General features: G+C 40.7%; 1 protein-coding gene across 2 annotated transcripts; it reads right to left on the bottom strand.

Annotated features, from left to right (window-relative positions):
- Positions 1-20651: 20651 nt before the first annotated feature.
- Positions 20652-48991, bottom strand: prelp (proline/arginine-rich end leucine-rich repeat protein). Of its 2 annotated transcripts, none has more exons than XM_080425147.1 (7): positions 48860-48991; positions 37311-37788; positions 30107-30292; positions 28094-28251; positions 26004-26200; positions 24818-24893; positions 20652-22404 (listed from the first exon to the last, which is right to left on the bottom strand). In XM_080425147.1, the coding sequence occupies exons 2-7, from the start codon at positions 37782-37784 to the stop codon at positions 22314-22316; spliced, it is 1182 nt and encodes a 393-aa protein (XP_080281273.1). In that variant the 5' UTR covers positions 37785-37788; positions 48860-48991; the 3' UTR covers positions 20652-22313. The 2 variants fall into 2 exon arrangements, with proteins under 2 accessions (XP_080281273.1, XP_080281274.1); XM_080425148.1 differs by having other exon boundaries at positions 48864-48955.
- Positions 48992-72089: the final 23098 nt, after the last annotated feature.

The raw sequence follows: 72089 nt of genomic DNA, 5'->3' as shown, positions 1-72089 counted from the left end.
GATGGAGTGTAAAGCCATTAATCTGCAAAAATGGGTCATCATTGTTGTTGTGTTTGAGCCATGTTTCACTGAAACATAAAATGTCAGCATAAGCTAGAACAGGGTCTACTTTAATTTCACACAGTTTGTCTACTAGGGAATGACAGTTGAGAGCTATTACTTTTAGAGCCCAGTCTTTTGTGTTTTCCCATTGTGTAGGGTTCATGTTGATGGATACTTTCTCCATTCTTCTTAGTTCCTGTAGGGCATTTCTATCTGCAAGTAGCTTTTCTTCTGGTAGACATTTAATGATGTACAGTTGTTCTAAGGAAGGAACTCTACTCAACATCACATATCCCATAGCTGGCTGGAAAATTGTAGTTAAGTCCATTGCTGCTTTTTGCGGTTTAGGAATTTCTTGTCCTTGGAATTTATGGCATGTTGCAGCATAGCAAACTACCAGTGGAAATTGATAAACTGTTGCAGTGCTAGATGCATGAGATTCTTTATTTAACAAGCTATATGAGAATTCTACTTTTTGTACTGGTGTACAGTCTGCGTATTTGATCTGTACTGCTCGTTGGGTTTTCCGTCTGTTTGCCCCTTGATATTCTTCATCGAATTTGATCATCAGTTGTATGACCTTTTGTTGTTGATCTTTGATTACTGCAACAAGGGTTCCTCTTGAACCATTGGTCAAACCATCAAGAGTGTCCAAATTATGAATTAGCATGACTTGAGCATTTATCTTGATTCTCAAAGTTTGTAGAAATGCTGAATTCCCAACTGTTCCTTTTGTGTTCACTCTAGGTTGAAAATTTGGAATTGTAGGATGATGATTAATGGCTTCTATTTCAATCAGTTCAGTTGTAAGTTCATTTAGTCTTATATTGTTATGTTTGTTCACTGCTGCGTTAGTGCAACTAATGTATGTTGCACCAATAGTGTCACAATGGCCTTCAGGTCTGACTCTGGTAGTTAGAATTTCTAAATCCTTTTCAGTCTGCAGACCAACTCTTATTCTGTTCAGAATATTAGCATATGTATGGTCATCTCCTTGTCTGTGATTTTCTTCGAGTGTAATTATGTCAAAATTTTTCCAATGAGATTGAATGTTAAACGGTATTTTGTAGTCTTCACAGTGGGGTTCAGCAAAAATATAATTTGCTTGACATGGTTTCAGTTGCATGAGATCACCGAAGAAGAACATTGCAAGTCCTCCAAATATCTTCTTAGGTTGGAGCATGATTTCCCGAAGTCGAAGATCAAGCATGTAGAGCATATCTGCTTTCACCATAGAAATTTCGGCTTTGAGGTTTGTAAGCTGTATTCTTGTGTTGTCTCGTTTCTTATCAGTCAATGGATAGTGCTTATTACCAAAGTTGAATCCAAATGTTGTGTGTAATGTCTGTCCTCGAACTTTACAGGCTGCTGTTCCAGTTGGGGCAGTGACCAACACATATGGGTATTCAGGGTTGTCCCCAGCTTTGTGTAGAATATAATGAAGCCATTGTTTCAGGATGTTGATTACAGTAGATTTGCCACAGCCTGCTCCACCATTCACCATTAGTAGTGGAGCTTTCGGTAGAGGGTTTTTGTCTTTAAATGACTTAACAATATCTCTTGCATATCTTATGCCTTTTTCTACAACCTTCCTCTGATAAAAGTCAAGGTTTCTTGTATTTCTCCACAGAACATCTTTTGTTTCTATTTCAATCGGTCGAAATGTTCTTTCCAATTGATTGTCTTCCTTTAGTAGTTCATGATTGTTAGGATCAAGATGAGAGAAATTAGGGTAAGGTAAAGGACCATTCAGATTGCAGTCAAGAATTTCTTGTTCTCCTGTTGGATTTAACATATTTTCCATTTCTTGTTTTCGTGTAGACTCGTTTATTACCAGTCTTACTTCTTCCATGCTCTGTAGGTGTTCCATGACATACTTTTTAACCATCATTATTTCTTGCTGTAGGTTTTTGTATTTTCCTTTTTTTTCATTCTCATCACAAATACTATCAATTGTTGCAAGATGTTTGTCAATATCTTCTTCTTGACGATATGGTTTATATAGGAGTAATTCTGAGAACCAATATGATTGTGTGTCTTTGCTTTTATTAAATTTTGACATTCTCATAACACGGGGTTTGGTCCTCTTTTTCATGAATGGTGCTTCACCTGGATGTAGTTGTCTAAGTTTAAAAAATTGTGGAAGGGGTTTATGAGATATTCCTTCATGAAAAGTAATGAAGAAATGTAGTTTGTCTTTACAATTAGCATGTGATGGAGGAATTCCTTCAGGATGCCATGTTCTTGCTGTGTCAGTCCAAGCAGGAGAGTACATTTTGGCAAATTGGGCTAAGCAAATGTCTTCCATATGTGTTGGTCTTCTTTCATATTTAGTGACAATGTCATATTTCTCTACATATTGTCCTTCTCTTCCTGAAATCCTAATTTTGGTAGTATCATTGTACTGTTGATTATCATCAACTCTAAGGAGAAATTTGCTTCTTTCTTCTCTACGATTTGTTGGAACGAATACTGTAGTGATATTTGAGTCTCTAAAGTGGAAATCTGGGAAGATTTTATAGACTGCTTCTGCTTCTCCCATCTGTCGGTGTGATATGAAGGTATTCATGAGTGTTAACATCCTTTCTTTCAAATTACTGGAATCTTTTTCTTTTAAGGCATCAAGAAGAATCTTCATTGTACCAGTATCATCCTTTGTGTAGTATTCAGAAATATAGGTTATGACGGCATGGAAGTCTAGTGTAACTTGCAGATCTGTGTTGCCATTCCAGGCTTCAGCCCATTCAGGATTGTAGGAATTGACAAATATTTCATCTATGTCCCTGGCCATAATGAGAGAATAGCCTACCTTATTGATTTTCAAATTTGTTTCATTCAGACCTGCCTGTTTTAGGACTTCCTTAATCCTCTTCTCTCTATTTGCTTCATATTCATCTTTGTTATTTGGATTAATGATTGGGAATTTCTGAAGGATGTTGGATATTATGTCATTGTTCAGTAGTATTTCCTTTACTGTTTCTAGTAACTTCTCATATTTTTTTTCGTTTGATGCATCTGCTTTCAATGTATCACTTACTAGTTTGTATGGTGAAGATAATAAAGTAATCCATACAGGGAACTTTGGAAAGAAGAATCTACAAGTTGTATTGTATTTTCTACAAGCTTTTGTGTGCTTGTGACAATTAACTTCTTTTACTATTTGACACACCTTTTTACCTACAATAGCAGGACTGAGACTAACAGAAGTAAAAGTGTTAGCAAAGTTAATGACGGCTCTTTCTTCATAGTCTTCTAAGTCAGTTTGGGTTTGGAATTTCTTGAAAGCTGTATTGAGACCAAAGAACTGAAAAGTCTTGAGAAGGTTATTTGACTCCAAATTAAATAAATGCAGTTTATCGAGGAATGGAAGCAAATTGTTTTTAGTATCTTCATCTACTATATCCTTTTTAACAATGACAGTATTAAGAACTTCTTTAATTATTCTTCGTACATCCACAGTTTTCTTCTTGGTAACCAAATTATCAATGTCATGAATGTTTCTTCCATCATACATTTTTAGTTCCATTTTGTTCATATCCACCCAGAGAACTCCATGATTGTGACCGGCTCCTCTACCTTGGAATTCCAATTTGGTTGAGTAGTATTCCACGGACATTGGATTGTGAGAATTCAGTATAATGTCTTGAATGAAGGTGTGCACTCTGTGTTTGTAATTTCTTGTAGCAGTTACAACATTCTTTCTGAGAATTTCATGGATTGACTGAGCTTCTTCTGTTTTCAGATATTCTTTTAAAGAAAGAGAACATTTACCTCCGTTGAAAATAACTTTTGTTATTTCTTCTTCATTTTCTTCTCGTAAATAATTATCTATGGTTATGTTTTGCAAGACATATTCAATCTTCAAATTCTTTTCTCTTAAAATGCAAGTGATATTTTCTTCCCAACGCATGTCCGCACAGCTGACAGTGAAGAAGAAATGGAATGGACCAAGGTTGTCCAATCTTGCCATCATTTCATGTTTACCTTTTTTGTGGTAACTTGGAGTATTAGAGATATTGTCAAACACAGAAAAAGCATTTTCAAGTTGGTATATAGTTTCTCCTGCTGTTGATGTGGACTTTTTTCCTCTCATGAATGAAACATTAATATTTCTTTGAAGCTGTTTCTTTTCAATATAGGCCAGTGCTGCAAAAAGGTAGCTGGGATCATCTCTGAATCTTGAATCTATGTTTCTCAGTCTTTGAATGAAATAGTATTGATCAGTGAGGTTGGCTTGTCTTGGATAGTGTAGGTTGAATTTTCCATCAGGATGCTTCATTGGAAAAGCCATGGAATCCCAATCTTTACTGTGAAGGATATTTTCTGGAATTTTTCCTTCACCAGGTGCAAATGTAATTACATGAGATCCTATATGTTTTTTTTCATCATGAAATGCTTCCGGGAATCTTGGTGTTGCACAAACTGATTGGTCATAATCAATTTAAAATTTTCTGATTGGGTCATTTTGCCTGTATTCTACTTCCTCTTTTTCATCATCATTTTCTACATTATCAGTGTCTGTTGTAATGTCATCAACAATAACATCAGCAATTTCATCTTCATTTACATATAGCAGTTGTGAACCTGTTGGATCTATATGTTTACACTCTTCTTTAAAGGTTAATGGATCTGTGTAGAATTGATAGTGAGGATTTCCAGTGTCTTTTAGAAATTGCATTGCTTTGAATAGCTGCTCAGGATTTATAGTTGTGTAGTGAACATAATTTTTGTATATCTTTTTACGTTTCAACTTAACATCAATGGTAGTTATTCCTGCCTGAGATGGAGTTCTGGGAAGACTGTGCAGAGTGTTCATTACATCATTATCTTCTATGGGAATATTAATAAGTCTGTCTCGTGTAGCTGGCATTAATGAAGTGGGAAGTCTAAATATCTTTTGAAACAAAATCTTTTTGGCAATAAGATTGTTTGCTAATTCTGTCAGCTGCAAATGTTTGGGTACAGAGGTTACTTTTAAACCATTAGCTGCAGACATAGGTGGCATTTCTCCCTTTGTAAGATATCTCTTACAGGTGTCACAAACATACCAGTTTAAAATAGAATCAATGTAAACACTGAACTTTGGATCCTTCAATTTGCTTTCAAATATTTCTTCAAATAATCTCTTATTTTTGTCATTGCATACTTTCTCAATAGTGTTCAGGACATTGTCATCAATAATGGAAACTCCTTTGTCAAACATCATTTGTTCACACGAGCAACATGGAAATATTGGACCATATTTGACAGTGGTTTTGAAGTTTTTTAGCCTCTGTTGTTGTGTAAGTCCTTTTGCCAAATCACCACTTCTAGGAAGACTCTTACTTTTCTCAAACATCTTCCTTTTACCGATTATCTTGGCTACTGTGTTCTCAGAAATCTTAACTGCAGCGGCAATTATTTTGTAATTCTGGCCAGATCTGTGTTTTGCCACAATTCTATCTTTGAACTCTTCCGGAATACCTTTTGATCTTACCATTATCATTTTATCCTTTTCCTTTTTTGGGTTCTTCTTTACGTTTCCCATCAATTCTCGTCTCAAATCATTCTTGCTTTTCTCAAACATCTTCCATTTACCGATTATCTTGGCTACTGTGTGCCAGGAAATCTTAACTGCAGCGGCAATTACTTTGTAAGTTTGGCCAGATCTGTGCTTTGCCACAATTCTGTCTTTCATCTTTTCTAGAATACGCTTTGATCTTTTATCCTTTTGCTTTTCCTTTTTTGGGTTCTTCTTTACGTTTCTCACCAAGTCTCGTCTCTTGCATGAAATTCTTCTGTAACCTTGGACAAATCTATGCTTTGTTACAATTCCATCTTTAACTTTTTCTAATATATGCTTTGATCTTAAAGAGCCACTTCTAAGAAGACTTTCTATCTTCTTCGCAATATCGGTTTTCCCTTTTCTCATTTCAGCCATAGTGATCTTTGACTATTAATAGTCAGTAATATACTAGTGTTACATCACAGTGGTTTTAGATTAGTTTCGTCATATGTATCACTAGCCAATCACAACATGTGTCTTGCTAGCTAATCACAATACTGAATGGAGTCGATCAATCATATACAAAGTAAAGATAAATACATTTATTGAAACACTCTTTATGATGGACAAACCCATAACTTGAAAAAAACCAATTTATGTTTTTTTTCAAGTTATGGTTGCTTATATAGGTCTATGCACATGTGTAAGGATAAGGATAATTCCTTTTAACAGGTCGTTCATGAAAGTCCTTGCGGTCTTGTTTCCAATGAGAACCTGTGAGCAATTGGGGTTAAGAGTCTTGCTCAGGGACAAATTTCATATCATCGGCACATATGCTGGGATAGCCTGGAATCGAACCTGGGGCAACCAGGGCCAGCTGGTTCCCTAGGCGGGCTCACTAACCACTCAGCTATGGCCGCGTCATGTAACACTGGCCAATCACAGTCCTGAATAGATTGTGATTGGCCAATCACAGTGCAGGATAATTCTACAAATTTCCTGGGCCCGGATCACAGCGCAGGAAAATGTACATTTTTCCAAATCTCACTTATAGGGGCGGTTTCATTATTGGCCAGTGTTACATGACACATGTGCATAGTCCTATATAAGCAACCATAACTTGAAAAAAACAAATTTATGGTTTTTTTCAAGTTATGGTTGCTTATATAGGACTATGCACATGTGTCATGTAACACTGGCCAATCACAGTCCTGAATAGATTGTGATTGGCCAATCACAGTGCAGGATAATTCTACAAATTTCCTGGGCCCGGATCACAGCGCAGGAAAATGTACATTTTTCCAAATCTCACTTATAGGGGCGGTTTCACCGCCCAAAAACAGTTGTGGGGGGATTTTTCTATAGTTAGTTACAAATTGCACTCTTTTATGGCTATTTAAAGAAAATAGGACAGGCTGACAGAAAATGGGGAGGCGTGTTTTTCTTTGGTTGACCTTTTTGATCACTCTTTTGGCCATTTTGTCACCGGAGAGGTTTGCCTCCAAGATGGAACCCAGGTAGGTAATTTCCTCCTTTCTTGTGATAACATAATCACCTGCTTTGATCGTGAAACTCTCAGCCTTGCTAAGGTTAGAACTGGACCCAAAGAGGATGGATTCAGTTTTACCCAGGTGTAATGATAGTTTGTTGTCGGAGAGCCAGATACGGATCTTGTTGAGTTCAGAGCTAAGAGTTTTCTCAACCTGCAGCCTGTCCCTGTCCGAGACCAGCAGAGCAGAGTCATCTGCGAACAGACATTACAGTCATTTAGCAGATGCTTTTATCCAAAGCGACTCTGTCCTCTACCCTGAGCCATCCCACCCTAGCATAATGAGCATAGAGCAGTCTTCAACAGGGGGTTCGGGATCCCTAGGGGGTCCTCAGAGTTAGCCTACTTCAGGGGGGCCTCCAAATCTTTGTGTGATACATTTTTCGAAAATAGCAGATCTACAAGCTCACAACGCCTCGCAGCGCGACCTTGTAGATCTGCTAATTTCAGAGCGCAACACCCGAGCGCAACCAAACATAAAATGACTTGTCTTTTAGTTCTACTGGATCTCTTCTCCGCTAGTCCCTCACTAACATTTTAGTCTGGTTTTTATTTGTTGACGAAATTGTCAGTATATTAGTCATAGTTTTAGTCATCGTTGCTTAGTTTTTATTTAGTTTTCGTCAGTGAAAAAGTTCGGTTATGTTATGTTATTGTGTCCTTCTCTGACCCCAAACGGTTCACGTGCTGTTCTACAGAAGCAGGATGCAGTCACTAAGGAAGAGTGTTCACAAAATCAAAAGTGACCACACTGACACTGCACATTTACAATTGCGCAAAAGACAATTATAAAGACAGATATTATGAAACAACCAGTCATAACATGACGATATTTGGGATGTGCTGTAGATTTTAACACTGCAATTCTGTGTTGTTAATTTAGAGATTCAAGAACACAGAACTGTGAAGTATTCAGGGGACACTAGAAGAACTCGGTAGTATTGTACAGTACAGTAATTATTGTTATTATTATTAACTTTCCAGGAGAGAAAGTAGTTGCTATTAGCTTGGAATCCCCGTTGATCATGTCATTGGTAGGCAGGTTTCTAAACTGCCGACCAATTAGACAATTAGAGAGAATAGGCAGAAAATTGTGCCATCGCGTCCATTAATGAGGATTAATGAGGATTATTAATTATATGAGGATAAGATTGAAAACGGGTGAAGTGCTCCTTTAATGATCATAATACACAATACAATACCCCCAACAAAGTGTATTGCACTTCGAATTGCCGTTGTGTATGAAATGTGCCATGTAGATCGGTTTAAGTGGTTTAAATGTCTGAAATAGGCAAAACAAATAATACATTAATTTTCACCACAACACTGATGACTGCCAATGAAGCTATCTAGCTATTAAATCTATGAAAAGTTTTAATCTGCAGAACAATTTTATACAATATGTATAGTGGGGGGGTCCCTGCTTCATCTCTCTCTCAGCTAAGGGGTCCTTGGCCTGAAAAACGTTGAAGACCCCTGGCATAGAGCATAGAGCATTTTCAGGTGGGTTTGGCAATGTCATACATTCAGGAGAGAAAACCCATTCCAATTTTGTCTGTTTTTTTTGTTTAATCACTTCCGATTTAACTGTTGTGAGCTTGACGATCTGCTATTTTCGGCAAAAGTTCGCCCACCGGATAGAGACATTGGTTCATGTGGTTAAGGGCCGTCCACACCAGGCATTATATACTGTAACTATAACTATAAAGATAATGTTTTACAAAATTGTTCTAATTCAAGTGGATGGTAGAGACCACAACTATAACGATGACAGCACAGTGGTGGATGATACAGTTATAGTTATAATGCTTGGTGTGGATGGCTGGGCAGCTGTGATGATGTCATCACAGCTGCCTGGTTATGTGCTCTGTGAAAGTGAAGTTTACCACCTGTCATGGCTGATATTCATATATCAGCAATATCAGCAATCACAATGCCACAATCACAATGTCGTGATGCGACGCATTGTGAGCTTGTAGATCTGCTATTTTTAAATGATTTTTTTTTATACATTTGAAAACTTGACATTCTACATAATGAGTACTTTCTACTTGTGGTACTTTAAGTACATTTTGATACCAATACTTTTGTATGTTTACTCAAGTACATTTTCAATTCTGGACTTTTACTTAGAATATTTCTACATTGCAGTATTGATACTTTTACTTAGGTAAAAAAGAGAGTTGTTTTCCCCACCACTGACCATACCAAAATGATGATGGTGGTCAGTGTTAATGAGATATCCAATTTTTCCCCAAATTAGGACGTTTAATTTCATTGGTCACCACTAGATGGAGCACCTGCCGTGTTAGGAGGATCACTTGTGAACTGTTGTGAGATGAATATTGACACCTGAATTAGAATATGTCATGTATTGACCTTCCCTCATGTTAACTGATTCTGAACTTGAAATTTGTTAAAGTGCTATCGGCAGCAATAGAAAAACCCAATTAAATAAGCCACATACTGTACAAAGAAAATCACATTTTAATAGATACATAAACATTTTACAGTCTTTATATTGCATCATGAAATTAGAGTTAACAGCCACCAGGCTAAAATAGAACTCTACCTGGACCATTTGAGTCTTCAAATGAGTGGATAAACATAATAAATAAATAAAAAACATGCTAAACTCTGCTGCTTACCAGTGGTGGAAAGTAACTAAGTACATTTACTTAAGTACTGTATTTAAGTACAATTTTGAGGTATTTTTTACTTTACTGGAGTATTTCCAGTTTTCAGTACTTTTACTTCTACTCCACTACATCTCAGAAGCAAATATTGTAGTTTTTACTTCACTACAATTCTTTGAAAACTTTAGTTACTTTTTAGACTTTGATTATTATCGCAAAACACACAAACCACTTCAGCCCAATATACATTTCGGCCATTTGAAAATAGCAGATCTCACAATGCGTCGCGATGCGACGCATTGTGAGCTTGTAGATCGGCTATTTTCAAAATATTTGTTATACATTTTTAACTTGTGAAATGGGACCTTATGCCCAATGAGTACTTTCACTTTTGTACTTCAAGTATATTTTGATACCAATACTTTTGTACTTTTACTCAGGTACATTTTTAATTCCGGACTTTCACTTGTAACAGAGTATGTCCACATTGCAGTATTGATACTTTTACTATAAGTAAAACATGTGAGTACTTTCTCCACCACTGCTGTGCTTACACAAGTATATTGTCAGGATAGTTCTACAGTTGAATCTTTCTTTGAAAGTACATTAAGGAAGTCATTAACTACGACTGTTCTGTGATCATCAATCTGTCTGAACTCTTAGTGGTCACATGGTCACACATGGTCACTGGTCAAATCCCTCCAGCCAGCCCAGCAGTGTGTCCAGCTCCCCCAAAGCCTTGCTGGCCGCCTGTTCTATGTCTATCTGCTCAGAGAGAGAGAGAGAGAGAGAGAGAGAGAGAGAGAGAGAGAGAGAGAGAGAGAGAGAGAGAGAGAGAGAGAGAGAGAGAGAGAGAGAGAGAGAGAGAGGTTAGTTTGCTGAAAGTAACAAAGTACATTTACTCAAGTATGTACTTAAGTACAGTAGATCGGCTATTTTCAATCTACAAGCTTGTAGATTTTCAATCTACTGTACAATCTTGTAGATTATAGATTTACAAATGTAGATCAGCTATTTTCAAAGGATTTTTTTAAACATTTTGTGCAATTGAAAACTTGTGAAATGGGACCTTCTGCATAATGAGTACTTTTACTTTTGGTACTTTAAGTATATTTTGATGCCAATACTTTTGTACTTTTACTCAAGTAAATTTTTAATCCATCAATATACTTCATTATTTCCATAACCAGCTCCTCAGCACCATCTACAGGTCAGAATATGGACTGTTGATGTGGATGTCATATTTATAAGCATACCTTCAGATACTCAGCATGCAGGGAGTCCATTGACCTCTGGGTTTCTTCTCCACAGTGGCAGTGCTGCACAGCAGAACAAAATGAGTTCATTACAACAATCATAATGTTAAATACATTTTATTACTGAATAACTAATTGTTTGTGCATGTGCGTGTGTGTGTGTGTGCACATCTGTCTGTCTATCTGTCTGTCTGCCTGCCTGCGTGCGTGCGTGCGTGTGTGGGGTGATGTAGGCTATGATGTGTGTGTCGTTATTTAAATGGATTCAGGTTGGATTAGCCATTCAGGAGTTAGTTTTAAGGTTGAGAATAGTGATTTTGAGTTTAGAGTTGGGATTAAAATTAGCTGTTGTTGCAGCATGTTAAATAAAAAATTATGTGATTACTTTTTTCTTACAAGTATAATGTTGATGTCTTGAAAAGAGTTGGACAAATGTGTGTGTGTGTGTGTGTGTGTGTGTGTGTGTGTGTGTGTGTGTGTGTGTGTGTGTGTGTGTGTGTGTCTATACTTACACATAGTTTAAGGTCTTTTCTGATGACGAGGAAAGAGTTAGCCAGTGCGCTAGCGGAGCGCTTGTGGTGTGTTTTAGTTAGGCGATGGCTGCTGAACACTCTCTCAATGTAGAAACGTAGCAGGAGGCGCAGGTAGCAACACACCTCCCCCTCCTGACAGGGACGGGTCAAAAGGTCAGACATGACATGACTGCTAACTTACATGAATGCTCACAAACCCAAATATACACCCGCTGCGCACACACACACACACACACACACACACACACACACACACACACACACACACACACACACACACACACGCACAATCAGAATGGGCAAACACAGCTGTGCTCACCTGTATATCCTTCATCAGAGGCCTGTTCAGAAGTCTCACTGCCATCTCAGTGTCTCCAACGAGCTGCAGGTTAAAACACACCCACAGGGTTATGTTTCAACACAATGACAACACCCACAGGGTTATGTTTCAACACAATGACAACACCCACAGGGTTATGTTTCAACACAATGACAACACCCACGGGGTTAGACAGAGGAAGTGGTGTTTGTGCAAAGCATGGTGCCTTTGCTTTTGGATTATCGTGTATTTTGTCGTGATTTTTAATATTGATTTATATGCCTGGTATTGTAGAGGGCAAATTTATTTTAAGTGTGTGTGTGTGTGTGTGTGTGCGCGCATGTGTACCCTGGAAACCATGCAGACAAATCGGCCACGGCAAAAAAAAAAGAGCCCTGCAGATTGGTCTGGCACTCATCGGTTTGAATTACATTTCGCTCACCCCAGAGTTGTGGATGACCAATCAGAGCCCACTATTCAAAGTGTTTTGTTTTTTTGCTGTGATGCTTGAATTTGAGTGACTAATAAGTTTGTAACCGCCCCTTGGAAAGGTATCTTCTACACAGAAGTTCCAGACTACTATCTATGCAAGGGATAATTGACGGACAGCCGGTCATTGTTGAGAAATAAAACCCAACAGGGTGATTAGGCACCGACGCGTAGTGGAGGTACCATAATCACCGCGAAGTGATTAATGCAGTTATTACACGGCTACTTAATCAATTAATTAATAAATTGACCCAAAAGTACCAACAAAACGAAGTATTCCCTTGCTTACAGTAATTAAAGTATTCCATAAGTGTTGCGCTGGGCGGACACAGTCATGCATTGTCTATTTCTCGCTTCAAATGTTTTCAAAAACATTCTCGAGAGCAACGTTTAGGTGTAAATGACATGGTGTGTTTGTTTACATGGCTGTCATGTTAGATTATACAGTACAGCATAAAATTCAAGCAGTGCAGCAGGTGCTCTTTGATTAGACAGAGGTCTGTTATTGAGCTCATCGGTCATTATCCAGAAATAACACACAGGCTGAATTCAGTGATTGACCAATCAGAATCAAGCATTCAACCAAGCCGTGTAGTAAAGCAGTGATATTAGTCTGGCCATGCCAGGCTAGCGCACGTGACGTGTGCATGTCTGTTTCTGTGTGTGTGTGCATGTGTGTGTGTGTGTGTGTGTGTGTGCGTGCGTGTGTGTGTGTGTGTGTGTGTGGGCATGTGGATGTTTGATGAAACTCACAGCGCTCTCTCGTATTTCTGTGTAGTATCTTCGTAGTTCATGTGTGTGAACACTGACGGTGCAGCTGCCCACGCTCATTCTGCGGCCCTCAGCCACTCCACACAGGTAGACCAACAGGCTGAGCAGCAGACACAGAGAGAGGCCAGACATCGCTTTGTTCTGCATGGTAATCTGCTTGAGAGAATGAAAGAGACACTTTTAAATACAATCAAGAGTGTACAAATGTAACCAAATGGATAGCTACAAATAGATACATTAACACTGAGTATTTTAGTATTTTTCTCCACTGTTATCTACACTGTTAATACATAAAATAAAAATGATCATATTTTATGGCACGTTTTATTTTCAACAACATATGATGTTGAAAATAAAACGTGCCATAAAATATGATCATTTTTTTCATCAATTCCTAAAAATCTGACTTTTTTTTTACATATGTAAAAAAAAGTCAGATTTTTAGGAATTGATGAAAAAAGGTTGTAAATTAAAGCTGACTGTGTCAGCATTTCCTGTCCAAAAAAAATGCATGCAGTTGAAAAGATGCACCGCTAGCTAACCGGATAGTGCGTCGGTCAAAATAATCGTACGTTTTCTGGGTTCAACTTCAATTAGAGACCTGTGACCTGTGTTCCCACTCCCTCTACTCTTACGCCTAAATAAAAACAATAAAAAAAAATGCTCAAAGAGTCATGAAGGGTTCAGGCTAAAAACTGCAGCAGATTAAAAACACGGCAGACTAGAAGGCAACACAGTTGCATCAAAAACAAATTAATGAGTGCGTTAGATTTTCATAGGTGTGACCAGAGCCAAGGGGCGTGGCCAATGTGCAAGCATGATAGACAGCATTGACACACCTAAAATCTAACACACCCATTATTAATCTGATTAGCTGCCGCTGTGCTGCTTACATCACCGTGTACTATAAGGTCAGAGTTCTGCAGCCTGCCCATGTTTTTACCCTGCTGCAGTTTTTAAGCTGAAGTAGAAAACAAACTACAAAATCAGCCTAGGATTTCATGCCTCTTGAAAATAAAGTGTGATAGTGTCTCGACGAGGCCTATAGTATGCTGTTCTCTATTGTCATAGTCTGAGTTTAACCCATTAAGACCTGGAACGCATCTGTGTCACTTTAGATCTCTTTGGCTATATTAAAAAATCTTTGGCTATATTCAAAAATCTTTGGCTATATTTTTGAATATAGCCAAAGATTTTTGATATATCATTATATCTAATATAATGTTTTTTCAAGATTTTTCAAAAATAGCAGATCTACAAGTTCATAGCGCGGCACTCGTGCCGCGCTATGAACTTGTATTTCCCTTTTATTTTTACTTATTTTCCCTTTTTCAAAATAGTACTAAACAAAGAACGGTTTTGGACATACAGTACAAGGATTCCGCCCGACAGAGGCGATATGCATTGCGTTCATATATTGTGTTCCCCATAACCCCATTATCTGAGCCCCCCTGGCCCTGATTGCAATTTGACCGAAGGGTCTAGTCTAGATGGAAAGATGAGTCGTATTATACCTTAAGCTACTATTATGAAGCACGTCTTGACTCTATTACAGGACAAAAATGGCAAACCTCTGCACCAAACCTCTTTGCCCGAAAATAGCCGATCTACAAGCTCACAACGCCTCGCAGCACGAGGCGTCGTGAGCTTTTAGATCTGCTATTTTCGGCGAATGTTCCCCCTCAGAATAGGGATTCTATAGGGTTCAAGTTGTCGATGTAAAAAAAAAACAAGTTCCTATCACACAAAGATTTGGCGGACCCCCTGCAGTAACCCTGAGGACCCCCCATACTAGGGGTCCCGGACACCCTGTCGTAATAATCCCACTCATCTTCTGTCAGACAGGCCCTCGTTGACCCCCTTTCCCTCGCCCACTGTATGCAGTCTATATAGAACCCATTTGAACAACCATCCATCCATGCATGCATCCTTACCTGTTTGTGGAGGTGTCAGAGAAGAGGTGTCGTGATGTGTGTCTCTGTGTGGCCATGCTGGGTCTTCTTATAGTCACAGGTGGGGGATTTCTCCAATGCACAAACTCAAGCACTCGAGCACTCAATAGTTTTACAGGAGGAGGAAGTAAATTGGATGGGGGGAATTGCCTGCATGCAGTAGGTTAGTAGGCTGTTACTGTAAGACATTTTGACATCTGAGCTTTCAGGTTCACCCAATTTCCATAATGGATTATTATTACCGTGTATGATCTTTGTTCCTGGGTCCTGACTTAATTCTTGTCACCTAGTCTTGCAATGCAAGACTAGGTGACAAGAATTAAGTCATACTGTAGTAGTGCACTCTCTCAGTCAACTGAAATATTTTTTTACCTTCACCGTTTGTGATCGATGACTTCCTCCTGGTGACATCAGTGACAGTGGATGTCAAAGTTAATGACATGGGATGGGAGCTATTTGTGTACGAATACACAACTTTTTCGTCAGGCAGAGGTTCTGAGCCACTAGTGCTTACACTCACCCCCCCTTTTTGACCCCCCCTCCACCAGGAAACCCGATCCACGGCACCAATGTAACGCCCGGGGTCCGGCAACCAACACGTACATAGTACACATAGTACTGTAGTAGCCTATGACCTTTTAAAATATGCACCGCATGCCGTTTAGTGAGTGATTGACTTTGCTAAACCTAAAGTAGGTTGTAATTGGTTGCAAATGGTATTCCTTTTCTAATTCGTTTTTTTTAAATGGGTTAGTTTCAGATTTTTTTAGTATTTTCTGTAGGAAATACTTACCATTAATGTAGTGGTTGCAAAGGTATTAATTAATTGCATGAGTGAGTCCCGTGGTCATAGTTCTGGTCGGGTTCTGATGAATATTAAGTAGTTCCGTGGTTTGGTGGGGGCCACTCCTTCAAAATAAATTAATAAAAAAAACTAGCGTCATTTGTATTGTTGACCTGTTCTGTTCTACCATATAGCGCAGGTTTGGTTCAACTTGCTGCTTCATCTCTCTCTCAGCTAGGGCAGTGATGAGCTGTGGATTTTTGAACTAGGGGGGCTATATTTTCTGACGTCACGTGCACGCGCACGTGCACGCATGTGCACATAGCCAATCAGCTCAGTGCTAGTTGAAATACTGTATTCAACATGTGATTTTTATTGTAAATATATCTTATTATTTAGTTGCATTGTTAATTTGTTGTTTTTATTTTTGTTTCAATTAATTAATTATTTTATTTTCCTTTTAGTTTTATATAAAAGCCCTTTACATAGACTCACCCACACATAAGTACTTAAAATAATCAGACAACTTGTCTTTGTCTTGTCTCAGAGAACTGGGTCCTCTTCTAAGCGATCCCCTTCACACTCTGCAGTGCAGAGACTGTTGTCTCTCATTATGAGAGGAATGTACACATTCAATTCAAGTCCATGGCTTTTTTCGAGTAGCCTAATGTTATGCAAAGCAGCCAGGTAGACGCTATTGAGAACGGCTCGCCGCTGACGGCGCGAACCTTGAGAGGCTATTGTTTAAACTTTAAGGTGTTAAGACCGCAGCTGACGGTGCGTGCTCGTGCGTGCATGTGGAGCTCCCAGCCCCCCACCCAGCTAGGGGGTCCTTGGCCTGAAAACGTTGAAGACCCCTGCTTTAGTGACTAAATGATATAGTGCCGTTAACTTATTTAACAACACTTTAGTCGTTATTTTAGTCTCAGATCTTTTCAAACATCGAGGGACACAGCACTGCGGAATATTGGCAAAACACACACTTGGACCCGGAAAGTTGTTCTGACGGGGCGCATACGTCACGGCTTAACAACAGAATGGCCTTTAGGCCAGCATAGCATTTTTTTATTACAGAAGAGAGCCATAAGGATAATAAATAGATCAGGATATTATGAACCGACTACTAAACTCTTTATTAAGTATAATACCTTAAAATTCTATGATATAGTAGCACAGAAAACAGTTTCATTAGCATTCAAAGCACAAAAGAAACTGCTTCCAAGATGCTTTCAGAATCTGTTTCAAATTAAAGAAAATCAGTACGAGTTGAGGGGTATACTTATGTTTGGAATTATTACAGCTAGAACAAATATTAAAAAGAGATGTACATCGGTTATGGCAAGAGAAATATATAATAGTTGTGAAAATGACCTAAAGAAATGCAGTTCTATCTATAAATTCAAGAAAATGTTTAAAGATAATATAGTAGATAAATATAAAAAAATATTATAAACCATTACATGTTATTTTTTGTAGATGAAAAGACAAATTTTGTCTTTGTCTTTGTTTTGTTTTGTTTTGAGTATTGATTGATGTCTTGTTATTGTTTGTTTTATAATATCATAAGGGTAGGCATTATAAGCTACGGCTTCAGCCTACACCTTTTCGGTCCATGAATTTTATTATTTTTCTTCCTTGGAAATGTCAAATGACAAACTCTGTACATGGCTTAATGACCGAAATAAACTAATTCATTCATTCATAGCGGGGCACAGATAGTTGTTAACGCGCCGTTGACACCTAGAACAATAGCCCAGACAGAGAAACATACTTTTTTTCGGTCGCGGATTGGGGGGGCGGGGAGGCGGGGCTATTGCGGTTCGAGTTGAGCCCCCACGGCCGCGCACATAAATCGGCGTGCCTGGACCAATGATATAAAGTCCTGGACGTGATCGCTTCATCTATTTATTTTTTGTTATTTACAAATTAGAATTTTGTCAATTCAACCAAACCAAAAGTTCACGGTGCTTCCTCCTCCACCATGTATTGGAAAAAATTACGATTTTGTTAGGCAGAAGAAACTTTTTAGCTCCATGATATGGAAGGTGATAGATGAAATATTATTTCATCTTTTTTTTTTTTACATACAAGGCTGATAGCAATGATATGTAGATAATAATATAACATGGAAACAATATTTGATTCCCCATAACCCCATTACCTAAGCCCCCCTGTACCTGATTGCTATTTGACCCGGAAAGGTCTAGTCTAACTGGAAAGAGGGGTCCTTGCGAATAGTGTGGAATCAATTGTTTTCACCAGCTGTTTTTTTCTTATTCCTTGAAGTGTGTATTATAAGCTATTATCAGTGGTGGAAAGTAACTACGTACATTTACTCAAGTACTGTACTTAAGTACAATTTTGAGGCATTTTTAACTTTACTGGAGTATTTCCAATTTTCTGTACTTTTACTTCTACTCCACTACATCTCAGAGGCAAATATTGTACTTTTACTCCACTATAATTATTAGAAGACTTTAGTCACTAGTTACTTTGTAGATTTTGATTATTATTACAAAACATACATTAACCACTTCAGCCCCTACATACATTTCGGCCATTTGAAAATAGCCGATCTACAAGCTCACAATGTGTCTTGTGAGCTTGTAGATCTGCTATTTTCAAAAGATTTTTATACATTTGAAAACTTGTGAAATGGGACTTTCTGCATAATGAGTACGTTCTACTTTTGGTACTTTAAGTACATCTTGATACCAATACTTTTGTACTTTTACTCATGTAAATGTTGAATTCCGGGGCTTTTACCTGTAAGAGTATTTCTAAATTGCAGTATTGATACCTTTACTTAAGTAAACAATGTGGATGCTTTTTCCGCCACTCGCTATTATTATGATTCAAGCACACCTTGACTCGGACAAAAATGGAAAAAAAAAAAAACTGAGCCGAAAATGTTCAGATCACATCTATTCCTCCAGTCGGTCACCATATTGCTGTTGTCGTACAACTGGAATTGTCTCAAAATAATTTCCCCAAAACACCCACGCTGTGCTGTTTCTCATCAGCGTTTGAAAGAATGTGAAAGAATCCTCTAAAATTCCCACTCATCTTCTGTCTGACAGATCCTGATGGACCCCTTCTCTCACCCACCACTGTACCCAGCTCTAGCTCACACAAAGTTGCTGTTAAATCATTTGGAATTGAGTCAGCTAGTTGCGATGCTGGAAGTTCAACGGAACTGGATTGACCAGAATGGCGGAACTGCAAAAGCGTTAAAGCGGACGTAATATGGCCCCCAGCTGTTATAATGTAACCGCTTGAATTTCCAGCTCAGAATGTGAACACTCCTCATGACCAGTGGTGGAAAGTAACTAAGTACATTTACTTGAGTACTGTACTTAAGTTGAAATTTGAGGATTTTTTCAAACTTTACTGGAGTATTTCCAATGTTCAGTACTTTTACTTCTACTCCACTAGCCTACATCTCAAAGGCAAATATTATACTTTACTAGGATTATTTGAAAACTTGAGTTACTAGTGACTTTGTAGATTTGGATTATTCCAAAACATACATTAACCACTTGTCTTCATGCCTATATACAGTGCATTTTGGCCATTTGAAAATAGCCGATCTACAATCTCACAATGCGTCGTGATGCGACGCATTGTGAGCTTGTAGATCTGCTATTTTCAAAATACTTTTAATACATTTTAGACATATGATAACTTGTCAAATGGGACATTCTGCATAATGAGTACTTCCTACTTTTGGTACTTTAAGTACATTTTGACCAATACTTTTTGTACTTTTACTCAAGTACATTTTGTGTTCTGGACATTTACTTGTAACAGAGTATTTCTACATTGCAGTATTGATACTTTTACTTAAGCAAAGAATGTGAGTACTTTTTCCACCACTGATGACTGCTCTGTGTTCCATTCTAGCCAGTGGTTAGAAAGAAGAACCTCAGAGGTTTTAGTGGTTAGAATTCTTACCAGCGGTTACACATTCCATAAGCGGTGGTTAGTTAGAACACTCAGGTGGGCTTTTAATGGTTATAGTGATCACTACAGGCCACCTCCGTGGATTTTGACCATGGATTCCATTTGAGGATAAAGATGGTCACAGGCTCAGACTCAGAATTGTCCAGTTCAACTGCCAGAGAATTTCTTCATTGGCCTCTTTTAAAGGGATAGTTCACCCCCAAAATTTTTCTATCGATTAGTCACCCCATGCATGGAGACTTGAATTCATGGATATTTTTTTAGTTTTTGTCGCATTCCTAAGCCAATAATTTGATGACCGGCAGCGGTTCCGGTCCTTTGCGGTTCCTTTGTGTCTCCTACCGGAACCGCTGCCTACCGTTCCGCTGGTCATCTATTATCAAATTATTGGCTTAGGAATGCGACAAAAACAAAGAAATATCCATGAATCCAAGTCTCCATGGGGTGACTAATTGATAGAAAATAAATTCATTTTGGGGGTCAACTATCCCTTTAACTTGACTTTCATACTTTCAAATTTCAGGCACATACTGTAAATGTGGCCCTGTGGCTAAACTATCTATCTCTTTCTCTATGTAAACAAAAAATATATAATTTCTGTTTAACCACATTGACCCTTGCATCCTCATTTGGGGCAAATAAAAATGTGTCCTTTTCTCTCTTCTTTTTTTGGGGAAATAGCAATTACATACTTTTCTGCCATGACCTTTCTCAAAAAGTAATTAAAGGGCATGTCCACTTGAGGTTTGTATATACTTGTGTAATTCAAAAGCCTACACTAGAGGGCGCACTACTAGAAGTGACAGGTTGAGAAAATGTCATTCTAATGCGTGATAGTTCTTTTCTTACATGAACATGGACGAACACATACATGACTGAAAAAAAGAGTTTATTTCCTTTTTGTTTTTGTACAAAGCTTCTTTACACATAAAAGGATAAAAGGACATTTTTACATGGGGTACCTTATAAAAAAACACAGGTACATCAAGGACGTTTGTAGCTACTACATGGTAGTAACATTTTGAACCTGTTTCTCTCCCTGTATTTGTCATCTTCTTTCCTGCTCGTGTTTTGTAATTTGCTAGTTGAAATCATAGACTGTAAAAAAAACAGGAGCCCCATTGGTTTCTACAGATAGCTTCGATGCCACTTTTTCGGCGAATCCGCCATCTTTGAACTTCCAGGCCCGAAATGAAAGCGGAAAACGACTGCTATTGGCTGCAACCGCAGCGAGGGGTGGGTCTTCGCTCAGTAAAACCAGTAGAAACCCTTGAAACATACCGTACTTTATCATTAATTTAAAAATAATTATGGGACCATAATTTACGAAACGCATATCATGGCAATTGAAAGAAGACTTTAAACTAGCGACTGGAAGCATAAAGTATTTATGGCAATGTTTATTAAGGTTATAGAATCAAGTGTAAAGTCTGGCCAAAAACCCATTCACTTGAATAGAGAGTTATTATTATAATACCGTAACTAACGGCCATTCATATTATGAACTGTCACTTCCTATATGGTTTCAATTTACTAACCGGATGCTTGCAGCCTGGTTGAAATATTACAAGCATAACTACCCTCTCTATCTGTAGAATGTCAGTCAATGTAACTGTATTTTCAGGTCATTCTAATCTTCACAACACGGTAAAATCTGGAGCGTAAGAGTCTGGATCTTTACCATGTACTATTATCTGTGTAATAAACAATACAAAACAAAAATAATCACATAAAAACTGTAACAACCCCTACATAAACCATCATTTAAAAATGTAAATACATCAATATTTCAAGGACACCAAATCAGATGGTTCTTTGCCCTGTTATTGCTCTGATGCTCTCCAGTCTGGCAACAGTGAAACATATTAAATGTATCAAAGTTCATTTAACCCATTAAGACCTGAGGCCGATTCTACAAAATGCCTTCTAAATCCTAACAGTTTTCTGAAAAAACGTATGTTGCTATATCAGTGGTTCTCAAACTTTTTCATGTCAAGGACCCCCAGAATTATACGTATGTGGCCGCGGACCCCCATCTGAAAATAATATTTTCCAGGGACCCCCAGAAGCAAAGATTTGAGTTAAAAATGTTCGCTTTAAAAATATATATATATATATATATTCAAAGATTTGCACACATGTTCACGATTTTTGAATAGCCAAAGTATAAAATAATGCTTTTTAGCAACAAAAAAAAATATCTAAAATGACACAGATAATTTCCCGGTCTTAATGGGTGATTAAGCTTGAGCTTATCGGAGCCTTATTTCTATCCAAGTCTCTCCGACAACAATAATGTGGTAGAAAAAACTGCAGTACTGTGTGTTTGCGTGCGTCTACCATTATACTTTCAACGAGAACCTGTTGACCTGAACTCAGTCTCTATACACAGTGATTGCGTGTATGCGAGTGTGAGTGTGTGTGTGTGTGTGTGTGTGTGTGTGTGTGTGTGTGTGTGTGTGTGTGTGTGTGTGTGTGTGTGTGTGTGTGTGTGTGTGTGTGTGTGTGCCCTAAGAGCCCTCCAGGCAATGAATCTAGATGACAACAGAGTGTAGGTGTCTGAAGCACATGACGACATCCATAGGAACTGGTGGGCTCAGGTGGTTCCCGTCCAAACGCAGATACCTGAGGAAATGAAAAAACAAAACAAAAAATCCCATCGTCATTGTCGAGATTCTTAATTCACAGATATCTCTATATCGTTCCGCACTTCCTTATTGTCGTCAGTGGTGTTTCCTTTAACGGTTATGTCATCTTCGTGGCTTTACTATAATGACATCAGTTTCCGTTCTACAGTATGTGTACTAGGGCATTCACGAATAGTGATTTTTAGCATTCGAATTATTCGACCTATAAGTATTCGAATATTCGATTAATCGATTTGATTATAAAAAATAAAATAATAAAATATTTTTTTTTCTTTTTCAATGGCATTGATGACTTGACTCAAGGAATGCGAGTTGACGTCACACCAGAGCTCACAGCTGCGTGTCTGCTGTAGAAAAGCCACTACATTTTTTTTTTCTTTTTTTTTTAATAGAATAATTGAATAGTGGTTTGATAGTCGAATAGTCGGTTTGATATTCGAATATTCGAATATTCAACTATTCGGTGAATGCCCTAATGTGTACGTATATATGTGTACGTTTTCACATACCACACATTTCTTTTCTTTCTCACACGGACATGACACAACAATGCAAGGATTTAAATAGTACAAAACAACACGTTTAAAAATGTGGAACACGAATGACGTATACGTCGTGCGTTATCATGGCCAGAGGCTAAATTGAGCCTAAAACTGTTTACAGGAATACTGTACAGAATATGGGTCACACGTGAAGACACTTCACTGGGCGTGTTCGGCACACCAAGTGCTCTCTGGTCGTTCGGAAATTAACCCATTAAGACCTGAGGTGGATTCTTACAAATGCCTTCTGAAACAGTAGTCCTCAAACTTTTTCGGTGCCAAGGACCCCCGAATTGATATATATTTGTCCGCAGGCCTGCCAGGGACCCCCAGCGTTTTTGTGCAAAAACAAATCAAAATATTTCATTTGTTCAAAAATAGCAGATATACAAGCTCATAGATAAATTGCAGCTTGTAGATCTGCTATTTTTGAAAAATAATCGTGCACATTTTGCGCAAATCTTTGAATAATATATATTTTTAAAGCAAACATTTGTAACTCAAATCTTTGCTTCTGGGGGGTCATTTTGGGTGGTCCTTGACATGAACCATGATGTAGAGCAACATACGTTTAAAAAAAAAAAACTGTTAGTAGAAGACATTTGTAGAATCCTCAGAAGCAATAAGATTTGAGTTACAAATGTTCGCTTGAAAAAATCTACTGTTTATATTCAAAGATTTGCACACATTGTCCACGGAAAAAAAGTAAAAAGAAAAGCAGTTCTACAAGCTCATAGCACGGCACTCTGTGCCGTGCTATGAGCTTGTAGATCTGCTATTTTTGAATAGCCAAAGGAATCTAAAAAGCGCTCCCCGGTCTTAATGGGTTAATATAGTGGTGCACTCTGACAGCAGTCAGAGCTGCAACACTCACTAATCCAAGTGAAAAGCCAGGGTGTCCCGAGCGTCTGAACAATATGAGAAGGAAGCTGTTGCAAAATGCGATGGTTGCAGCTTGTTTGGTACTCTATAGGCCAAGGGTTCCCAAACCTGTCAGGCCGTGACCCCCCTCAAAAGAATTACATTTGAACTGGGGACCCCCCAAAATAATCATATTTGAACTGGGGACCTCCAAAATAATCATATTTGAACTGGGGACCCCCCAAAATAATCATATTTGAACTTTGGGGACCCCCCAAAATAATCATATTTGAACTGGGGACATACAAAATAATCATATTTGAACTGGGGACCCCCCAAAATAATCATATTTGAACTGGGGACATACAAAATAATCATATTTGAACTGGGGACCCCCCAAAATAATCATATTTGAACTGGGGACCCCCCACCTGACAAGCACTTGGAATTGTAGGCATTTATATTTAGTTTGACTCGGTTCCAAAGATAAACATTGTGAAGTTGTGAGCTTGTAGATCGGCAATTTCCACAATGTTTGCCTCTATTTGACAATTTGGCCAATTTGGTGTTAAAAAGGTCTTATAAAGTCCTTAAATTGTAACTTTATAAATGTGCAGATACCCTGTATTCACTTATACTGCGCATGTTGGTTTGTTTACTGTTGAGTGAGAAAATGTTGCACATTAAGCTAATCATGGGGACCCACCAACATAATTTGGGGACCACTGCTCTAGGCACTATATTCATCAACACGCATCAGAATAATCATGTTTTCACACAGGGGTGAATTGAATGAATTTTAAAAGATTAAAAATGGCAACGTTAGTTAGTTAATGAGTTACTAGATCTATTCTGATTGTGTGTAAATTAACTCGTATCGGAGCACTCTATGACATCAACACCCAGAGTGCTCTGAAATCTGAGCAGATCCTCAGAGTGTATCAGAGTGTATCTTCATTGTTTATACTTCATTGTGAGGTGACCTACCTTAGTCTTGGCACTGAAGTGTGATCGCTCATGTCACCCTGCAGGCTGTATGGGCAGATCTGGGTGCCATTGATGCCTGGATGATAAAAAAAAAGAAAGAAAAGAAAATAACCATACCCACCCACAGGTACTCGGAATTACAAACCTGTCTATCAAGTCAAGTGTGAGTTTAGAGGGATAGTTCACCCCCCAAATTATTGATTCTATCGATTAGTCACCCCATGGAGACTTGAATTCATGGATATCTTCCAGTAAGACACTGTTCGTTTTTTATCTCGGGGATTTTCCACGACTGTAAAATCCTCAGTGTTAATTTAGTTACAAATGGAACCAAATGGCCTGCTACGTAGGTTCTAATGTTCACACTCTTGGAGTTACAGACCCGTTAGGGTCCATTTGGTTCCATTTGTAAACTCTCACAGTTACCGGACCATTAAGGGCCCATTTGGTTCCTAATCAATCATTCCGCTTGGGACCCCCGGGGACGGGGGATATGCCCGTTTTTTATGCGAGAGCTTCTGGAAACTCAGATTATTCCTGGGGGGGGGGGGGGTATTGCACTTATGAGCTTCAGGCAGTACAACCTGTTAACCAGTATGTTAAGTTGTGTGTGACTGTGGCACTGAACCACAGACCATGCATGCAGCACCTCCTGATATGCCCCCTGGTGGAGCAGCCTTGCACAGCATCGAACTTGGCACAGTTTAATGAGAAGAGACAGCAATGTGTTCAGCTGTGGCTGAACCACATCTAGCCAAGCCTTGTAACTGACTGTCTTGTGGACACGACAAGAAGGAGAACCAGTATGTGTCCTACACCAGGGTCTAAATGTTTCAGTGGAAGAGGAGTTATAATTGGGCTGGGTTTGCTCACCCAGCGCATGGGCCGAAGTCACCCCTTCTTCAGGGTTGTGAAATGTGATGGGCGTGGCCTATTTGGGGCTTCTGCAACGCGGTTTGCGTCACCTCGGTGCGCAGCCCCGTGCGCTAGCTTGTGCGCTAGCTCGTGCGCTAGCTCGTGAGTCGAGCCCATTGGTCAAAACCGTTTTCGCTCGTTCATGTACAGTGTTACCAGCCGTTTTGAACGGCTGTACCTATGAATGGCCAGCATGTCCAATGCGCTTCAATGCAACCACTGGGTTCTGGGGGCTTGGCGTCAAGGCCATGGCCAGTGTGTGTGAACTCACTCTCGATGCTGTTGTCGTTGAGGTGCAGTTGCTCCAGGTGTCCGTTGAACAGGGGGACAGAGGACAGCTGGTTGTGGGCCAGGTGCAGGTCCAGCAGGGTGGACACGTTGAACACCGCCTTGGGCACGCCCTTATCGCTCAGCTGGTTGTAGTTCAACCTGACGAACGCCAGGTTACTGAAGCCTTGGAAGTAGTCTCTATGGACACGAGGAAGAAAGAGATGGTGTCAATTGTGTTCTCAACCTTTTCAGGCAAAATAATAAACCCCTCAAAATAATCATATTTGAACTGGGGACCCCCCCCCCCCCCACCCTGATAAGCACTTTGAATTGTAGGAGTTGGGGCATTACGGGGCCCTATCTTGCCTGCCTTATCCCTTATCTGCGTGCCTTACAAACTTTTTTGATTTTTTTTACTATTTTGTAAAAACATTTAAAAATAGTTAAAATAGCCGATCTACAAGCTCACAACGTGTCAATGTAGATCGGCTAGTTGAACTATTTTTTTAGTTTTGCTAAATAGTAAAATATGGCTAATACGTTTAGGGATAAGGGGATAAGGCGGCACGCAAAATGCACTACATTTAGTTTGACTCGGTCCACAGATTAATATCGTGAAAATAGCCGATCTACAAGCTCACAACACCTCGTAACGCGAGGCGTTGCGATCTTGTAGATCAACTTTTTTTCTTTTCTTTTGCATCTTTCTTAAATTATTTGACAATTTAGCCAATGTTTGACTAGTTTTTATAGTATATTCTGCTGATTACTTTTGATGTAGTAATGGTCTTTTTTCCTATTTTTCATTTTTTTCTCCTTTCCGTTTAAAAAAAGTTTTAAAAGTTCTTAAATCGTCACTTAATTGTCATTTGGGGACCCCCCCCCAAAATCCTGTGGGGACCCCTCTGGGGGTCCCGACCCACAGGTTGAGAACCACTGAATTATACTGATGATAGATGTGCGTGCGTGCATGTGTGCGCTCGCGTGTGCGTGTGTACTGTTATCGTTGTGAGAACCCAAATGTAAAGTTTGTGTTGTCACAATCTGGGAACCCAGAGCCAGTGAGAATGAAAAACAGCGCCCTCTGCTGTTTGTACTATCTCTCACTGGCTCTGGGACAATGGCGACGTAGCACCCGTGCGCAAAGGAAACCAGGGTTTTGGTCTGCCTTCAGCTTTCACTTCCGGTGGTGCCACTATGTTTTCATTCCCACTAACAATATTTCTACACGGAACACTAACACCACTTCTCCCAGAGAACATGGATCGTTTTGGTTATAAGCCCACTTGTTTCTATGATGAAAGAGTAAGTTAAAATGTGAATATCTTTCCGTGGTTTTGTCTGCTCCGCGGACGCTATTGTTAAATTAGTTTGGGTTTGTTTCGAGGGGGAAAGATTGACGGACACGTGAATCCCGCCCACTACATTTGATTGGGTAAAGCGCGGCCTGCTTCCTGATCTGAAGGCACCCCCACTTGTAGCCCAGTGCGTACATGTTATGACGAGCCTTCACGACAGATTCCAACGCAGAGCAGAATCTGTTCTTGAGAGATTAGTGTTGTCATGACCTGGCTCTGAAGTCATGACAAAGTAGAGGAACAAGCAGGCTGAAGGCGAATAATACGTAATCTATTTAAACGGAGCACAACAGTAAACAAATAAATCAAACAATATGATGAGATGCGATCTTCAGTAAAGTCAGTGGTGGTGAGGCGGCTGCAGTTGTGTACGAATGATTTATACGTCATCGTATGCTGTGATACTTGGCAAAAATAGCAGCTCTACATATTAGGGCCGGCAGTGTGGCTCAGGAGGTAGAGCGGCCGCTAAGGAACCGGAAGGTTCCCGGTTCGATCCCGGGCTCCCCCAGAGTGCAATACACTGAACCCCTAACTGTTTCCTCCGCCGTCAGTGTGTGAATGTAATGCATATTACAAAGGCGCTTGGATAAATGCACCATTATTACAAGCTCACAACACGTTGCAGCGTGACACCAATGACGGAGTAGGATGTATTTTCCAGGTGAAACTGGAAATAATCATTTTGCACATTAGTCTGTATACGGATGCGGAAATCGCATGAAATACTTGCTTTGGAATGTCATCAATGCTGTTTTTGTCCAGGAAAAGCTGTATGAGTCCGCTGGGGACTCCAGCAGGCATCTTCCTCAGGGCGTTGTGAGCCAAGTTGAGCTGCACCAAGTTTTTCAGGTCCTTAAAAATGTTCTTTCCAATGTTGGAATCACTGAGCTGATAGAGAAGACAGACAGACAGTACAGTGTCACATTTCATCTACAGTAAATGCACTCAGATCTACTTATAATTGCTGACTTTCAATCAATCCAAGTCCCAGTACACGGGAAGAGGGAGGTGTTTTGGCCTCCATCTGCAAAGTTGGAATCAACAACTCCTCTTCTGGAGATCATCAACAACAAGTTCAAAACTCCCTACGCTAAACGCTGTGGATGACCACAGACTGGAAAACTTCCTCACACCATGGGAGGAAGTGATCCCAGTGGCAGTGAGGTTCACAAACAAGCCCACTGTCCCCCACTATGTGAGCTCCTGCTGCCAGGACCCCCCCCCCCACACACACACACACACACCACTAGCCCAACCCCCTTATAACTATCTCCTCCCACCACCACCATCAACAACAACACAACACATAACTGCCCCCGGGTCCATACAACATACTGTATATAAACAAGGGAATGTGTGTATATCTGCACAGTACAGTAGGTATATGCTACTGTGTGGAATGTAAAGGAGATCAGAACCACTTCCTTGTGACAGTTTTCTTTTTACCCTGAGGCAGAGAGAGTCATTAACAAGGCACCCTCAGACCCGTTGGAAGAGACAGTTATTACGACACTCTCTGATCTCACTGCAGTGAGCGTACCCTGGAAACACTGTAGGTTCAACTTTGGAACTACACAGTTGTTTTAAATTGGAACTACTGGTCACCCCCATGGCCAGCATTACCTAGGGGCCGTGTCCAACGAGACATTTTTCCCCTGGCTGAAAGGGCCACGGCGCTCGCCTAAAAAAACCTGAGTGACCGAGTTGAAAATATTTCAGCGCTCAACAAGCGGAGAGAAATGCCGCAAGAGAATGTGCAAGGACAACAAAAAAAAATTCAGTGCCTCGTCATGCTGCTGGGGTTTCCAAAAACGCAGTGCTCCTATTGTAAACAATTCAAAATATACACAGCATGCACTCAGGAAAAACAATTCTCTAGACTAGATGGAAGATGTAGGAGCCAATCTACAATAGGCCACACGTATGTGCCATATCTAATGTCCCTGTCAGTGTACTTTGTCACCCTCTACAGACATGGAGGAGAGGAGAGCATAAGAACCTGGTCAAGAGAGGGCCAGGTGTAGTTGATTGGAGGTTCACAGCTTTTTACGTCTGTTTTTTGTTGCTGCTGCCTTCTAGTCTAAGTTATGTGATATATGCTCAAGTCTATTCATTTCATGTTTTCAAGCCTGGAGCAACAGATATGGAATAAAAACCTTTTTTTGAGTTCAACTTTAACTTTTGGACATTCCTCATTTCCCTTTTTTGTCATGTTTGCTGCACTAAGCCAGTCAGTGCAAAAAGGTACTCTCAGTCAACCACCACAAGGTCACTACAGAAGACTATGGGTCGGGAGAGTGTCATAACTCTCTCTCTCAATAGCCCTGGGCACACTGACCCTCGCAGACACCCGCCCTTTAATGAATAGAATATACATCAAAATCATAATAAATAAACAAACAAACAAATAAATAAATGTGAAGGTATATGCCGGTGAAGTATGCGAATGTACTTACTATTACCCTCTTGATGTGTAGAAGTGCAATAACTCATTGCTTTATTTATCATAATGCTCTACTCAACAAAAGCCAGTGGCCGTTATTGAAGCCAGATCATTAATCATTCTCTCTCTCTCTCTCTCTCTCTCTCTCTCTCTCTCTCTCTCTCTCTCTCTCTCTCTCTCTCCAGTTGAGTCCAGGCATTCAGACTGGCAGTTTGCCAGTGTCCAGCTGTTCATGATGACTGCAGTCAGACAGACAGACTATATGAGCTGGACTGGGACACAGCAGGTGAGTGAGACAACCTTGTTATGGTGCAGGTCTAGCAGGACCAGATGATCCATCTTGCCGAAAGCCCCGGGAGGGATCGTGGAGATCTGGTTCCTGCTAAGGCGCAGCTGTTCCAGGCCCGCTGGGAGGTCTGACGGGACCTCCTTCAGCTGGTTGCGCTCCATGTACAGGAACAGCAGGCCGGGGATCTTCTCAAACACCTTAGATATAGGAGAAATTCATCTTTAGATTGCAGTGTTGATTTCGTCGACTAAAAATGTTTCGTCGACTACCTTTTTTCACTGACGAAAACTAAATAAAAACTAAGCTATGATGACTAAAACTGATACTGAATATACTGACAATTTTGTCAACAAATACAAACTTGACTAAAATGTGAGGGACTAGTGGAGAAGAGAAGAGAGATCCAGTAGAACTAAAAGACAAGTCATTTTATGTTTGGTTGTGCTCTGGTGTTGCGCGACGCGTTGTGAGCTTGTAGATCTGCTATTTTCAGAACGCAACCAAGTGCACCGACAAAATACATTTTAGTCAACTAAATCAACTTGTAGATTTAGTCGACTAAAATCGTATGATATTCAGTCAACTAAAACTAGACAAAAACTAGAACATTTCAGATGACTAAAATATTTTATTCAAAAGACTATGACTAAAACTAAATCAAAGTTTGCTGTCAAAATCAACCCTTAGATTGTTTCCGAAAGTCCCCAAAAAAAGGAAAAACATTACAGACTCGCAAAGATGATAATGGGTTTCATTCAGGGGCGTAGCCACGGGTGGGCATAGGTAGGCCATGGGCCCACCCATTTGTTTTTTGTGCCCACCCGAATTTAAAATATATATATATAAAAATACAATTTTTTTTTTCAAATCTCAAATAAAGCCATGTTCAACTAAAATAACATAACATAACGTGGACAGCAAATTCACACTGTTAAGCTGCTAAATTGGGCAGTGGGTGTATGGCAGCTGCCATACCTTGGCTACAGGAGGGAAAAAATAAATGTACTTCATGAGGCGCAGTTTACGGAGCTAGTTCAGGCCAGGCAACTCAAGGGATTGGGGCAACCGATCAGGTGACTAGTCACATGCACTTTCCTCCTGATCGGGTGGTTATAGGTACTGCGTTGTTACCTGCTCACTCTAGCTGCCCTGTCTTGCTGAGCGGACGTGTGTCGCTACTACTGCTGCTGTTGCTGAGTTCCTGCTACCGCCGTTCGCTGCTTACCTGCTGCCGTCGTTCGCTGCTTACCGCTGCCGCCCATGAAGTCATCCCACCCGCCTCCCCGGCATCCACCTGTAGGCTCTGTTTCTAGATCCCCTTGGGGGTTTAATTCATTCCCTGTAAATGCTAATTGGCATGTAACATTCATTAAAATGTTATCCTTACAGGGAATGAATGGATTCAGAGGCCTGACGCCAAACCATGCTTCTTCTTGTTTTCTATACAGAATCAGAATCAGAATCAGTTTTATTGTCACATCACAGGTTTACAAGGTAAAAAAGTGGGTGAAATTCTTTTTTGTACATCGTTCCCATCGCAACGTTAGTTTCCATAGAAAGAAGAGGGGGGGGGGGGGAGAAGAAGAGGGTGGGGGGCAGGTGGGAAGGAGATCAAAAACAAGAGAGCAACAGAAGGCCAGACAAGTTATCTACATATTTACAAATTACCTGAGATAATAAAAAAACTAAAAAACTAAACTAAGGTGCCTGAGCATAGCAGCAATGTATTGTATACTGTGCATGTTATACTTATACTGTGCATGATAGACAAAGGACGTTAAGGTGCTTAGAGGAAAAGGAGCACAATAAAAAGACCCAAAAAAAGTCAGTGCGTTATACAAGGGATTAAGGTGCAAAAGGTCAGTGCGTGTCCACCTAGAGTGGACTGACCCTAGTATAATCCGCATGTAGCTCCATGAGGGAGTGCAACAAAAGTCATTTGTACCTGGTGTAGTCCACAGGTGTGTCCGAGGGGGGGCTAAAGTCCAAGTAATTGTCCCTGGTATAATCCACAGGTGTGTTCAGGAAGAGCCAGAAAAGTCTGCGCCGCCTGCTGTCAGGCTGCTGAACTCATCCAGGCTTATGCCCCATTCAGCATTCTGACAGCAGTTGGATTGAAACTACACCAAAATCTGGTGGTGGAACTCTTGATACTGCGGTAGAGCCCCTTGCCCGGTCGCGGTCGTTGTAGGGGGTTGAACAGTCTGTGACTTGGGTGGTGCTTGTCCTTGATGATGCCCTTGGCTTTGACCACGCACCGCTTTTTGTACAGTTCCTGGAGCGCTGGGAGCTCGATTCCCATTATCCGCTCTGCCGATCGCACTACTCGTTGTAGGCTGACCTTTTCTCGGGCAGTGCAGTTCCCGTACCAGGCCGTGACACAGCCTGTTAGGATGCCTTCAACAGAACTGTTGTAGTACAGCCTGAGGATGCGACGTCCTACTCCGAGCTTCTTCAGGCGGCGGAGCCAGTACAGTCGCTGCTGAGCCTTTTTCCTCACGTGTGTGGAGTGCGTCTCCCATTTGAGGTCCTCCTCGATGTGTACTCCGAGGAACTTGAACTCGCTGACCCTTTCCACTGCAGCACCGTCGATGAGGATGGGCGCATGGTCTCTCCGCGGCCTCCTGAAGTCCACGATCAGTTCTTTGGTCTTGTCGACGTTAAGAGAGAGGTTGTTCTCACGGCACCAGTGTGCCAGTGATTTGATCTCCTCTCTGTAGTCAGACTCGTCGTTGTTGACGATTCGGCCTATCACTGTCGTGTCGTCCGCGTACTTTATGATGGTGTTGGAGACATGTGTGGCTATGCAGTCATACGTGTACAGGGAGTAGAGGAGAGGGCTCAGCACGCATCCCTGGGGTGCTCCGGTGTTGAGGGTCAGGGGGTCGGATGTGATGCTGCCCATTCTCACCACCTGATGTCGGTTGGACAAGAAGTCCTGTATCCAGTCGCACATGCTTGGGTGTAGCCCTAGGTGTCTGAGCTTTTTGTCAAGTATTGCTGGGACAATGGTGTTGAATGCTGAGCTGTAGTCCACGAACAGCATACGTACATATTTGTCCTTCAGCAGCTTGTTGTCCATGTGCGAGAGGACGGTGTGGAGAGCCATGGCAATAGCGTCGTCGGTGGATCTGTTTTTGCGGTATGCATACTGCCACGGATCCAGCGAGGCAGGTAGCGTGGAGCTGATGTATTCCCTCACCAGTTTCTCGAAACACTTGCTGACGATCGGGGTGAGAGCAACAGGTCTCCAGTCGTTCAGGCATGTCACTTTGGCCTTTTTGGGAATGGGCACAATGGTTGACATTTTGAACCCTGCAGGGACCACAGCCAGGGAGAGGGAGAGGTTAAAGATGTCAGCGAAGACACCCGCCAGCTGGTCTGCACATGTCTTAAGGACCCGGCCTGGAATCCCATCAGGTCCGGCTGCCTTGTGGATGTTGACCCGTGTGAAGGCTGTACGCACTTCTCTCTCCGAGATGGTTAGAGGAGGGTTCTCCTCTGCTGGTGCTGCTGATGGCCCTGCTTGGCTGCAGCGGTTGGAGCTGATCTCAAACCGGCCGTAGAAAGTGTTCAGTTCGTTGGGGAGGGAGGCAGGCGGGTTCACCTCGCTTCTGGTTCTTGTTTTGCAGTCTGTCAAGGTGTGTACTGCCTGCCATGTGCTCCTGATGTCGCCACTGCTGAGTTTGTCTTGCATCTTTTTTGTGTAGGCCTTTTTCGCCTTCCTGATGGCGCTGTTTAGGGCCGCGCGCGTCGTGTTGCGCGTTTCCACGTCGCCAGATTTGAAACCAGCGTCCCGTTCATGCAGATGTGCACGTACTCCGCTGTCCATCCATGGTTTCTGATTGGGATAGATCCGAACTGTCTTTTTTGGGACTATGTCATCTATGCACTTGCTGATAAAGCCAGTGACTGAGTCTGAGAGTTCGTTGATGTTATTCCCAGCGGCGTTCTTAAACATCCCCCAGTCAGTCTGGTAGAAGCAGGATTGTAGCATAGCGTCTGTGTCCTCAGACCAGATTCGGATTTCCTTCTCAACGACCGGCTCCCTTTTTAGCCTCTGTTTGTAGGCAGGTAGCAGCTGGATGGCGTCGTGGTCAGAGCTTCCTAGCGGTGGGCGGCGGAGAGCTTTGTATCCATCCTTGAAGGGCGTGTAGCAGTGGTCAAGAATATTGTCACCACGGGTACTGCAGGCGACATGCTGGTGGAATTTGGGAAAGACCTTTTTTAAGTCTGTCCGGTTGAAGTCGCCTAGGCAGATGACTGCGCAGTCCGGGTGGCGATTTTCTTGTGCACTGATCGCCTGGTGTAATTCCCTCATAGCTGTGTCCTTATTAGCTCCAGGATGAATGTAAACAACGGCTACAATCACGATGCTGAAGTCGCGTGGTAGGTAGAAAGGACGGCAGGCTATGATTAAAAGTTCAAGGTCTGGTGAGCAGTGACTGTCTAGGATTTTAACATCTTTGCACCAGTTGTTGTTGATCAAGGCACAAACTCCCCCCCCACGTTGCTTACCGCTCAGTACAGGATCTCTGTCCTTCCTATACGCGGTGAAGCCAGGAGGAGTGATAGAAGAATCAGATGCTAACTCCGTTAGCCACGTCTCTGTTAGCACAACAATACTAGTCCTCCTCGTCTCTGCGTTGTATTTAACGCGCGCCAGTAAGTCGTCCATAGTGGTCACTGTTCTTGATTCACACAGAGATCTAACGTTCGCTAGCAGGATTGAAGGCAGTGCAGGTTTATATCCACGTTTTGTTGTTCTTACGAGAACTCCCGCTCTAGTGCCTCTTCGCCACGGTCTTTTTCGTCGGGGGTTTGTTGATCCAGCCGTTGTTATACCATGCTTAAGCTTGCAAATATATATTGCTAATAAATATATATTCTAATCCAATCTAAGAGTTGTCTGACTGAAATAAAATAAATTCATGAATGTGTCACAGCATTGATTATTCTGTTATTAAATTGCTGTAAAATAACTACAAATGCAAATTTGAACAAAATGATCGCTTTCACAAGGTATTATATTCTCCACAACACTTGTATTCCCCCTACAGTATCTTGACAAATGGTTTATTCCCTCCCCGGTTCATTAGGTCAGCACAGGTGCAATGCATTATTGTTAATTAGCAGCAGAAATTGTGGCAGACAGTTGTTTACTTTTAGTAAAATAATACTATGACTATCCACTGTTGGACTAATCATCATGCCTGTTTTCATTAAGTTCATCTTAAGGTAAGACTTGTCTTTCTTATTTTTTTGCTTCCTTGTTGTGGATGTCTGTGTGCCATCAAATGTATATAAATGTATATGCTCACTTTTAAGGCATTATAGGCTTAGGGTACTGCTGGCTTATTCTCTTCAATTTGTATTTGCTGCGTTTGGAGTGAAACTGCTCTGGTCTGTAACTGGTCTGTTCATGTGATACTGTTGTGTTTTGTTGTTGCATAGTAGGCTATAGCTCCATTAAGAACCTCTCACTCCGCTATACAGCTCCGAGATGAGGTTCTATGTTGATGTCACCCAGAATTGGTGGAACGGCCGCAAAGGCTCCGCTGTTTACCCTTTTGTCAACATCGTATCCCAAAACTAATGGTAGATTCCACACCGCACAGATGTTTAATGTTTAGTTCGGGGCATAATATTTTAGGTCCGGAGCGAAACTACCAGTTTAAATCGCTTATTTAGTCAGCCTGTGGCCATGTTTCCCATTGTAGCCGAAACCGGGAGCAGTACTGGCAGCGGACATAGGGGGCTTTTCCGGGTTGAATGGGAAATAATACTATAAATAATAATTGAATGGGAAATGATACTGTTGTGTTTTGTTGTTGCATAGGCTAATGAATAGATTCAGTCAAATCCCCCCACCCCCCCCACCCCCGACAACTGTCCAACTGTCCATACTGTTGGATCGTCACAAACTGCGCTGAGGCTGTGATTAGGCGTCTGATATTGCTTAACAAAAGACTGGGCAAGTAGGCAGGCAGGGCAGCTATTCACACCATCAACCTTCACTGAAACGACTCGAGTCCATAAATAGTTTCATGTGTCTCAGCGTTTGAGAGATATTTAACTTAAGGTTTGAATTAAGGGCAAGCCCCATTGTCTCATGCTGTAGACTATACGTTTGAATATTTCAATATTATTTGATGTATTTCTGTTTGTAGTAGAGGGATGAGACTGCATTTGAAAGGGCTTTATGTTGTACTTTGATTTGTCAACTGTGTCAACTGTGCTGTTCTGCGTGTGGAGTGTTTGCCTGGAGGCGGACAACGGGGCATCGCGACACCTGTCAATATTTTGATGAAAATGAAGGCAAAAATAAAAATTAAATAACATAAAAATCCCCAGAAAAAAAGTAACAAAAACCCGGAAAAAATACAAAAATGATCGCACGCACGTGGTCTGGGCACATGCGTGCCCACCCGCTCCTGCCTAGGCCCAGCTTATGCTAGCGTTCTGGCTACGCCACTGGTTTCATTTAAATTATCTATGTAGTTCTGTAATGTAATGTAATGTAGTTCTGTAACTAGAGAACATACAATACTTTTGATTACAGACCTGCACTGGTATATCTCTATACCTACAGTAGATATTATACTGAACAAATTCAACAAAATGACTGACCATATCCAGTGGTTTAAAGTAACTAAGTACATTTACTTATAATACTATACGTAAGTACAATTTTGGGGTATTTGTACTTTACTTTACTTTACTTTACTTTACTTTACTTTACTTTACTTTACTTTACTTTACTTTACTTTACTTTACTATCTACAAGCTCACATTGTGAGCTTGTAGATCTGCTATTCTCAAGTCTTTTATACATTAGAAAACTTGAAATGGGACATTCTGCATAATGAGTAAATTTTGTTGCCAATACTTTTGTACTTTTACTCAAGTAAATTTTGTATTGCGGACTTTTACTTGTAACAGAGTATTTCTATAGTGCCGTATTGATCCTTTTACTTAAGTAAAAAATGTAGTACTTTTTCCACCACTGACCATATCTGACCAAATCATTTGAAACAATAAAATGTTCTTAGGTCGGGGTCTCAGAGATAAAATAAATAAATAGCCTAATAACAATATCAGATGGGGGTTCGTGGCTTATAATTGTGGGTCCTTGAAATTATAAATGTTCATAATCACTGAACTACTACATGACTGTATGCTGTATTAAAAATGACCCAGCAGCATCAAACTGACCTGTTTATCGACCCGCTGGATGCGGTTGTTGGCCAGGTTGACCCAGCGGAGCTCCGTGGCGTTGCGGAACGGCTCGGCCGTCACCGCCGAGATGTAGTTGTTCTGCAGGTACAGGTAGTGGACATGGGACGGGATGGCAGGGATCACCCGGAGGTTGCGGTTCTCGCAGTAGAGGGCGCTGGGGAAGGACGGCGGGCAGAAGCACTCCCGGGGGCAGTCGTCGGGGAACATGGAGAGGGGCCTCAGGATGGGCGGGGGGAAGTCCGTGGGCTCCTGCGGCTCCTCGGGGTCCAGGGGCCTCAGGGGCCTCAGTGGGGCGGAGGGAGAGGGCTTTCGGACAGGCGGGGGCTTCCTACTGGAGGGAGGGCGCTTGGTGGGCTTCGTGGGCTTCTTGGGCCGAGGTCTCTGGGTGAACACCGCCCCCATCAGGAGGAACAGCGCCAATGCAGAGAAGAGTCCCACACCGGCCTTCATGGTCCTGTGGTGGTAAAGTGAGAGAGAGAGAGAGAGAGAGAGTTTATAAGTGGTGTAGAGTAACTAAGTACATTTACTCAAGTACTGTACTTAAGTACAATTTTGAGGTCTTTTATTTACTTTACTGGAGTATTTCGTACACCTCCAAGGCAAATATTGTACTTTCACTCCACTATCTATACTTTGTAGATTTTGATTATTATTACAAAACATACGTTAACCACTTCAGCCCTACATACATTTCGTCCGTTTGAAAATAGCCGATCTACAAGCTCACAATGCGTCGCATCGGGACGCATTGTGAGCTTGTAGATCTGCTATTTAAAAAAGTATATATATACATTTTATACATATGATACCGTGTGAAATGAGACATTCTGCATGAGTACTTTTATACTTTCGGTACTTTAAGTATATTTTGATGCCAATACTTTTGTACTTTTACTCAAGTAAATTTTGATTACCGGACTTTTACTTGTAACAGAGTGCTTCTACGTTGCAGTATTGATACTTTTACTTAAGTAAAGAAATGTTGTACTTTTCCCGCCACTGTATTTAGATCAGTTGAAACGACAAAATAAACGCAATGACCTCAATAGCCAGGGTTGCCAGGTCTGCTTATTATAATTTCCCCGCAAGATTTTATTTGAAAATAGCCGATCTGCAAGCTCACAACGCGGCGACGCGTTGTGAGCTTGTAGATCTGCTATTTTCAAATAGCTGATGTGTTATGTTAAAGTGCTCATGTGGCCCATTGTCGCTTCTTTTGAGCTGGTTTTCCTAGACCTGTTTGCTTGTTTCTCTCACAGAATCTGGCAACACTGTCAAGAGCTGCAGCTCACTCTAAGAGTTAACACTTAGATACAGATATTATCATATTACCGAAAACATCAAGCAAGCATTCCAAATCGAAACATCATTCCCTGGGGGAAAATTCAGGCCTGACCATATATAGTAGAATACCTCGTCATGCTTGTTAAAATAAAATACACTGGCCTCACACTGAAACATCCTCTCACGGGAAAACACTCCTCCGACTTAAAACATAGCAATAAATTAAGCTTGGGAAAGTACAGTGTTGACATTGCAAAAAAAAAGAAAAACACAAACAACAGTTCCACTAGCCAGTTCCAAATTGAAAAAAACATCTCCCACTCTGTTGGTCTCAGATGGCTCATTTGGGGCCAGAAAGCGGGCAGTGCCATCCAGACTTTGCCCGCTACGTCTCCCAGTCAGTGATGCACTGACCAGCACTGGTGTAAAGTAACTAAGTACATCTACTCAAGTACTGTACTTAAGTACGATTAAGAGGTCTTTTTTTTTTTACTTCACTGGAGTATTTCCAATTTTCAGTACTTGGGTTACTTCTACTCCACTACATCTCAGAGGCAAATATTATACTTTTACCCCACTACAATTATTTGAAAACTTTAGGGTTACTTTTATAGATTTAGATTATTATAACAAAACATACATTTACCACTTCAGCCTTATATACATTTTGGCCATTTGAAAAAAAGCCGACCTACAAGCTCACAATGCGCCGCGATGCGAAGCATTGTGAGCTTGTATATCGGCTATTTTCAAAAGATTTTAATATATTTTACACATTTTGAAAACTTGTGAACTTGATACTTTTGTACTTTTACTCAAGTACATTTTGTAATCCGGTCTTTTACTTGTAACAGAGTATTTCTACATGCAGTATTGATAAAACATGTGAGTAGGCCTACTTATTCCACCCCTGGATGCACTGACCAGGAAAGTCCTCCAGTTTGATTTGGATGCGGCTGAGATGCCATCACCACCACCAGCTTGTTATTCGTGCAAATTGCGCGCTCCACTCCCTCACAAGTTCCTTGTCACTCAAATCCATTTAGCCTAAATCTACCCTACAGTATAACACCAGCAATCACTGACCAGTGACCACATCACAGCGCCCACTGGCATCCATAACAGTATATAACCCACCTTCATAGCCCACCCTCCTCACCTCGTGCACCACCACAGCTGATGATGGCTTCACATACACATGAACAGGCCATTAAAGGGATAGTTCACCCAAACAAACAAAAAACTTCTATAGAAAAAAGTCATTTTGGGGGTGAACTATCTCTTTAAAGTGATGGACAACATCCCTCCATCCCTTTACATGTGTACTTTATTGCCCTGCAGATCTCCAAACACAACATCTATAAGAAACACATGTGTTGTATTGGCTGTTATAAAGTGCAGAGCAGCAGAGTGGGCGGGGTGGTATTTCCAAGAGGGATTAAATATTAAAACTATTTAACTAATGTTAGAGGTTCTGTACAAGCAGTCTAACCACTAACCAAGTCTAAGACATGGTTTTCATTAGCCTGGTTCCAGACGAATCTGCCTTTGCAAAATTGCATCGCACTTTAGCCCTCGGCAGATTAGGTCTGGCCCCCCTCCATAGAGATTCCATTTCTCTCCCTCCGCAGTTGTGCGGAACCAACCAGGGCCCAGTATCCAAATGTGGGCGGGCTTATCACCTTATTTGGAGCAATGACGTACAGTGGTTACCTGCTGACCTATACGCCCCAGTCTCTGAAAGGTACCTACCAGGACTCACCTAACCCTAGGTTGTGAAAGGTTGGGGGTGTGGCTATGGCTTGGAGGTGTGTCTTGCGCTGTAATACAGTAGGTGGACAGTAGGTGGCATAAGAGAGCTAAAATGTTTGCAGAGGAAAGAAATTACTCTAGATTACATTACATTAAGGTATATGTCTATTTGTGAATTGATTAATTTAAGTAAATACATTGATACATTAATGTAATTCACAATCCTTAAATCTTATAATTTAAATGCCTGCTCATCTGCCATCTCTGTCCCAAAAATAATCTGTGGGCTAATAATAATAATAATAATAATAATAATAATAATAATAATAATAATAATAATAATAATACAAAATCTAGATTATTTAATTGTTCAATTATTTTATTTTTTTAAGTAACTAAAAAGTAATATGTAATATTAATCTATTGCAGAATGTCCCGTTTTTTACCACAATATAAAAATACTCTGTTACAAGTAAGTAAATACATTGATTCATTAAAGTATATTACTCCTATACAGATACAAAGTATTGGCATCAAACTATGTGCTTAGTTCGTTTTCAAATAATTGTAGTGGAGTAAAATAACTTACTTTACACCACATCTAATTAGTATTATTAAAGATAGATTGTAACATCTACAAAGTACATCTTGTGCGACTGTGTGTGTGTGTGTGTGTGTGTGTGTGTGTGTGTGTGTGTGTGTGTGTGTGTATAAAACATATTTTGAAAGTAGCAGATCTACAAGCTCACATTGCCACCCCAAATGTAAATAAAGTATTCAATGAAACAGTCTTATATATTATTATTTTTTCTCGCATCACACATGCTGTGTAGTATATATCCTAATTGTTTCCTTTGTAAATGAGACAGCCCAGTTAGTGTAGAGGTTAAGACTAACGGCCAGCAATTTTACGGCCCGCGTTCGAATCCCACGCAAGGAGCATGATCGTAACTCGAATCGTAATTAGTGATTTAAACAGTGTATTTTCAAACATTTTACAGTGGTGTAGAGTAACAAATTACATTTACTGAAGTACTGTACATAAGTAAAAATAGCCGCTCTACAAGCACGGCATAGTACAATATTTGCCTCTGAGATGTAGTGGAGTAGAAGTAAAAGTATTGAAAATTGGAAATACTCCAGTAAAGTAAAATTACCTCAAAATTACAGTACTTGAGTAAATGTACTTAGTTACTTTACACCACTGCGAGTATTTATAAACATACTTGTGTGAATTACGGAGAAATCTGAATGAAGTCTTGTTTGGGGAGGCGCTACGCACTTATGGATTATGGATCTCTTTGTGTCAGTCGTGCAACCTATTTTTGGTGCGCAATACCGCCCGCCAAACGAAGTATATACACAATTGAAACCTAGCTGAGCGCACGGCACGAGAGAGATGTTTGAAAATACACTGTTTAAATCACTAATTACGATTCGAGTTACGATCATGCTCCTTGCGTGGGATTCGAACGCGGGCCGTAAAATTACTGGCCGTTAGTCTTAACCTCTACACTAACTGGGCTGTCTCATTTACAAAGGAAACAATTAGGATATATACTACACAGCATGTGTGATGCGAGAAAAAATAATAATATATAAGACTGTTTCATTGAATACTTTATTTACATTTGGGGTGGCAATGTGAGCTTGTAGATCTGCTACTTTCAAAATATGTTTTATACACACACACACACACACACACACACACACACACACACACAAACACACAGACGGATGCAATGCGCAGTGTTTGAAAACTAGTTAGGCTACTATTACTTTGCAGATTTTGATTATTATTACAAAACATACATTAACCACTTCAGCCTTATATAAACATTGTCTATTTTAAAAATAGCAGAACTAAGCTACATGTTGTAAGCTTGTAGATCTGCTATTTTCAATTTTAACATAACATGTGAAACAGGACTTTCTTTATAATGAGTACTTTTAATTTTGATACCAAGCGCCACCTGGTGGCTGAACGGCCACACTAAACGTTCTAATCCTTGCAATGGGAGGCGCTAAGATTCTGTGGGCGTCAACTTTTAAAGGTATGTTTAGGTACCTCTGAGGTCCAATAGGCGGCAATAGGCGGCCGTTTGAAGATCGCGCATGAACGAACAGGTAACCACTGTACAAGGAAGCACTGCTCTGATTGGTTCGTGAACAAGGAAGCACTGCTCTGATTGGTTTACTGTAGGTCTAACCAATAGAGTCCGTTTGGATCTTTTTGTAACCGCCCCTTGGAAAAAAATCTATCGTTGATAGGGACCAGACTAATATCCACGCAGTGTGTCGTGTGATATTGTCTGGCCACGCGAGGCTAGGTTTTCATGTGTGTTTTCATCTGTCCCAGCGTTAAAGGAGTAGTTCACCCAAATGACTTATTTTCTATCAGTTACACACTCCATGAAGCCTTAAATTCATGGAGATAATTTTGTTTTTGTTGCATTCCTGAGCCAATAATTCGTTGACCGGGTGGCTGGTCAGTAGGAGACTCAATGTCATCAAATTATTGGTTTAGGTTATTGTTATTGAGTTATTAAGGTTATTGGTTTAATGTGACAAAAGCAAAAACATCTCCATGAATTCAAGGCTTCATGGGGTGTGTAATTGATAGAATTTGGCATTTTTGGGGTGTACTACTCCTTTAAGGAACAGAAGGAGGAGTTGGAGAAAGTGGAAGAGAGAGACAGACAGACAGACAGACTGAGAGAGAGACAGACAGCCTAAGAGAGAGACAGACAGAGAGACTTAGAGAGACAGACAGACAGAGAGACTAAGAGAGAGACAGACAGACAGAGAGACTAACAGAGAGACAGACAGACAGACAGACAGACAGACAGACAGACAGACAGACAGACAGACAGACAGACAGACAGACAGACAGACAGACAGACAGACAGACAGACAGACAGACAGACAGAGAGAGTAAGAGAGAGACAGACAGACAGAGAGAGAGAGAGACAGACAGACTGAGAGAGAGACAGACAGACAGACAGACAGACAGACAGACAGACAGACAGACAGACTAAGAGAGATACAGAGAGAGAGAGAGACAGACAGACAGACAGACTAAGAGACAGACAGACAGACAGACAGACAGACAGACAGACAGGCTAAGAGAGATACAGAGAGAGAGAGAGAGAGATACAGAGAGAGAGAGAGAGAGAGAGAGAGAGAGAGAGAGAGAGATGCAATGAGAGGCAGTATAATATTTGACTTGATGTAATTAGAGAGAACTGGGCAGATATTGACACAGGGGGAAAGAGAGAGAGAGAGAGAGAGGGGAGGACAGACTGGAGGAGAAAGCCTCCATTGTCAGTGCCGGTCCAGAGGGAGTAGTTATAGCATGGAAAATGGTTCTGGAAGGTTATGGCTCTTTGACCCTTGGGAGGTCCAGAGAAAAACACGGAATTCTAAAGAGAGACAGACAATGACGGAATCAGCGCACAATTACAATCACACATAAACCACACACATATATCACTGCTGTTCAGTGGTGTAAAGTAACAAAGTACATTTACTCAAGTACTGTACTTAAGTACAATTTTGAGGTATTTGTACTTTACTTGAGTATTTCCAATTTCCAATACTTTTACTTCTACTCCACTACTCATCTCAGAGGCAAATATTGTACTTTTACTCCACTACAATTATGTGAAAACTTTAGTTACTTTTCAGATATAAATTATTACATTATAAAACATACATTAACCTACATTAACATACATTAATTAATTTTATACCTAGGCTATTTGAAAATAGCCGATCTGCAAGCAAACATTTTTGTACTTCTACTTTTGGTACTTTAAGTACATTTTGATGCCAATACTTTTGTACTTTTACTCAAGTAAATTTTGAACACCAGACTTTTACTTGTAACAGAGTACTTCTAAATTGCAGTAGTGATACTTTTACTTAAGTAAAACATTTGAGTACTTTTTCCACCACTGTTCAGTGTGGGACCACATCACCTCTGTACTTGGCCTCGATTTTTTTGGCTCCCAGTCAGACTTAAAACTGATTTTAATGTTTCTTTGTTTCTAAAGCCTTGAATGGATTAGCATCACCCTATATCCCCCCCCCCCCCCCCCCGATCCTCACTCGATCCTCTGACCAGATGCTTGTTATGATCCTGTGAACCAGTGGTGTTGTAAAGTAACACTTTGAGGCATTTTACTTTCCTGGAGTATTTCCAAATTTCTGTACTTTTACTTTTTCTACTCCATTACATTTCAGAGGCAAATACATTACTTTTACTAATGACTCCACTACAATTATTGGACAACTTTAGTTACTAGTTACTTTGAAAGATTAGTTAGATTTGAAATATTATTACAAAACATACATCAACCACTTCAGCCCTATACTTCGGCTATTTGAAATTTTGCCGATCTACAAGCTCGTCGCGATGCGACGCGTTGTGAGCTTGTGGATCTGCTATTTTCAAATGATTGTACTGTATACATTTTGAAAACATGAAACGGAAGATTTCTGCCATGAGTACTTTTACTTTTGGTACTTTAAGTACATTTAGATACCAATACTTTTGTACTATTACTCAAGTACATTTTGAATTCCGGACTTTTATTTGTAACAGAGTATTTCTTCCACCACTGCTGTGAACCCGGTTGAAGTAAAAGGGTGATCATGCTTTTTTTTTCTTTTTTTTGTTGCTGCCCCAAAAACTACGGAATATCCTTCCTACCCTTTCCTGATAGGTCTGCTCCCTCTCTGGACACTTTTAATTAAGATTCAAAACATGTCATGCACAAACATATTTGTTTTATCTTCTTTGTGTTATTGTATATATCTAAAGTGGTTTCACTGTCATGTCTGTTATATTTTATGCGGTTTTCGTTGCTGTACAGCACTTTGGGTAACTTTGGTTGTTGTTAAATGTGCTTTATGAATAAAATGTACTTAAATTGACTTGACTAGACATGATTTAATTAACATGTATAAAGGGAGAACTCACTTAAAAAGACACATCCAACATTTTGAACTTGTACCAGGAAATTAGCGAGTGGTTGCAAACTTGACATGAGCCGTTAAATGAACAAACGCGGTACGTATGCTAAGCAGATGTGTGCACTATAGTGGAGCCTGTCTCAGCTCTGTGTACACAATAGAGTGATCTGCATGGACGTTGCACAGGGAATGCTCTCAAAACGGAACAATGAGATGATGACTGTTGGGTGGATGCCTATAGTGTGGTTTGGGTGCATTAGTTAGAGTGTACACACACACATACTGTATGCACACACACACACACACACACGCACACACGTACACGCACGCACACACGCACGCACGCACACACGCACGTACGCACACACACACATGCACACACACACACACACACACACACACACACACACACACACACGCATGCATGCACACACAGAGGACTGGAAGGGGATATTATGCAGATGTTTTACTTTAACCAACTGGATGAAGGACTGTTGTATTGCCATGGAAATGAACTGCTCTGAGTGATGAGGGACCGAAGGAAATACATCTCCTCCACTGCATGCCTGCACGAGGAGAGGCTAACATTTCTTTATGTATGATATTTCTTCTTCAACGAACATGTGTGTGTGTGTGTGTGTGTGTGTGTGTGTGTGTGTGTGTGTGTGTGTGTGTGTGTGTGTGTGTGTGTGTGTGTGTGAGAGCATGTGTGTAAGCATATGTGTGTGGGTGTGTGTGTGTGTGTGTGTGTGTGTGTGTGTGTGTGTGTGTGTGTGTGTGTGTGTGTGTGTGTGTGTGTGTGTGACTGCTATTTCGCATACGCACATCTGCAGTAAGCACACGCACACACACACACACACACACACACACACACACACACACACACACACACACACACACACACACACACACACACACACACACACACACACACACACACACACACACACACACACATGCATGTTTGGCCGCTTCACACGCAGCCAGCTGTGCATTTGTTGCCTAGTATCAACATCAATCTTTTCGCAAAATAATCACAAAACAAACTGCCAAAATACACAAATATACCATTAAATTGTAATCACTTGGCTTTTCTTAGAAAAATAGCTTATTGCCTATTTAGATAAACATCAAACATTATCATGAGTCATGGGACGGGAACGAAGCATATGAGAGAGAGAGAGAGAGAGAGAGAGAGAGAGAGAGAGGGGGGGGTGCAGCCAGGAAAAACAGTCATGAACTTTTTCTCCCGGCAGGCTGATCATGATGATGAGGATGATGATGGTGATGATGATGATGATGGCGTTCCCTGGCACTGCCCCGTACCGTGTGATTCCACTTTTCCTCCCCAGTCATCCAGAACCTCCCAGTCCAGACGCAGCTATAGAGCTCACAGGGAGGGTGTCCCGCCTGACTGCCTAAGTTCCTTCCTCTTCCTGTGCTGTTGTCATGACTACTGTAACAGTCTAAGCCCGCAACTCTGCTCTCAGTGATGAAGAGATGATGTGTTGCTGGCCCCGTCCGTCGCCTTGCTTGACGAACAAGCACATCGCTCACTTCAATGGGGCATTAATACACTGCAGGTTCACGACTTCCCACTAAAACATTGCTTTCCCAGGCACGGCTACAGAATACAGTCGGAGGCATTTACAGATGTCCCTCCTTTGGCCTCCTCCCATCTTCTATATCCTACATCACTGTTATTTGGATTACCAAATGTTTCCTCTTGTGGGCTGGGCCACAGCTGACGCTGGACCAGATCAGACTTGTTATGTTGACTAAATATTTATCCGCGATTAGGTGTTCTGGATGGAGAGATGTATTACCAGCAGTGGTGGAAAAAACATACTCAAATTTTGGACTTAAAAAAAAGTATCAATACTGCAATGTAGAAATACTCGGTCCGGAATAAAAAAATTACTTGAGTAAAAGTACGAAAGTATTGGGATCAAAATATAGTGAAAGTTCCTAAAGTAGAAGTATTCATTATGCAGAAGGTCCCATTTCAAGTTTTCTAAATGTATACAAGTCTTTTCAAAATAGCCGATCTACAAGCTCACAACGCGTCGCGATTTTCAAATAGCCAAAATATATATAGAGCTTAAGTGGTTAATGTATGTTTAGTAATAATAATCTACAAAACTAAGTAACTAAAGTTTTCATATAATTGTAGTCGAGTAAAAGTGCAATATTTGTCTCTGAGATGTAGTGTAAAGTAGAAGAAAGTAGAAGTAAAAATACTGAATATTGGAAATACTTTAGTAAAGTAAAAATACCTCAAAATTGTACTTAAGTACAGTACTTGAGTAAATGTACTCAGTTACTTTCCACCACTGATTACCAGGGCCAGGCAAGAAAAGAAATATACATTCTTATGTCAAGTGAGTTGAGACTACAGTACCAGCACCCATAAGCACCAAGAGATAAAGGACATCCTGGATGTTTGCATCTAACTCCCGTATATAGGCTCCAGGCAAACTGTCCTCCATCCTGTCTGCAAGCTGCTCAGCCCTGTTTGTCTATTCTGACAGTCACTGGAGTCAGCTAAGCCCAGATCAACATAGATTTCCCCTCACATTCTTTGCTCTCCTGCACATGTACCCATAGAGGAATTTTTTATCAACACTCAATATTGCTCAATATTTTTCTTTTCCAGCCGTTTGCCACGGTCTTGTAAAAACACTTTGCATGCCTGATATTTTTCCATGGTGCAAAATCAAATACTTATTTTCCTCCCTCTCAAGCTGACTTTGGCCACTGGCTGACTCTATGACCCAGCAGAATATCTGTCGTGAAAAGCTGCTTTAGTTAAGAGCGTGCGGTTCGTTTGGCAAAACATGGAATAAAGAAAGAATCAGGACAAAACCATAATGGTTGGATTAAGTGCCTCAACGCACTGACTTTCCGATGTAAACTACAGAACAGCTGGAAGTGGAACAATGTACATTTTCTTCCCCCACCTGCCAAAAAAATCATTACAAACGATGTATTCAAGAGCCAGACCTTCGGAAACTTTCACTGCCCTTACGGTCCTACATCAGCTCTATTCACTCACTGATGAAAAAGGTTAAATAAAATCATACACTCTAAAGTTCAAGAGTATTAATTTAATTCGGTTGGTTTAAAAATGTGACACTTTCCCCCTGCCAGTTAAATTAAGACTCCGAAAAATATAGCAGTGATATGAATGGGGGGAAAAGGTCCTGTAACGCAGCAGCTCCCTGGCAGAGAGTACCCCTCAGTATGGCACAAGGTTTCTATAGAAACACACAGGCATGGCTCAAGCATGCAAGTTTTTCCTCAGGTCCATATTACACACACACCCCTTTCTGTCTCTCTCTCTCTCTCTCTCTCTCTCTCTCTCCCTCTCTCTCTCAAACACACACACACTCTCTGTTTGTATTTCTCTATCATTCTGACACATACACACATACACACACAAACACACATCTGCTCTGCTTATGTGTTGTTATTGAGCGTGTCATTTGTTAGTCAAATAATGCATCTCTTACCTGCCTCTGGTACCTGCCCTGTTTTGTCAAGTCACACGTTTTGTGCCTTTCGTCTCTCTGCCTCTCTCACTCCTGTCCCTACCCCTCCTCTCTCTCTCTCTCTCTCTCTCTCTCTCTCTCTCGCTCCCTCTCGGTCCCCCACCGATCCATCCCTCCCTCCCTCCCTGCCTCCCTCCCTCCCTCTCTTCCTCTCTTCCTCTCTCCCTCCCTCCCTCCCTCTCTCTCTCTCTCTCTCTCTCTCTCTCTCTCTCTCTCTCTCTCTCTCTCTCTCTCTCTCTCTCTCTCTCTCTTGCCTCTCTCTCTCTCTCTCTCTCCTCTCTCTCTCTCTCTCTCTCTCTCTCTCTCTCTCTCTCTCTCTCTCTCTATCTCTCTCTCTCTCTCTCTCTCTCTCTCTCCTCGTTGGAGCAGAAGCCTGCCTGTTGGGTGGGTTCCCTGGTGTTTTTCCCCCCTCATGAAGGTCACAGTGCTCTTTTTCGTTTCTCGTCTCCCCCTTCGCTCCAGCACAGTGAGATTTAATCTACACGACCCATCCACTCTTTTTTAAAGTGTCTTAAACTCCCCGGCTGTCAAACTTTGTTATTCAAACCCTCTACTGTCTGAGCACAGCGTTAGGGAGGGGCTCACATGTGTTGCACTTTGCACACAACTGCATATACAGTGCAAAACATATGAGTGTGCATTTCTGTGTGCATTTGGCGTGCAAGAGTGCATATGCGTGCGTATTTACAGTATAAACAAAGTAGGCTATTATCATTCCATCATGTCGCTGGATAGCATGAGCCTTTGTTGCGTTCCAAATCCTGATTTATACTATCGGAAAATAGCCGATCTACAAGCTCACAGCGTGTCGCGATGCGAAGCGGTCTGAGCTTGTAGATCGGCTATTTTCGGTGCCAAAAAGTATCAACCAAAGTATGACTGTCAGGGAATCCCTGAGGGTCATCTGAGACCCCACACACCCCCATAGCAGTCTGTTCCAACTGTTGCCATCAGGTAAAACGCCTCAAAACCCATGCAGCACAAGCAGACTGAAGAACAGTTTCCTCCCTATAGCTATAGAGCACATAGACGTAATTTACACATCCTACCTGGTTCGCGGTTGTCCACCCCTGTTCTGAATTCCCATAGACGCCTTTAATATCGCGTCAAATAAGAACTGTGTGCCAAAAATAAACAAATGATAATGTTACTTCCGCCGAATTAGTAAAATTTTCGCCAGAAACAGACTGTATCAAATATAAGTGACTGACTATCATAAACGATACAGAACCTCCTCCCTGACAATATCGCAGAGACAGTTTGTTTATTTTTGGACCGCAATTCTTATATGAGACGATTCTAAGATGACCCAATGTTATTCTCCATAGAGAAATTACTTTACGAACCAGGGGATGAACGAGTGACGTCAGGACTTCTGTACTCTATAAGACTGCTAAATAAGAACAACAAAACTATGAACATCCTCTGTGGTATTTATGGCCTTGTATGCTGATCTGGGTTTTTAATCTTATTTTAGAAATGGCTTTAGGGCTGTTAATAATGTTTAGTATTGTTATTTATGTCTTGTTTTTTATTTTATTGTGTATTATGGAGCACCCCAAACTACGTTTTTCACAGTGCATGTACTCGTACATCCTTGTGACAATACATTTCTTGAAATCTTATAATCTTGAAGAACAGGGCCTTGGACCCTCATGTTATGAAGAGAAGCAACTGTAATTTCATCTCCCCTATCCTCCCTCTCTCCCTCCCTCTCTCTCTCCCTCTCTCTCTCTCTCCTCTCGCCCACTCTGCCATTGTTTACATGACCCACAGCGGATCCCACAGAGTGATCCCAGCATGCATGTGCTTGTCATTAGCAGCGTGTGTGTGTGTGTGTGTGTGTGTGTGTGTGTGTGTGTGTGTGTGTGTGTGTGTGTGTGTGTGTGTGTGTGTGTGTGTGTGTGTGTGTGTGTGTGTGTGTGTGTGTGTGTGTGTGTGTGTGTGTGTGTGTGTGTGTGTGTGTGTGTGTGTGTGTGTGGTGTGATGCCATGCAGTTACAGTAACGTCCAGGGGTTTCCAGAATGTGATGATTCAAGGCTATCAGGGGGGCATGGGGCGTTACGGCCTGTCGGGACGTCGGGGGTTTGGTGGTTAACGAGGCGGGGAGTCTGACTCAGCCTATATCCGCCTTGTCTGTGTGTGTGTGTGTGACTGCATGTATATGTACTGTAAGTAACTGTAAGTTAAAGGCATAGTTCACCCCCAAAATGACTTTTTTTCTATCGATTAGTCACCCCATGGAGACTTGAATTCATGGATATTTTTTAGTTTTTTGTTGCATTCCTAAGACAATAATTTGATGACCGGCAGCGGTTCCGGTAGGAGACACAAAGCGCCTCCTTTGTGTCTCCTACCGGAACCGCTGCCTACTGGTCCGCCGGTCATCAAATTATTGGCTTAGGAATGCGAGAAAAACGAAAAAAATATCCATGAATTCAACTCTCCATGGGGTGACTAATCGATAGGAAAGAGTCAATTCTGCCCGACAGCAACTATATATATACTGTATATCATCTCATAAGAGTTCTTTAAATGATTCAATGGAGGAATGCTGAAGTAATTCTGAGATGTGAACATTTAAATGAACTCAAATATACTATAACTATAGAGTACAGAAGTCCTGACGTCACTCGTCCATCCCCTGGTTCGTAAAGTAATTTCTCTATGGAGAATAACATTGGGTCATCATAGAATCGTCTCATATAAGAATTGTGGTCCAAAAATAAACAAACTGTCTGAGCGATATTGTCAGGGAGGAGGCTCTGTATCGTTTATGAGAGTCAGTCACTTATATTTGATACAGTCTGTTTCTGCCGAAAATTTTACTAATTCGTCGGAAGTAACATTATCGTTTTCTCACCGTCAGTTGATGGTTCATATCCATAAGAGTAAAACCGCCGGGGTCATTTGTTTATTTTTGGAACACAGTTCTTATTTGACGCGATATTAAACACGTCTATGGGAATTCAGAACGGGGGGGGGGGGGGCCCAGGTAGGATGTGTAAATTACGTCAGACTTCGGTGCTCTATATGATCCTCGTCTCCATAAGCAGTTGTGGAATGTTTCCAGAGAAGCTGCATGTGTCACAGCTGTAGAGTTAAGAGCTGACCTAATCTGGACTGATCTGTTCTCATGTCCAAACCCGAACGTTTATTATCAGATGACCCTTATAGGGTTAAATGGGGTGTTCTGGTAACTCTCATTGTTAATTCTTGTTTGTTCTTGTTCTCTGTACGTTCTTTGTGTAATGTATTTAAGGAGGCAGCAGCGCTGAAAGGAGTTGAGTCAGGCTGTGTGTCCCATTGAGACACGTACTGTAAGTTTGACTCCATTGTATTCCAATACTTTTAAATCTCTCATACTTCTTATTTGTCCCTATCCAGATTTACAGGACACAGTATGCGTGCATTAGTGTGTGCACATGTGTGTGCGCATTCTGTACATGAGTGTGTGCGCATACATGAGTGTGTGCATACATGCGTGTGTGTGTGTCTGCCTGTATATGTAGCCTACATACTGTACATGTGTTCATAAGTGTGTGCAGATGTGTGTGTGTGTGTGTGTGTGTGTGTGTGTGTGTGTGTGTGTGTGTGTGTGTGTGTGTGTGTGTGTGCGTGCGTGCGTGCGTGCGTGCGTGCGTTGTTCTCTTTGCACTCTACTTACGTACAGTATGTGAATATTTCTCCCGTTTGTTGACCAGGGTTCATTTACAGTACTCTGATTTTGCACTTGTAAGTTGCACTGGATAAGAACGTCTGCTAAACGTCTAAATTGTAAATTGTGTGTGTGTGTGTGTGCGCGTGAAACCCTTCCCCACATATGTTCGCCTCGTTATCTTAACCTGCAGCTCACCCTACAAGAATGCCTTTCACACACACACACACACACACACACACACACACACACACACACACACACACACACGCACACACACACACGTTTTTCTCTCTGCCACTTTCTTCCTTTCTTTTCTGTTTAGTCCATTTGTGAATAATGCTTCTATAAATACATACTGCAGACTAGTGGAACAAGAGGCCATGTCAGAGTATGGCAAATTCCGGCCCCACCCAACAAGAAACCTATCCAGAGAAGAAGAGATGGCATTAAATGAATTGAAAAAATATTCCACTATTGTGATAAAACCTGCAGACAAGGGAGGCGCTATTGTCGTCCAGGACTATGACAAGTATAAAGAAGAGATTATTAGACAGATTGGAAATGAGAAATTCTATAGAAAGCTGAGTGGAGACCCCACCCCAGGCTTTCAAAGAGAGATTTTTGTGTATTTAGAGAATGCCCATATGAATAAAGTGATATCAAAGAAAGAATTGGAGTACCTTAAATGTAATCATCCTGTACGCCCAGTATTGTACACATTGCCGAAATCACACAAACCTAGAACGCAACAAAACAATTTTCCAGGTAGACCAGTGGTAGCTGGTATCGGTTCACTATTAGAACCACTTTCGAACTTCGTAGATCATTTCATAAAGCCATATGTACAGTCACTACCATCCTATATCAGAGACTCCATAGATTTCATGAACAAGATCTCAGAGATAAACAATGTGAGTACTAATTGTCTCCTGTTGACACTAGATGTAGAAAGTCTGTACACCTGCATCCCCCATCAAGGGGGTTTGTCATCTTTGGCATATTTCCTAAGAAAATATCGTCAAACAAATGATATGCCACCTAATGAATTCATCCTGCAGTTAGCAGAATTTGTATTAAGAAACAACTATTTCAAGTTTGAAGATGACTATTATCTCCAAGTCAATGGTTGTTCAATGGGTAGCACGGTAGCTCCAAGCTATGCCAATTTATATGTTGGTCTATTTGAAGAAAAGTTTGTGTATAATCCCACAGAGAACCCTTTCATTAACAAGGTTATTAAATGGTATCGTTACATTGATGACATCTACTGTCTGTTTGAAGGTACTGTAACTGAAGTGAGTGAGTTTGTTACTCTGCTCAATGAGAAAGACCCAAATCTAAAGTTTACATCTGAATATGCTAGAGACAGAGTACATTTCCTAGACATGTGGGTTGAGAAGAAGACTGATTCACTATGTACCACTTTGTAATATAGAAAAGATACAGATCGAAACTCCTTACTAATGGCCAATAGTTATCATCCCATACCCCTCAAACGAGGCTTACCACGAAGCCAATTTTTCAGACTTAGACGGATCTGTCACACCACGGAAGATTTTATGGCTAAATCACTTGACATGAAACAGAGGTTTATAGAACGAGGTTATCCTATTGAATGTGTTGAAGAAGCGTACCAAATGTCTCTGGACAAAACAAGAAATGAACTGTTAAAAAAGACTATTACAGAGAAAAAGAAACATTCAATCATGTTCAGTACAACCTACACCCCTAACAGCTATATATTGGGGCCCATAATTAAAAAACATTGGCACATACTATCCTCAGACCCTACCATATCAACAGATTTAAAAGATCCACCTCTAATAGTGTATAGAAGAGGACACAATCTAAGAGATAGCCTAGTTCATGCACATATAAAAACAAAGAAAAGGGAAACACAATCATTGCTAGCACCTCTTCCGAATGGTTGCTATAAATGTAGAGGTTGTGCCCAGTGCAACAATATGGTCAAAGGTAACTACTTTACTCACCCCCATACTGGGAAGAAATGTTCTATCAATGATGTCATTACTTGTACCACTACACATGTTATTTATTTGATTAAATGTCCATGCGGACTGGTGTATGTGGGAAAAACATCACGCCAGCTCAAACAAAGAATGAGTGAGCATAAAAGCACAATAAGGAGAAATGACAGGAACTACCCAGTAGCAGTACATTTTAATGACTTCAAACATGACATCTCATCGTTCAAATTCCAAGGGATTGAAAAAATTAACCTACCTGAGAGAGGGGGAAACATTGATGAAATACTAAACAAAAGAGAAGTTTATTGGATTTATACCCTACAAACATTATTCCCAAAAGGGTTGAACGATGACATTCCATGGCATGTGATGTTATAATTCATTGTGGTACTATGCATTTGAAAACTCTGTAATACTATATATTAATTGTCTGGGCAAAACCAAGCTCTAATGCAAAGTTAAGAGTGACGTATGAAAGCCGCAAGGCCGATGTTTTCATTTCTTAAGTTTGTTTCTGTATAAACAATTGTGAATATTTGTAAATAATGGATGTATATATGTTTGAGTCAGGGCAAATCGACAATCTCACACACTAGAGACAATCATTGAGTGACACTCCCATTGGGAGTGAGATTGTCTCACACCTGTGTACCAGATGGAGTGTTTGTATATAAGAGCACATAGTGAATAGTATTGTAAGACACTATTGAGGAAGGTCCAGACGGACCGAAACGTTTGTCATTAAAAAAAGTGAGTTGCCACAGCAAGATACAGTGTGCGGGACTTCTTGTTTGATTCAGATTATCTACTATCCAACGCACCTGAAATAAGCAACAGTGGATGTGCGATTATTCTCTCTACATTGATTCCTTTCTTTTCTCCCATTTCTTTCACACAATTCATTTGATATAGACCCCCTCCCCCCGCCCCCCCCCACCTCTCCCACACTCCCATAGCCCCCTCCAGAGCCCCAGATATATCTGAGCTCAGTCCAAACCCCAGACATCTGGTCCAGACTGCTCACAACGAACACAGGGAGGTGGATGATGATGAGTGAGGGATGACAGAAAAATGTTAATGAACTAAAGAGAAACGTGAAGAAAAGGAAACCATGTTCCCTCAAAATTGGTGACACCGATAAACATATAGTCCCTACATGGTGGGTGGTTTGTTGTCTGTGTCATCTCCTCCACTATAATTGAATGAAAGGCATGAACGTGTTTGAATCCGTATTCATTGGGGTGGATTCAGCTCATTAGAAAGAATGTGGAAATCTTTTGTCAACACCCAGTACCCTTGATCCAACTACTGTGACCTCAGTTCTCTGCAGTGGTGGAAGAAGTACTCACATGTTTAACTTAAGTAAAAGTATTAATACCATGATATGAGGAAATACTCTGTTAGTAAGTAAAAGTCCGGTATTCAACATTTACTCAAAATATACCTAAAGTACCAAAAGTACCAAAAATACCCCCAAAAAGTACTAAAAGTATTCATTATGCATGCAGAATATCACATTGCTCAGCTTTACAAAATGTATAAAAGTTATTTGAAAATAGCTGATCTAAATGCTCACAACGCGTTGCATCGCGACACGTTGTGAGCTTGTACTGAGCTTGTACTGTAGATCGGCTATTTTCAAATAGCTGAAGTATATGTAAGGCTTAAGAGCTAGACTTGACGACCTTGCAGGATCATGCAACGGCTAAAATGTAACTTAGATAGCATGTTAGGTAGACAGTAATCTGAGTTCCCAGAAGTTTTCGCCAGCTCGGCGAGGAACTTCTGGGCCAGAGCCCTGGTATTTGTGGGCGGGATGTAACTTACGCTCAGAATCTGAGCGGACACGCCTCTTACCGGTCTGAGAGCTGTGCAACTTGTCTAAAAAGTCAGACGAGAGGCAAACAGCAGTACACAACAATGACGGCCGCAATTTCTCAAGGGGAAATTGCTTCCTGTCGATCCTATTTAGATGCAACACCCAGTGCATGTGGATCCTGCCCCCTTTTCTTCATTGGCTGTTGATTTGAATCCCAACGCAGTGGCCGCGCCCCTGCTGTCCAAGCTCCGACGCAATGCCTCCCAGACTAGGTAGACAGATGCCAGCTCATTGTTGACCTGGCATCCTATAGTGTGTATAGTTTCAATGTAGGCTGATGATAGGTTCTTGGTTTACGTACGTATTAGTTACTATTAGATTATTGGTTTACTTATGTATTACTTTATTATTAGATCACTATTTTTATGCATTTGATGTATTATGATGTATTATGATGTATTATGATGTATTATGATTTAAATCTTGTGTCCCTGCTTACTGTAAATCGCTCTGGATTAAGAGCGTCTGCTAAATGCCTAAACTGTAACTGTGTAAACTGTAAGTGGTTAATGTGCGTTTTGCAATAATCTCAATCTACAAAGTAACTACAGTAACTAAACTTGTCAAATAATTGCAGTGGAGTAAAAGTACAATATTTGCCTCATGAGATGTAGTGGAGTAAAAGTATTGAAAATTGGAAATACTCCAGTAAAGTAAAAGCACCTCAATACTTTACGTACGGTACTTGAGTACAGTACATGTACTTAGTTACTTTACACCACTGGTTCCCTGAGACAGAGTTTTATGGGTCTCCTGAAGAGATGACATCATTGGAAGCAGTTTGATCATTAGGGCCATAACAATAACTCAGTGATGAGTTCATGGTAAACTATAAAATCCTCGGCGTTCATTTAAATCCCAGAGTGTACAAATATATCAAATGGACCTAAACGGTGATGATATCACAAGACATCAATGTGAAACTAAAACAAATGTGTTTGGTACACAGTTCTGCCACATAGTGTGGGTTTCTTGCAGTGGTGTAAAGTAACTAAGTACATGTACGCAAGTACTGTACTTAAGTACAATTTTGGGGTATTTTTTTTTACTTTACTGGAGTATTTCCAATATTCAATACTTTTACTCCTACGCCTCTACATATCGGAGGGAAATATTATACTTGGACTCCACTACAATTATTTGAAAACTTTTGTAACTAGTTACTCTGTAGATTTTGATTACTATTAAAAAAACACACTAACCGCTTCAGCCGTAAATGTATTTCGGCCATTTGAAAATAGCCGATCTACAAGCTCACAATGCGTCGCGCGTTGTTCCCGCACGGTTCCCATCCGGCCGCTCTACCGGCCACTCTACCCCTGAGCCACTGCCGCTCCATGGGTTGACTAATCGATAGAAAAAGTCATTTTGGGGGTGAACTATCCCTTTAAATGTTACATCTAAAGACCTAACAGGAACAAAATGTGTTGGGTTGGTTTTCTCATTCAAAAAACAACAACTACTGTTGTCTTCTGGCTCGTAAAACTGTATCAGACAAAACAAGTGGTTCTGCAGCAAGGTTTAGGGTCAAGTATGAATCGAAGCTGCAGATTTTCACAATCACAAGCTCTACTCTTTATTGGGCCAGAAGGAACCCACTATTAGCAGAGGCAATATTTAAGGAGCAGTCCCTACCATCATTACCACATAGTAGCAGCTGTTTTCCAAACAGATGAGGAGAGGGAGTCAAGCCAGGGCCCAGACAGACCCAAAGGACTTGCATGACAATCTGATCCATTTTCATGATGATTGTGGATGATTCAAGTTGTGAAATCCTCAGTTTCAGTCAGAGAGCTACTGGCAGAACAAACACTGAATGTTTGTCTGTTGAACAACAGGCTACTTGATCCAAAGCCAGGGGCTGTATGTGGCACAGTGTCACTTAAAGAAGATGTTCAAACAAAGCTTTTACACTGATATATAAAGCCCAATAAAGAAGTTTAAGGGCAAGGCAACCTTTAGGTGTATATAAACACTTGTGATCTCCTGGCAGGTTGTGTTCTGTAATATAAGACAGGAGGAGGACATTGTACTGCTTAACGCCTAAAAAAAAAACATGAAACCCGGTTGCTAAAAAATAATGATGATCATGATGAATATATATATTTTAACATGTTTACACTGTATGTTTATTCAGCTTTCAGTATGATCACAGATGTTTAAAAAGACAGGTGCCATTAAAAATACTGAATTATTTTGCTGATTACAATATAAAACTTAAAATCTAAAGAATGCAATTGCCCATCTAAAAATCTATCATTTAAAAGTCTGCACATGTATGGGATTGGTGATTTCTTGTATCTCTCAGTTCGGCATGATAGAGTGTCCAGGTCGTCTCCACTCCTTGTTTGGCGAACAGAGATCTCCTTCCTGAGGCGGGGTAGCCAGTTTCCGAAGTTGGACTTAAACAGCTTCCTGGCAAAGTCAAGACACAGTTGAGTGCGCCTCTCTGCTAGGGTGCACGATGTGAGGGTGCGGAGAGCCTCTGTGTATCCCGAGTACCTCCGGCCAAGTAAGATTTTGCAAGCCTGTTTCTGAACTCTTTCCAGTATTTTAGTCTGGTTGACAGTCAAGGAACTGTGCCAGACATGGGACTGCACTGGGCGCACATAGCCTGTGTAGATCGAAACCAATTCAGGGTCTTGGACCCCAAATTTCTTCAGGCGACACTGGACAAAAAGCTTTCTATTGGCTGAGGTTTTTGTCTCATGAAAGTGACATGTATACAACTTTGCATTTCTTTAAATGAACTTAACCATATTTCTGTTGTCCTTATCTTAATTTCATAGGCTCAACATTCTTGTCTATCAATGGTAAAACTTGTTTTATCTAATTAAATAGAGTTTTGATAAAAATAATCCAAAAGTAACTGAAAGTAACTAGTAGTTACTTTTTAAATTGGGGTACTCGGATTACGTTACTGACTACAATTTTTAGCAATCATTTGTAACTGTAGGGGATTCCTATTTAACCCTGATGTTATTTATAATTATAATATTTTAATTCAACGTGCAGGGTAATGGGATATTCATATTCAATTGGTTGGCTATGGCTGGTTTGACGTTTGTTGTCCGTAAAACTTTAACTCAGCTATTATTTTCATCCAACTAAAACAAACCATGTGCCTGATGTGCTGCTGAGTTGTTTTGCATAGTGAGCCTAAACAGTTTCTGCAATAGTAACTACACAATTGTGTAAATAGTTTACTGTTGTGACCAAAACATTGATGTGATACAGAATTCTGAGGCTGTTCTGTCGCGTTACAGTGACCGACAAAATAACAACACATTGGGGTTGGCTGTGATAGTTCACAGCTGGGGCCCGCGTGGATTTACCCGCGTGGGTTTAGGCAGTGGCGGCCCCGCCCACCCCTTGAGACTGACAGCCAGGTGGGACGACTGCAATGCAATATATTTCAAGTATCTATAAATAATATATATATAAATAATAATTAAAAAACATATACATATTTTCATATTACGTTGTTGAGACGATTAAAACAATATTTTACGGATGAAGTCCATGGCCTGTTGTGAGCGTGCGCAAGACATATGATGCTGATCGGCGTGCATGCACGCACGCAGGCATGCACAGATTGCACACATGCACACATGCATGCACGCATGCACACACACACACACTCACGCATGAAGATAATGAACAAGGTATCTAAAATGTATGATTATGATTAAAATGTTGTTACGACATGTAATTGATTCATAACAACAGCAGACTTTTAGAGGTATATGAAATTAACACTTTGTTTTTAAAGCTTAGAGTCAGGATTTATTTGAATTCATATATTGTTATTGTTATTGAGTATGGTAACATTTTCCATGGTTGGAGACACTTTCCATAGCCTATTAACCAGGTCCAACCTTTCCTGGTGCACCTTACTGTAAATGTCTGGTAATTACCTTAAGCCTACCATCATACTGCGATATTTACATCACTGTATGCTATTGTAGTGTCTAATTTAATCATTTCAGTAAACATCTTTTCTGTTTAGTTTGAATGGGAAATCCCACATTGGAGCTTTTAAACCTAAATGTATTGTTCAGCAGATGATGAGACAAAATAAATAAAATATTTATATTTGACATCCTCAATTTTAGAATTATAATTTACAATTTAGTCATTTAGCAGACACTCTTAATCCAGAGTGGATTAAGATAAACTATAAACACTATAGGATGCCAGGTTAACAAATGAACGTGGCGTCTGTCTACATGCTATCTATGTTCATCAGATTCGTCAGATCATCGACATCAGTGCAGATTCAGTCAATCTAAAGAAACGAATCAGCCAGCATCACTGAATGAATGATTCTATTCATTTGCGTTTATTTAAATTCTCTATCAAACTTATGAATGATAACAATGTGGACTGGACTATCATGATGACACATTGTATTGCAATTGTGCTGCCTTTAACACATCTGACTTCATAATGGAGTCAGACAAACATTATGAATGATAACAATGTGGACACATTGTATTGCATTTGTGATGCCTGTGTAACACATCTGACTGCATAATGGGGTCAAATAAACACTGAACACAGACTGCACTTGAAGTCAGTCAGAGAGAAGGAAAATAAATAACCCACTTCACTGAAGTAGGTGTGATTTCAAGCCAGCGGGTAGTTAGTTTCAGTGGTGGAAGAAGAACTGAAATGTTTTACTTAAGTAAAAGTATCAATACCCTATTGTAGGAATAGTCTGTTACAAGTACAAGTCCGGCATTAAGAATGTTCTTGAGTAAAAGTAGGCCTACCTGAAAGCATTGGCATCAGAATTTAGTACAAAAAGTAAAAGTACTCATTACGCAGAGGGTCCCATTTCACAAGTTTTCATATGTATAAGATGTATAAAGATCCTTTGAAAATAGCAGATCTACAAGCTCACAACGCGACACATCTGAGCTTGAAGATCGGCTATTTTCAAATCCAAAGTATAATAAGTGTTGAAGTGGTATGTTTTGTTATAAGTAATAATCCAAATCTGCAAAGTAACTAGTAACTCAAGTTTTCAAATAATTGTAGTGGAGTAAAAAGTAAAAGTATTGAAAATTGGAAGTAGCCTATAGTAAAGTAAATTTACCTCAACATTGTACTTAAGTACAGTACTTGAGTACTAGCTACTTTACACCACTTGCACTTCATAGGACGCAGACAGAGCACATTCCCACATGAGTATCAGATTATTGTCATGTGCCTTCAGTCTGCTGAGGACAGTCTATCATGCTCAGGATCAGACTGGACCAGCGTTGCCAGATTTTGACAGAAAAAAGCAACCATATGAAAACGAGCCCAAAAGAAGTAACTAGGCCATACACAAGCACTTTAAACCTATTGGCTATTTGAAAATAGCCGATCTACAAGCTCACAACGCGTCGCATCGTGACACATTGTGACTCATTGTGAGCTTCTAGATCGGCTATTTTTCAAAACAAATCTTGAAAAAAAATTGGGGGGAAAAATTGAATATTTTTGAAACAACACAAATCTTTATGAACAATACAAATCTTGTATGGGGTCCCTGCTACAATTTCTTTTTCAGATGTGGGGTCCACGGCCAAATACATATTCATTTGGGGGTCTTTGACATGAAAATATTTGAGAACCACTGGCTTAAACAACAATTAAGAAGAAAGCCCAAATAAGCCAACTGCACTTTATAGAAACAAGCCCAACTACCAATAATTGACAAGCAACTTTACAGAAAAAGAAGCCCAAAGGAGCTTATAATAAGCAAACGTGGCAACGCTGGACAGGACTAGGCTCAGACAGGCCTGCTGTCTGCATAATCTGATGGGATTCAGTTCACCGTGTCTTCTGTTTAGTTATAAAAAACGAAATAATTCAAGAGTGAGACAGTAGTGACTTGTGTATTCTAATGGAGTACATATTTATTCTGCTCATGATTTCATGTCAAGTATGAAAAGTAAACAGTAGAAGTTCTCCCAGTGGATCCACTGCATAGCTTTTCAAAAAAAGCACAACGGAAACCTGATAAGAACTGATTCAGCTGGGATTCAAGTCAAACATGAAATAAAACCTCTTGAACTGACCCTGAATTTCTCCTTTTGAAATGTGAGGCAAATAATGTGCAGTAACATTTCTGGGAGCTGTAGACAGAGGCTGATTTGAGTTTATTTATTTATTTTCTTTGCATTTCATCTCCCTTCAAAATGGATGATAAATTCGCGTTTGTTCTCTTTCTTCCAGTTTCAACTTATCCCTTCCCAACGGTTTGACTTTGTGTGACTTCAACTTTCTCTGGTGCTCTGTAGCGCTAAAGTCTCTGTGACCGTTGCCAGACAATGATTGTTCTTACCACATTTGGCAGTTAAGTTCACAATGAATCAGTGTTTGGCAATGTCTAACATTCTGTGCTCCGCTTTTCATCATAGCAGTCCATCTCCTGTCCTCTGCAATCTTGCAGACAGATATCGTCTCTGTTGGGTCGAAACGGCATATGTCCGAAACAGCTACTTTTCAGGATTCAAATTCAAAAATAACAAAAGTAGCAGATCGACAAGCAAAAAAAGCTTGTAGATCTGATACTTTTGATACTTTTGTGACGCTGCAGTATGATCAAATAGGGCGTTGATTTATGAAAAAACACAAAAAGTTGAATAATGGAGACAGCGACAGTGACGATGCAATAAAGGATAAAGTGCAATGCTGCCATGTTTATGATGAGCCAGAGAGATGGAGTTTATCACACTTAATAGTGACGTAAGGATCTGTCCTCCGCCAAATAAATGATATAAGTCAACTACAGTAATTGTCATAGACATTTCTTAACTAATTGATTTGTTATGCGATGGCCTATCCCCACTCGGGCTGTCACTTTCCCAGTAGGGGATGTGATTGGCGGAGTGGGGCAGGTCGTCAGCCACTGAGCCTCAGCTGGGGGTAATCAGGGGAACCTTATATAAGGCCGAAACAAAAAAGGCAAGACTGGCCAGCTCCGGTTTACTTCTGCGTGAAGTAGGCAGATGCCTTTTTAGGAGACCGGAAGCAGGTTGGAGACTGGAGAGATTATTTCCAATGGAAGAGTGAACGTGAACACAGCTTCTGAACCATTCTTTAGCTCCATGGTCGCTGAACTAAATATTGGACCCGATCGTCACAAGCCACACAATCTACCCAAGATTTTCATTAAAAAAAGTTTTTTCAGAGAGAGAAATTAGGAGAGAATTAACTTTATTATCGACCTTTCTCTGTCCCAGAATGTCATAAATTATGACATTATAAAACATACATTAACCACTTTAGCCCTATTTTATACGTAGGCTATTTGAAAATAGCCGATCTACAAGCTCACAACGCGTCTCATCGCGACGTGTTGTGAGCTTGTAGATCTGCCATTTTCAAACATTTTTGTATTTTTACTTTTGGTACTTTAAGTAAATTTTGATGCCAATACTTTTGTACTTTTACTCAATAAATTTTTTTTCCTGAAAGGCATGGCGAGAGAGTATGTTTTGCATCCGTCCGTCCGTCCGTCCGTCCGTCCGTCCGTCCGTCTGTGGACAGCTAATCTCCGGCACTGTTGGCATGATGGCAGGGAAACTGTGCACAAACACTCCCTGGATGCCAATTCAGAACCTCTGGCCCAAATTTGTCACATGGGCCTGTTATAGTGCCACCAGGAGGGCGCCTTTTGCAAAACACATATTTTGACAGTACTCCTACAGATTTTATCCGAACATCACGCAAATCGGTACACAGTATCTCTATAGTCATTAAACAAAAGGGATATTTCAGATTTTAAATTTTCCGTCCTGATTGGCTAAGAATGGCTTCCAACGTTTGCAGGAGTGCTCCGTTTTGAACAAAACACCTCAAATCATGAACACAGCATGCAATTTCCGTGAAATTTTGCACGCATATTTTCACTAGGCAGAGGAAAAATGCCACTTGATTTTTTTTTAAATCAGCCTTATGGTGGCGCTATAACAAGCCAATTTGTGTTTTTACCTATAACTGTACCCATCTATGTAAAACTTTGTAAGTACACTCCCTAGAGGCCAAGGCAAAACCTTTGCCGTGCATTTTTCACATCTGCCTTTTATAGCGCCACCAGGAGGACGACTTATGTAAAACACATTTTTGGATATTACTCCTTCAGATTTTCTAAAAATGTCACGCAAATCGGTACACATGATCTCTAGTCATGTGATCAAGACGTATCTTTTAGATTTTTCCTATTCCATCGCGATTGGCTAAGATTGACATCTAAAGTTTGCAGGAGTGGCCCGTTTTGAACAAAATGACGCAAATCATGAAAGCAGCGTCCAATTGCGGTGAAACATTGCACGCACGTTTGCACTATGTTGAGGAACAAATGCCATCCTTTCAACATTGTCCTATTATAGCGCCACCAGGAGGCAGATTTTTTTCAAAAAAGTGTACAGAAAGTGTTAAAATTATGTTTTTATGTGGACACGCCTCCAGTTCATTAAGTATACCTGGTTCTCACCTTAGCACCTCCTCCACCACCTTAGCACCACCCACCTGTCTTAGTCCCTCCTCCTCCTCATGCCCACACCTGTTGTGTTATGATAATGAGGGGGAGGGTATAGTTTTACTGTGTCATTAAAGTGCTGTTTTTCTAATGGCACGTTTTACCCTCAAGGTTTCAGCCTCCAGGAAGAAACTCAAAATAGTCAGAGAAGACATAAAACACCATAAAAACACCACCAGGGGGCTTCACCTCATAGACACATGAAAAACAGAAAAAGTGCAAAACCATGGCACCACCTCTTTAATATTACTCCTACAAATGTTGTCCAAACATCACGCGAATCGGTACATATTATCTCTTATTCCAGCCTGATTGGCGAATTCCGAACATTGCTGGCCCACACTAACCTACCTGACCTGGCGGAGATCTGTGGTCCGAGGAGCACTTTTTCTAGTTATGTGTTGAAATCTGGCCTATTTGCAAAAAAAGAAATTGGTAAACGTAGTAGCTCTGCGGACCCCTGTTGAAGAGTTCTTCTCCAATAGATTAAAACAAATATACAAAAAATATGTATTTTATGCTGAGTCCTCCAATTCTCCATCAGTCATGGCAGCCAGTTCCCACCTGATGTCGTGTGGGAGTTCTGACTGCTCCAGATCGTACTGAATAACTGCTAGCTTGCATAACGTCTTAAGACTGGGACACAAGTCTAAGATGTACAGATCATCATGGCGTGTGTCATAATATGATCCTCCAAAGATGATGACACGATTTCCCACCATGCAACAGCAGCCGTTAACCATCCAAAATGGGTCATTCACCTTGGGCTTAACCTCCTTCCAGGAAAAGGTCTTTGGACTGAATCTCCACATATCATCGCAGATCCTTCTCTCAAATATTCTACCTAAGCACTCACCACCAAATATGTAAAGTTCTCCATTGTACGCAAAGGCTGAATGAAACACGCGTTTTTTTGTAAGAAGCTGTGCAGAAGGTGTGCTCAGCCATCAGTTGGTCTCTGTGTCAAACACTCTGACATTGTTTAAGCCCCTACATAAGCCCCCAAACACAAACATCTTTGTCCCGATGATGGTGGCAGAGTGACCTGATGTAGCAGGTGGCAGACTGCCTCCGGCGTTAATTGAAGACCAGACCATTGTGGTGGTGTCCAGCTTGTAGATGTCATTAGTGTGTGGAGTCAGCTTGGTCATTCCTCCATAGACATACATGACCTTCCCCAAGGCACAGGCTGAGCGTTCATGCCCCGCCTCTGGAACGGTCCCAGAAACATCAGAATTGAGCCATCTGTGGGCGTCGACATCAAACGCATAAAGCACGTTGTCGCAAAGTCCATGCAGATTCTTTCCTCCCCAGATGTAGACGATATCTTCAATGAGCACAGCTGTTTGGGCATAGCGACCACAGGGTACCTCAGGGGGACGTTCTCCTCTTGCAGTTGTCACTGGGGGCAACGCAATCCATCTCAGAGACACTGTGTTGAAGACGTACACATTGAGCTGGTTTTCTGGAGGTTTCTTCTAATTGCAACCTCCAAAGGCGTACACTTTGTGTCCCACTGCTACAGCAGTTTGAGGTTTGATGATATCTCCCTTTACTCGCAACGTCACTGTACAGTGCGACATTTGACAAGCACACTGCGTGAAATAGTTCTTCCACCGCCTTGCTCTGAGAAAGAGTCTTATTTGAACATGCTACCATTTATACAGGAGGCCAGTCTATGATGTCAGTACTATGATGTCAGTTAGTGTGCCGTCATAGAATCATCATATTTGGTCAAAGTTTCAGCCCACGTATGGAGCCCAATAATTACTTCTCCCAGTGTGAAATGTAGGTTCCAAAAAGCGAAATATGAAAGTATAACATATAACATATGGTCAATTTAAATCTTTGATTGCAGATCTACCCACAAATGTCTGTAACTGTTTTTAATTTTGTTTTTGTTCTGAATCTGTTATTGATATGAATATGATGTTGTATTGATGTTGTACTGTGCTGTATCTCGACGACACTGCAAATGAGGGCAACCTCAATGTCTTTCGAGAATAAATAAAGGTTTGAATGAATGAAAAAAAACATCTCGATGCCCGTGCCTTGTTTTGTTTTGCACATGAATGTAAATGTGTTTCAAAATGATAAAAAAAAAGAAGAAAGAAAAATACAGCTAAGGTGGGGCAATGGAGTTTTTGAGTATATTGACATCAATAATATATTCAAATTGGCTAATAGGAGGGCGGGCTGGTGGGTGGGCCGGCAGGCAGACTCCTGACGTCAATCTGACTCAGCCATAACCATATAAGGAGTTCCCAATGCAGCTACGCCCAAATATAGAGTGTGTTGTCTAACCTCAATGTGTCCTCCTCATGGCATCAGCCGCAAACAAATCAATCAGCTCCATATAATATGGGAAAAAAGGGGGGCATCCCCATATATGGGCATATACTGATGACAGAATATTTATCTCCAGTGTGATCGATCCCAGGATCGCTTTAAAAGACGTATCCGAGTCTCGTAGAATTGGGGTGAAGGGGAGAGCGTGTCGCCGCGATCATCCATTCCATAGTTGTGGCCAGTTGAATGTCGGCTGTTTTCCCCAAATCGCATTACAAGGGAGTGAACGGGGTGTTTTTTGGCGAGTGTGTGTGTGTGTGTGTGTGTGTGTGTGTGTGTGTGTGTGTGTGTGTGTGTGTGTGTGTGTGTGTGTGTGTGTGACTGTGTGTGTGTGTGTGTTCTAGTTTTCAGTTATACCTTCACACACACGCATACACCAAACTCCACTCATCCATACATCGCAGACACTATACTGATACTTAACATTTATCCACACATCACCACATGTCGTTTATGTTCATTTGTGTTTACTTCATTTAAAAAAAAATTCAAATCAAATAGTATTTGTTTTGCCTGTCAAATTGTGTTTGCTAAAAAAAACAATACTATTGCTACTAATGCAGAGACCAGCCTTTTCAGGGTGGTGAGGTTGAGAACTGAGCATTCTAATGTTGATTTCATCATGACTACTGACTATTGAAAGTTATATAGACTGGCAGAATTAAAGGGTTAGGTGCGGCTGGTCCTATATCTAGAGTTTACTTACAAGAGATGCATGTGCATGGAAGAAAAGCATGAAAAACGACTCATCAATTAACTCTTTAAGACCGGGAATGTATCTGTGTGTCATTTTTAGATTTCATTGGGCTATTCAAAATCATGAAAGGTTGTGCAAATATATATATATATTTTTTTTTACATTTGTAACTCAAATCTCTGCCTCTGGGGGTTCCTGGAGCTAAATATTTTCCAAATGTTCGCTTTAAAAAAGATATAATCCAAGATTTTGCCACGAATTTTCACGATTTTTCTAAAATAGCAGATCTACATAATGCTTGTAATGTCAACCATCTGAAAAGCATATTAATTTAAGCACTCAATACTTGGTATGGGCTACTTTTGAACAAATTGCTTCATCAATGGCAACCCTATCGCCAGAGGAAACGTCATTGAACGTTGAGGTGATCAGCCTGTGGCACTGTTGAGGTGTTATGGAAGCCCAGGTTTGCTTTGATAGCCTTAAGCTCATCTGTATAATTGAGTCTAGTGTCTCACATCTTCCTCTTGACAATCACAAAATAGATTCTCTATGGAGTTCAGGTCAGGCCAGTTAGCTGGTTAGTCAAGCACAGTAATACCATGGTCTACTACAGTGGTTCTCAACCTTTTCAGGCCGTGACCTAGGGGCTTTACCAGGCTAGCCGTGACCCCCCAACATTATCATATTTGAACTGGGGACCCCCCACCCTGATAAGCATTTGGAATGTAAGAGTTGAGTTATTCAATTTAGTTTGACTCGGTTCCACAGATACATATTGCTGAAATAGCAGAGCGTTGCAAGGCGCTGTGAGGTGACAAATGAGTTGACCTTTAAATTCACCTCAAGAAACTAACCTTTCTAGCTTTGCATACAGAATACTATTTTATGTTAGGCTATAGTGCTCATTTATTTTTGGTTCATTATGAAAATGTGATGTGATGAACTGGACACCATATGCTCAGTAGCCTACACTATTTAATGGGAAACTGCAAATCAGTAATTGTTGTTTACACACAAACATTGACTTTATTGACCTCAGAGATTACTTCTGTGTACTTATACTGTATATTATTCAACTCATCACGAGCAGAACTTTCAGACGATTTTGGAAACAAAAAAACCCTTTGGAGCTCATAATTGGCAGCCATTTTGCATTTGAAGGTCAACAATAGGTCAAATCATTATATAAACACCACATATGTATTCCTTGACCAAAATAAGCTCTGAAACCATGTATTGTGCATCTTTGTAGGTCAAACCATTAAAAAGTTCATTTTCACGGCAGCCATTTTGGATTTTGGTCTCTCACAAATTTTCCCCGCCCCTTTTAAAAAGACACCCCGGCTAAATTTGTTTAATAACCCTCCTAGATGACAAATCCATTGAGAAACTGACCTTCGCTCTCCACGGTCACGGAAGTGCCACAGATGACCCAACTACTACTTGTATGTTTGTCTTTGCATGCTGTCTGTGTGTCCAGCTCTGTTTTTTGTTTCGTGTTTCATAACCCACATATGTTTCACATATGAAGAAGAGTGCCAGGACTCTCTATTAGATGTCTGGTGGAATGACTGATACATATATATTACTTAACTATCTGTACCCACCACTCACACACACAAGCTACAAGTCACACATGTATACAGCCTTCAACCTTCACTCTTCAACCTAAATCTTAAACGGTTTTCTGAAAAACGTATGTTTCTATATCAGTGGTTCTCAAACCTTTTCATGTCAAGGACCCCCAAAATGTTATGTATTTGGCCGCCGACGCCCATCTCAAAATATTTTGTTCCAGGGACCCCCCCTAGAAGCAAAGATTTGAATTAAAAGTGTTCGCTTTAAAATAATATTTCAGTCAGACAACTCTTGGATTGGATTAGAATATATATTTATTGAGCAAGCTTGAGCATGGATATAGAAAGCATAAGGAAGCACAGTTTGGCGTCAGGCCTCTGAATCCATTCACTCCCTGTAAGAATAACATTTTAATAAATGTTACATGCCAAATAGCATTTACAGGGAATGAATAAAGACCCCCACGGGAATCTAGAAACAGAGCCTACAGGTGGATGCCGGGGAGGCGGTGGGATGAGACTATTCATGGTCAGCAGCATATGTAGGCAAGCAAAGGCAGCAGATCCGGCAGGATCTCAGCAGCAGAGCAGCAGCAGCGTCGGCACGTCAGCGCAGCAGAAGAGCGCAACCAGACTGAACAGGTAGGCAGAGCATTACTTATAACCCACCGACCAGGAGAAGAGTGCATGTGACTAGTCACCTGATCGGTTGCTCAATCCCTTGAGTTGCCTGGCCTGAACTAGCTCCGTAAACTGCGCCTCATATATTCAAAGATTTGCACACATTTTCACAATTTTTCAAAAATAGCAGATCTACAAGCTCGTAGCGCGGCACTCGGTGCCGCGCTATGGGCTTGTATATCTGTTATTTTTGAATAGCCAAAGTGTAAAATAATACGACGAGGTATAAATCAAGCATAACTCCCATCCTCGTCTTCCAACTGCTCAGCTCTCTCCATATTCAGTCAATAATATATGATTATAACAGACAAGGAAATCTAAGATAATAAAAAGAAGATCATCTCAGGAAATATTGTCATGTACAGTAAGTAAGCCTTTTTTATTATTAAGGTCAACTCTGCAGACATTTTTCAGGAATCGTAAGAAAGAACAATCAGATGTTCTTCTCTCTCTGTTGTCTGTTATGTCAAGGATTATGTAGGTCACACAAAAAACTAAAAGGATGACAGAAAGAAAGAACAACAGGATTTGGCTCTTCTCCATATATTAGTAATGTTATTCCCTATAAGAAAGAGAGGCTTACAGTGCGTTTATGATTGAGGAGCTCATTTCCATCAGCCATTGAAATGTCCACATCTTTCCCCATGTGTATTTGTACTGTACTGTATATCCCTGACACGGTCGACTTAACGGTCAGCTATTTAATTAACTTTTTGAGAGCTATGGGTTTGAAAATATTTCCTTTTCACTGTTCAAGAGCTATGCAGTCCTTCTTTTAATTAATTTACGGTAAAGGATTTGAACAACAGCTGTGATTTCTGTGTAACATATACACATGGTGTCTGTTTATCTGTCAACCATTCTCAACATTCTCTCCAGTGCCATGTGCCTCGTCTGGGCTTCAGATCAACAGTGGTAGCTAGAAGGTCCTGGGTTCGATTCCCGCAGGGGACGCTGTGGGCACTGGGGGTCGTGTTCTCTCCTCCGCGTCATCAGTGCCCATACCCTCGGTGGGGTTGGCGAAAGGGCCTCTCTGTGTCGAGTTTGCATGTTCTCCCCAGGTACCCTAAAAAACATGCAGTAATCCTGTTCTCTATACTGCCTCCCCCTGGCCAGCCGGGGCGCCTGATGGAGGGGAAAGGAACTGGTTGGAATAACGTGTTCCCTCCACACGCTACGTCCTACCGGGGAAAATCCCCCCTGTCTGGTGATAAGATGCGGCCTGCTCACTCCTCATGTTTTGAAGGAAGCATGAGCTCAGTTCGGGGCTTTCCCCAGGCTGGCAGGCTGGCGGAGGGAGAGTAGCGCCCAGGATTACAAGCTTAGGCAATTGGCACTGGGTGAAAAAATGGGTCACAAAAATCGTGGGATAAAAAATATTGTAAACCCCCCCCCCCAAAAAAAAACAGTGGTACTGTAGTTGATCGGGTAAATCCTTATTGGCACCACATTAAATATTAGATTGGTGAATCTACCTTTTTTCACTGATGTAAACTAAATAAAAACTAAATAAAGACTAAGCTATGATGACTAAAACTGAGACTAAATATATTGACAATTTCGTCAACAAATAAAAGCTAGACTAAAATGTTTGGGAGGGACTAGTGGAGAAGAGAGCCAGTAGAACTAAAAGACAAGTCATTTTATCGCTGCGACGCGTTGTGAGCTTGTAGATCGGCTATTTTCAGCATGCATCCAGGTTAAAACCAGCCATTACGACGCCATCAAGGCACCGACAAAATACATTTTAGTCGACTAAATCAACTGTAGATTTAGTTGACAAAAATCTTATTATATTTAGTCGACTAAAACTAGACAAA

The sequence above is a fragment of the Gymnoscopelus braueri genome (genome assembly GCF_963280865.1).
Source record: "Gymnoscopelus braueri genome assembly, chromosome: 3".
Taxonomy (NCBI): domain Eukaryota; kingdom Metazoa; phylum Chordata; class Actinopteri; order Myctophiformes; family Myctophidae; genus Gymnoscopelus; species Gymnoscopelus braueri.
This window is presented reverse-complemented; position numbering and strand designations above follow the sequence as displayed.

Coding starts and splice junctions, on each gene's coding strand:
- prelp (XM_080425147.1), bottom strand. CDS start 37,784: ATGAAGGCCGGTGTGGGACTCTTCTCTGCATTGGCGCTGTTCCTCCTG. Junction 28,252..30,106: donor TAGACCTGCACCATAACAAG/GTTGTCTCACTC, acceptor CTTCTCTATCAG/CTCAGTGATTCCAACATTGG. Junction 24,894..26,003: donor CAACGACAACAGCATCGAGA/GTGAGTTCACAC, acceptor TTTATCATCCAG/GCATCAATGGCACCCAGATC.